The sequence below is a fragment of the Vicia villosa genome, linkage group LG3, assembly GCF_029867415.1.
Source record: "Vicia villosa cultivar HV-30 ecotype Madison, WI linkage group LG3, Vvil1.0, whole genome shotgun sequence".
Lineage (NCBI taxonomy): Eukaryota > Viridiplantae > Streptophyta > Magnoliopsida > Fabales > Fabaceae > Vicia > Vicia villosa.
Genome location: NC_081182.1, coordinates 40846899 through 40918987, shown reverse-complemented (window position 1 = coordinate 40918987; position 72089 = coordinate 40846899). Strand labels below are relative to the sequence as shown.

General features: G+C 32.2%; 1 protein-coding gene and 1 pseudogene across 3 annotated transcripts in view; one reads left to right on the top strand and one right to left on the bottom strand.

Moving 5' to 3' along the window:
* Positions 1–41497: 41497 nt before the first annotated feature.
* LOC131657930 (uncharacterized) lies at positions 41498–66722 on the bottom strand (annotated as a pseudogene).
* Positions 66723–71487: 4765 nt separating this feature from the next.
* LOC131661103 (probable methyltransferase PMT26) overlaps positions 71488–72089 on the top strand; it is a 4843-nt gene continuing 4241 nt past the window's right edge. For 2 of the 3 annotated variants that reach the window (XM_058930526.1, XM_058930525.1), the window contains exon 1: positions 71488–71675. The gene's annotated coding sequence lies outside the window, so the exon portion shown is untranslated. The remainder of the gene's footprint in view (positions 71676–72089) is intronic. The other variant, XM_058930524.1, reaches the window with a different exon arrangement.

The window sequence follows — 72089 nt, the reverse complement described above, 5'->3', positions numbered from 1 at the left end:
CTTCAAAATTTCCAAAACTTCATAAATGGTTGATCTTTTGAAAAAAGTTCCTTTGTAAGATGTTGTTTTATTTTGCAAGATCTACAACTTTCATGTTGGAAGTTTTTTGAGTTGTGTAGGTGAAATTTTGAGTTCTCACCATGCCTTCAAAAACCCTAATTCCCGACTTTTCGCTCCTTGATGAATTTCTTTGAATTTCTTTGGTCAAATGACTTTGACATCCATATATTGATGATATTGATCTTTGAAAGTCATTTTTTGACCAAAAACCTTAAAAGTCAATGATGATCCTTCACAGTTGACTTTTTCCTGACAAAGTGAATTTTTGGGCTTTTGTGTAGAAACAAGATCTTTTCCTCAAATGAATGATGTAAATGGATTATATTGAGGTAGTAGAGATTCTTGAATCATGTCTTGAGTTTTGGATTCATGCCCTGATTAAAAGTCAACTATCTTGGTGAATTAGGTCAAAACCCTAATTTGTCGACCATGTGAAAATAATGACTGTAGACTTTGAATTGAAGTGTGATGTCCAGTAGATCTTGTAATATGAGTTATTTGAAGATGATTGATGTCTTTGAATGGTTCCCTGAGGCTTTTTAGGGTTTCCCAAAAGTGATCCCTGATTTTAGTCCTTGATAGGCTCAAAACCCTAGTCTGGTGACCTGAGTAAACCTGTACTCATATGACTGGATGTCTAATCAATCATAGATGAGAAAAATGAAGTCTTTGAGCCTCATGATTGTATTAGGGACTAATCCTTGTATTGATTGATCCTTTGCCTGAGCTTTCTTGTCTTTGAGCATCCTCGATTGGATACCAGATGGAGAAGTGACTGCTCTGGGAACTTGTCTTGACCTGATGAAAGATCCTGAAGATATGCCATCTCAGGGGGGTCAAAAATTAGGGTATGACACATTGGTCGTGTGTATTCTTCTAGTTTGTAATTTCCTAAGTGGACAAGAAACATAGCTTTTAGTTTTCTTCTTACATAGTTATTTTTTTGTTTATATGGTGCTGCAAGTTATTTTAAAGCTATATCTTTGGGACAAATTTTTAAAGCTAATTATTTATGGGAAATGAACCACCAAAAGTGTTTTCACATTTCTTAAGGTATTCATCCTGTGTCTAATTTTCTGATTTCAAATAATACTTGTCAAAGATCCAGCTATTTTTGTCAATCATGTGACTTGGAGTCCTGGCAGAGCTTTGTTTAGTAAGTATAGTGATTTTAAATCATTGAATTTTGATACATAGATCTATTAAAAATACGTTTTCTTTACAAGATAAGTTTTAAGAAGTCAATTTAACAGACCTCTAATGTACGAGTTTGTTTGATAAATAGGAGTAGCTTACTCAAGGCACACTGTTTTGATATACTCTTACCATGGTGGGGAGGAAGTACACTGTTTTGATATACTCTTACCATGGTGGGGAGGAAGTACGACATCACTTGGAGGTATGTACACATACGTATAGTGAACATTTTTCTTTACTTATTTTAGTTTTTATTTATGAATCCTTGCAATTGCTTGCCAACATTTGATTATGTTTTGGTAATTTAATACATCATTGAAACAATGGTTATGTTTATGTCATTGATCTAAATGAAAAATAGAATATTATTTTATAATCTTTGGCTAACTGAAAATTATGCATGGACATAACGATTTTTCGGTCCAACTTATTTTGTGTTTAGGTTTTAGGGTTAATTATGCATTGGCACTTGCGTTGGATGACCTAATTATTTATTAATATGACTTTAATATGTCTTTGATCAAAGGCGTGTCCGGTGTTCGACACCGACACATGTGTTTAAATTCAATTTGAAATTCACAGAAAATTGTTGATTATTTACACTTGGGATATCTGCTGCTACTTATAACTCGATTTTTCGCAGAATACACAAGGTGGATCACTTGGGATAATCTTTGGTAAGTCATTCACATAGTACCCTCATAGATTGAAATTTTCATATCTACTTAAGGTTGTGCCAAAGATGTGGAAGAAGAACAAGGAGAAGATCAAGAAGAATAGTTGTGTTTTATATTATCTAGCTAGCTAGTTCTTAGAACTTTTTTTGTTATTTTGGGATGACTTTTTTTGAGAGAAACTTGTGTTTAATTTAGCTCTTGTTTTGGATCATATGGTTGTTTTGAATTTTGAATTTGGGATGACATCAAAACTTAGTATCCAACTATTATTAGTGGCACTACAAAAAAAACTTACTTTTGACCTTAATGTTAATTTGCTTGTAATTAATTAGATTCTAATCATCAATATTATTGTTAATTTTATATTGATATATATATATATATATATATATAATGATACAGAAATAAACCGTGGCAGATAAATGGTTTAGAATGCATAACATATAACAACGGTTTTAAATAGGTGGTCATAACCAAACCGTGGCTATATCTTGAACTAATACTGTGTCGTAAACGTTAAAATAATACTGTGTCGTAAACGTTAAAATGAAACCGTGGCTTTACCATATAGCCACAGTTTTTAAGTCATGGCAAGTACAAACCGCGGCCTTAATCAAGCTACCTAAACCGTGGCCTAAAAAAGCCACGGTTGTAAAAAAGGCGTGGTCTATACCAAAAAACCGTGGACTTTACTTTAGGCCACGGCCGTATACTCCACAGTTGGATTTCCGTGGTCAAACCGTGGCCTAAGCGTTACGCCACGGTTATTTTGCATATAACCTCGGTTTTCTGGGCGTGGTAGGAGGCCTTTTTCCTGTAGTGACCAGACCTGCATTAGAGAAATAACAACAAGAAGAATTATATAAAAAACAATGATAATTTAAAGGTTTAATGCATGTTTTAGTCACTTAACTTAATTTAATGTTTTACTTTAGTCTTTTGACTAAAAAAATTGTTATATGTTCCTTAAAAATTGTTTCGTTAGTCTAATTGGTCATTTTCGTTAAAATTTGTGAAAAAACGTTAACTTCTACCTAGGTGACAATTTAGTTTGATTTATCTGACATGACTCTTTTGGTTCTTAAGAATTTATTATTATTGATTATTGATGAAACATATTTTGTTCAAAATGAAGTAGCCCTAGTTGAAGTTCATTCCAAAGTTATAACATGTAATCAAAAGAGCTAAGAGAATACGAAGAGAAGTAGAGAAGACAAAGAGAAATACAGTTGAAACCTAAGTTTTTCAGAAGAGGAAGATGGTTGAAGAGAGACAAAAATCCCAAAAGTTGTTTGAAGAGTAACAAAGAGAGGTAGAGAAGAGGAAAAGGAGGTGTAACCCTAACTTTCCTAAAAGACGGAGACATTTGAAGAGATATCAAAATCCTAGAATATTCATATCCATTGTTCATTTCCATTCTTCAAAAGATACGTAGAAGGCCGACCATCTTCAGGCGCAACATGCCCTGTAGCGCCGGGCCCCAAAATTCCAAAGGCCTCTTTTTTTAACTACATAAAAATATTAAAAAATTGAATGATGCTAGTTTCCTATATCCAAACATTTAATGGGGAATTCTATCTGATACAATCACTACTAGTATATATATTTATAGTAATATTTACTTCATATATTTAATAATCATTCAATTAGAAGGCAATTTGGTTAGAGAAAATTATAAAGCATTATATATAAATAAAATATATATAGTTATAAAACATTATAATATTATATAAAACAAATCCACGCAAACTACACAAAACGAAAAAAAAAAAGAATATCTCAATCCATCCCATAATATTCTTGGGCATCCGGCGTAATTACATTTTTGTCCCTTATTTTCATAGATACATCTTCGGAAGCTCCTTTTTTTCTCAAAATTTGGGTTTTTTTGGAGATGTATCTACGAAAGTATTTTAAATTGGGAAACATTTGGAAAACTCCCAAATAATTCAGTTAAAAAAAGGTTTCGTAGATCTATCTATGAAACAAATCAACGTAAAATAAAAAGAGTGCTTCCGGAGATACACCTCTGGAAGCAGAAAGGAAAATTATGCAACACACATGGTGTGTGAGAAACTTATCGGGTTAGATAAGATATTCTCAAAATAATTATTGCAATGCATATACTTTCATTAGATGTGGAAACAACGACAACGAATAGACACGGATGAAAAAACAAAACGGCATTACGTTGTTGAACAAAACAAAAGTGTTAAGAGAAAGGCTCTTTTAAGCAGTTAAAAACTTTAATTGTATGAAAGCTTTTTTATATTTTTGGTAAGTCACTTTTAATTATTATTCTTTTTTTATTTAGGCCCATTTTATAAATTAGAACAAGGTCTCTAGTTTGATTGGGCCGGTCATGGTTACGTATAATATCGTCTATAGAAGTTAAAAATCATACTTTTATGCTTTTTGCATCTTCGTAACTGATTCTATATACATAATTGATCTTGAATAGGTCATGAATAATAGGTTTGAGTGTATTGTGCATCATGTGGGTGAGTTTATTGAGTTTTAAAAAATGAAGTTAAAAGGGGTTAAAGGAGGTTTACAAATGTGACCCTAGTTTTTGGAGTTATTTTAAAGTGTTGAGTGGATTAAAGACTAGTATCCAAAAGTGGAAAGCCCGTGGTGTTATGATGCAATTGACGTTAATGAGATTGTATTATTGAAAGATGATAGGGGAACCAAGAGGATGAAAATCATTATAGTGATTAATGGGAATGTGCATTTATACATTATCCATCTACTGTCACAACCTAATATAATTGAAGAGCCAATACTTTCACTTGAATATAATAATGTAGGACCCAATGAAAAAGAACAATAAAGTGTTGTATTGGAAAATGACAACTATGGGGTAGGGAAATATGCAAAAGGACAAAATTGAGGAAGCGGTCATTGAATGAAGAGAGTATTGGAGTAAAAGACATACTGGGTGAATTGAAAAATGTTGAAAAAGGCAAGTTAGATAGGACCCTTGAAGTAGTAGAACACTTTACTGAGGGAGGGACCACTGCTGCAAAAGTTTTAAAAAGAAGATTTTACTATCAATGGGACTACTGAGTTGAATCAGGGAGTGGATGAGGGACTTGACTACAACCAACAAGAAGATAAAGGACTTGACTATAACCAGGAGGAAGATGTTGGATTTGGCTACAATCAACAAGAAGACAAGGGACTTAACTGCAACCAGCAAGAAGATGAGGGACTTGACTAAAACCATAAAATTGGTGGTGCTAGTGAAGAAAAAAATTGAAGTAAACTTTGAGGATTCAGAGGATGATATTGGTATTGTTGAAGAGTTTCAATTGAAGAAGTATTAGAAGAGGTAACTGGTGAAGATCAAGTCAAAAAATGGAAAGCAAAAGGTAAATCTAAAGGGAAAGGAAAAAAGAAAAGGAAAAGGTAAAGGAATGGGAAAGGAAAAGGCAAGGTTAGGAGACCAAGTAAGCAAACTAGGCAGTATGTATATAGTGGTGAAGGGAATAGTTTGCATGATGGTGTAAATGTAGATGATGTGTTAAAGGAACATTTTAGAGAATTGAGTATCATTGATGAATATGACAATGATGAGCTACCTAATGAGTATGACAATGAAGATGAAAATATTTCAAAGGTTGAGTCTCAAAACTTCAAGCTTCCAAAAAGAATGGAAAATTACAAGTGGGAAGTATGTACATATTTTTCTACAAAGGAGGGTTTTAAATAGGGGATGAGAACATATGTTATTCACTCAGGCATGAATATAAACTTTAAGAAAAATGATCGCAGGTGGATGAGAATGATATACATGGAAGGTTGTCCATCTGAGGCTTACTGGACAAAATACCACAAGAAGAGACTTGGAAATTGAGAAAAATAGTTAATAAGCATACATGTAGTAGGTATTATGAGGTTACATTCCTTACTTTCAAGTAGGCAAAAATATATCAACTAATGTAAGAGAAAATTCAAATTTGAAGTTGGCAAATATAATGGAGAAGGAAAACACTGAACATCTTGAGAGACCTTTGAATCCATATTTTCAGAGGATGTATATATGCTTTAAATCTTGCAGTGATAGTTTTTTCAAGTGCATGCCCATTATAGGATTGGATGAATTTTTATTAAAGGGCTATTATAGAAGACAAATCTAGCGACCATTGGAAGAGACCCAAATGATCAAATGTTACCAATAACATTTAATTTTGTTGAGGGTGAAATCTATTAGACTTGAGACTTCACACACAAGAGGGGGTGAATTGTGTAGTTTGGAAAAATAAGGTTTTAAAAACTTTTTCTAAGATCTATTAGAGTTTAAAAAGTTTTTCTAAGACTTAGCAGCAAAATATAGAAATGTTTTGAAATATAAAGTGCGAAAAGTAAAAAAGTTTAAGAGAAAAGAAGAACACCGCGATGTATAGAGGTTCGGTCATAAATAAGAGATCTACTCCTTTTTCCAAAAATAGATCTTTAAAGTTTCCATTATGTACTTGAGAGCTTTTAGTAGGTGAAGCTCATGAACCCTCTTATATAAGGAAATGGTGGTTGACTTACAACCATGTTTATACAAGACGGAGATATGATTGATTGCATCTTCTCCTTTGAAATATTGAGACTGAAGTGGCCAAGATTCCTTCCCAATGGTAGATTGAAGCAGTAAGACTTCTCTTCATAAAATATCTGAGCTCAATATGGTTTAACAGAATAACCATTAACCTCTTATGATTTTAATTGGCTGATCGTTTAACCTATGGATTTATACGGGCTAACTATAAACCTAATGGTAAGATCATCAATATTGAATAACTTCATCCTTTGAATGAAAAAAGGTTTATAATAGCCTTAAGGGAAGTTCAACCATATTAACGTTCTTCAACCTAACTAAATATTGAGAACTGATCATACAATTTCCAACTAAAGCTTTTAATAGGTTTAGCTTCCAACCACATACTTTTATCCCTAAACAGATTCTGTTCATCCAAGGTGCATAAACAATAACATTGAAGAATTTTATACATTATTATCCATCCAAAATTACATGAACACCTCACTCACAAAAGCATTTGGCCATAAGAACTAGTGAGAGAAAGTGAAGATAAAAATTAAAGAGAGAGAGAGAGAGAGAGAGAGAGAGAGTGTGTGTGTGTGTGTGTGTGTGTCAATACATAAATCTAATTTCGGATGAAATTAAATGATAAATGAGGCCTTTATTTATAGGCTTCAAATCCTCCAAATGGGGAAACCTTATTAAATAAGTTTGACTGTTACCAATCGATTAGCTCAATTAAAAGTAACTACTATGAGTTCCAAAATAGGTTATATATATATATATATATATATATATATATATATATATATATATATATATATATATATATATATATATATATATATATATAGACATTGCTAATCATTTGGGTACATTCAAACAGCCTTAGTCTTCAAAAATGCGCCAATATAATCGATTAGATCCTATCAAAATATATATTTTGGCTTTTTGAATGTTCCCATTTTTTCTATGCAACTTCTATATATCTTTCTCAATCAACTTCTTTTATCTTTCTCAATCAACTTCTTTTGCAAGGACATTTTAAAAAGTTTTTTTTTATGTGTGTGTGTGCGCGCGCTCTTATAGCCAACTACTTCTATAAAGAAATACTTTTAAGTTTACAAAATTTTCACTCACTTACTAAATTGGGATAATCTCCTTAAGCCTGTGTCTAATGTATATATTGAGTTAATACTTTGCTTTGAGATCTCCTGAGGCTTTTGATGTAGTCTATTTGTTTTCCTTTGTCTGAAGAATATTTGATGTTTGAGGCTTTATCTGAAACTTTGTTAATCCTTTGATTGCTTAGTGCATTGGTTGACTTTCACAATGGTCTCATCTTTATTATGTTGAATGTCATCTTGTTCTGATCTTTTATACCAAACAGATAGCAATCCATAATAAATCAAACTAAATAGCAAAGAAACCCAGAGACTTCGTGCGAGCTAGCATCAACAGAACAAGAATATCATAAATCGTGTCGTCCGACATAAACTTTAAAGCATCATCGATGTGAAAGTAAATCACAAATCAGAATGTGTGTTGAACACACAAGGACTAACTGTCAAACTAATGCTATCGGATTATTATTATGTTTAGCTAAGGCGGATGATTTTTATTGAGGAGGAAAATAAAGCTTCTGGAAGAAAATGTTTTTAGAGAAATAAGAAATTAAGATGAGACCGTAACGTGATTCCGTACGTCTCTAGAACTTTGTAACTTGCTGACTCGTCTAGACTTAATAGGTATTTTGTAAGAAATAACATAATAAAGACTAAATATCACACTCTCGTGGTGTTTAATAAAACCACATTTCCTAACCATGAGATTTTGCTCTCGCTCGCCCATTATAATTAAGGATCGCGTTTTGAAAACTAATTAAGACTTAATCGAAACCTAAAGCGCTCTCGCTCTCTTTAGGATCGATGCCTAGTTTTTACTATTTGGTTTGACCTCCACGCTCTTGCAGTGCCGGTTCAAACCTTAATGGATTTCTCACTCTCGTGACGAAGCTGTGGTAAGTAACCTCACACTCTCATGACAAGGTTACCTAAATTCGAATTAAAAACTAAAGCCAAAACTGAATTTCATAACATTTAGCAAGCAACAAAATTATCGGGTCTCGTCGAAACGACGATCCTCACATACTGGACTCTAACCTATTTAGCCGAACATGGTTTTAATTAAAATTATTTTAAACATGATTGAAGTTAAAGAAGAATAATTGGAGTAAAGATGAAGAGCATAAAATAACATAATTAAAGAACATGCAATTAAAGAAACCTGAATTAAAACTTGAATTGATGTGAAGGTTTGATCTTGGTGTACAAATTTGCCTCTGGAGTTCGTCAGAGCTTCGCTAATACATTCCAAGATAGTTCTAACTAAAATCCTAGTAATATATATAGTGTTACAGTCAAGTTGCTAGTGGAAAAACGTGTGATTGGCAGTTGAAAAAAATAAGGGAAGTAGGGAAGAATTGGTCTGCTTCTGAAACTGGAATGTTTCTTTCAATTTCTGGTCTCTGAGCAAATGGCGACCGCCATTTCTCAAACGGCGACCGCTGTTTCAGCATGACTTCAGATTTTCTGTGTTTTCTTCGTTCTTTCTACTCCTTTATGTTTTCAATGCACATTTCTTCTCGAATAAGCAAAGTACTTGAAACACAATAGAAACATTAATAAAACATGATAAATACATGAAATAAAATAACGATAGCATGTAAATCGAGTCGTAAAATGTGATATGTTTTCAAGTTATCATTTTTCACGGTTGTGTCTCACACAATTATATTATCCATTAAATTTGATAATTTTTTATGTTCAAATTTTGATTATGGTTTCTATTTTATACAATTGTTTAATATTTTTAATGATTCAATTGAAATAAAAAGTCACCAAAGTAACCTCTTATGTTAAGATTACTTATAAGAAATATTAAATGTTAGTGTGCATATGTTTCTATGTGAGTATTAGGTGGCCCAAAAGAAAATTGATATTTGACATGATTATACACACACACTTGTAATGATAAACCTGTGATAATTTTAAGGCTTCACATGTGAATGATAAATCAATCTAAAAGGGGTTTATTATTCGACATACTTTGTTATCAATGTTGGATCGTTATAAAAAGAGTATCGCTAGCAATTAATATTATTATCAAAAGACTTGATATTTATGATACACTAGATATCTTGAGATGGGTTATGACATTATTTGAATAAATATTATTTGAGTTTATTTATGATTTATTTCAAATCGTCAATTCTAGTTCTTAATGGTGCCGATTTTAAGGACTAGAAGGAGAATATTTTAATTGTTCTTGCGTGCATGGATTTTGACATTGCATTAAGGATGGAGCAACCACCTTCTCCTACAGACTCCACTACCTATAATGAAAATAAAAATTATGAGAAGTGAGATCGCTCTAATCGCATGAGTTTGATGATCATAAAGCGCGACATTCCATAGACATTTAGGGGTACTATATCTGAAGAAATAACAAGTGCCGAAGACTTTATTGTTGAAATTGAAAAGCACTTTTCTAAAAGCAATAAGGCGGAAACAAGCATATATACTTCTTCAAAGCTTGATTTCAATAAAGTATAAAGGCAAGGAAATATAAGAGAGTATATTATGAAAATGTCTAACATTGCTTCCAAACTTAAGGTACTAAAGTTTGAGTTGTCGGATGACTTACTCGTGCATTTGGTGTTAATATCTCTTCTTACACAATTTAGTTAGTTTAAGATAAGTTATAATTGTCAAAGGTAGAAATGGTCTCTTAACGAACTCATTTTATATTGTGTGCAAGAAGAAGAAAGGATGAAGCAAGATAGGATAGAGAGTGTTCACTTGGCAAGTACCTCTAAAAGCAATGGCAAAAGGAAAACGTACAAAGTGGACAGATTTTCATACAACATTTAGGGACGAAATCCATGATAGTGGACCCTATGGGCTTCCAACCAAGGTCTTTCATGAGCACACTACTCATATGTGTTATACAATTAGAGGATTTTTTGGTTTAGTGGGAGTTAGTCATTGTTAATCAGTTATGGTCTATATTTGATAGGATATATACATACTCATATATTTTTATTACTTTCTGATCAGAAATAAAGTTTGGTTATATAGTTCATTGCACTTTGTATGATAATATTGATTTCATTAAAGTGAGGAGAACCATTTGAAAATTGACATCTATTGATCACCTTCATGTGATTTGCATTCTACGCATTTCATGTTTAATCCATGTCATTTAGTTGTGTTTATATTTGTGATCATTGATGGGTTTAATTATGACTGACATAATGAAAACCGCTTTGGTCCTATATAATGATGTAATTAATGGACAAGATGAGTATATGTCCAATGTTTATAATGGAAATTTTTTCGCACATAAAGTTTAACACTTTTATAAGAATACATATCTGACTAGTGGAAGATTGTTAGAATTTTTTGGGTCATACGTGTGATAAATTAATATGTTGGAACCATTATTTAATTAGTCAAATTAAAAGGGAATATTTACTAGGGTTAAATACGTTTTTAGTCTCTATAAATATGCGACCCTGCATTTTTAATCCCTATAAAATTTCTCTTCAATAAATGGTTCTTCTAAAATTTTTATGCATGTAATTTCAGTCTCTACTGTCAAACTAATGTGTATTTTACAATGATTATTTTGCAGACATGTTCATAATGTTTTAAAAAGTTCCTGGAAATAAAAAAGTACTCAAAACTTAATTTCTAAGTTGAGATTTTTATTACTTTTATCATTATTGTTTGAAATTTGAAAAATTCATATTTAATTCTTCTCGTTTTAAAAAATTCTAAAACTTGGTAAATAAATATTTTACAGTATTCTAGACATATATAAAAAAAATTATTCAAAAATTTAAAAATTAAAGGGTAATTAATCAGTTTTTAAAATTTTAGAAAATAAATAAAACTGAAATTGCATGCATAAAAATTTTAGAAGGACCATTCATTGAAGGAAAATTTTATCGGGACTAAAAATGCAGGGTCGCATATTTATAGGGACTAAAAACATATTTAACCCTATTTACTATAAGGTTTATGGCTAAGGATGTAATTGTCATGAAAAGTATTGTGTAGATACCAAAAGTCTTATTTCTATTTTGTGATGGGTGAAATTGAAATAAGAAAATTTAAATAATCATGACTTTCATGAAAGGGCATGAGATTCTAAACTTGAATAGGGCATGTGATTCTTATAAATAAGGGGATATGGTCCCCAATTATAGATATTAGAAAATATCATTAAATATTTATTCTCTATTTCATTGAAGGAACTAAGAAATTAAAGAATCTACAATTGGAATGTCATTACTCTATTGAGATCATCATCTTATCGAAATTTTATGAATCCTAAAGTACACTTCCGCTTTCTATTTTATGAGATATTGGATCGAACTCTAGTATGGTCGAATGGTAGCTTCTTAGTTCGACAGGATTAAGCATGAAGTCGAAGGTTGTTCACATGTTTGTGTCGAAGATGCTAGGGTTGTTAGCATGTTAAATTAGGTTTTAGTGTTTAAACCCTAATTTGTTAAGTTAGCTTGTTTATTAAGTTGGCTTGTGTAATGGGCCTTGTGGAAAAAGCCCATTAGTTAGTATGTTAGGTTTTATTATAAATAGCATACTAGTCTCTCATCATTGCTAAGCTGCAAATCCTAATTTAGGGTGAGAGAGGTTATTTGTTATTCTTGTAAACTTGTAATCTTGTTTTAAGAGAAAGTAAAAGAATAGCACTTATAACCAATATTTGTGTTCTCCTCTTCTTCCTTGTCCTTTATTCATCCCTTATTTTATACTTTGTTCGTGGCATTGAATTCACAACAAATTGGTGCGGTGAGCATGGAGAAGATGCCTTCAACAAAGTATGAGATTGAAAAGTTCACCGGAGTGAATGATTTCGGTCTGTGGCGCTTGAAGATGAAAGCCCTACTGGTTCAGCAGGGTTGTTTGGAAGCGTTGAAGGGAGAGGCAGCCATGAATGCAGAATTGACGGCAACGGAGAAGACGAATATGATCGAGAAAGCACACATCGCAATTTTGTTGAGCCTTGGTGATAAGGTTCTCCGGCAGGTATCAAAGGAGACGACGGCATCAGGGTTATGGGTGAAACTTGAAAGTTTGTATATGACCAAATCGCTGGTAAATCGACTCTACCTGAAGCAAGCTTTGTATTTATTCAAGATGATTGAAGACAAAGTATTGGCTGAGCAGTTGGATATGTTCAACAAGTTGATTCTTGATCTTGAAAATATTGATGTGAAGATCGATGATGAAGATCAAGCGCTGTTACTATTGTGTTCTTTGCCTCGATCACATGCTCACTTCAAAGAAACTCTCTTGTATGGAAGGGAGTCCCTGACGTTTGAAGAAGTTCAATCATCCTTGTACTCTAAGGACTTGAATGAACGAAAGGAGCATAAACCTTCGACTGTTGGCGAAGGTTTGGCCGTTAAAGGAAAACTCTTACGAAAGGATGGTAAGTTCGATAAGAAGAAAGGCAAAAGCCAGTCGAAGTCTTACAGTGGCGAAGCATCTGGCATTCGATGCTACCATTGTAAGAAGGAGGGTCACACAAGAAAGGTGTGCCCTGAACGCCTGAAATATCATGGAGGTAAGGATAATGGCAACGCTGCCATTGTTCAAGATGATTTCGAATCATCTGATGTTCTTGTGGTTTCAAGCAGTGACTCTAAGAAGGAGTGGATTATGGATTCAGGTTGCACTTGGCACATGACTCCAAACAAAGACTTGTTCGAGGAATTATGTGATCAAGATGGTGGATCAGTATTGCTGGGAAACAACAAGGCTTGCAAGATTGCAGGTGTTGGATATGTAAGATTCAAGCTCCATGATGAGTCAATAAGGTTGTTGACTGAAGTCAGGTATGTTCCTGATTTGAAGAGAAATCTGCTTTCTCTTGGTGAATTCGACAAGAAAGGATATGTTTTCCAAGGAGAGAAAAGTATCCTAAGAGTCATGAAGGTTCGAAGGAAGTCTTGAGAGGCGTGAAGAAACAAGGCTTGTATACCCCTAGGCTGAAGTTGTAAGTGGTTCGACAAATGTTGCATCCACGAAACCTTTGTCGAAAATAGAAATCTGGCACATGAGATTGGGCCATGTCAGTGAAAGGGTTCTGGTCGAATTAGGGAAACAAAATCTGCTTGGTGGAGACAAAGTCAAAAAGCTGAAGTTTTGTGAACCCTGTGTACTTGGAAAATCTTACAGAGTGAAGTTCAACAAAGGCAAACAAAGAACACATGGATCCCTTGATTACATCCATGCTGATCTTTGGGGGCCTGCAAGGTGTCCATCACATTCAGGAGCAAGGTATTTTCTATTCATAGTAGATGATTATTCCAGAAAATTATGGGTATTCATCCAGAAGACTAAGGATGAAACTTTTGAGAATTTCAAAAGTTGGAAGACTCTGGTTGAAAATCAGACTGGCGGAAAGGTCAAGAGGTTGAGAACCGACAATGGCCTTGAATTTTGCAATGAGGCATTCGACAGTTTTTGTGCTGCCTCTGGTATTGCAAGGCATAGAACTACTGCAGGTACTCCACAGCAAAATGGTTTGGCTGAAAGGTTTAATCGAACTATTTTGGAGAGAGTCAGATGCATGTTGACTAGTGCGGGGTTAACGAAGGTGTTCTAGGCTGAGGCTGTTTCGACAGCAACATATCTGATAAACAGATGTCCTTCGACAGCGTTAGATATGAAAACACCTGAAGAAGTTTGGTCGGGACATCCACCAGATCTCGACAAACTGAGAGTATTTGGCTGCGTAGCCTATGCTCACATTAGGCAAGACAAGGTCGAACCTAGAGCTCTGAAATGCATGTTCATGGGATACCCAGAAGGAGTCAAAGCTTATAGGCTATGGTGCCTAGAGCCAGGTCACAGGAGGTGTATCACCAGTCGAGATGTAGTTTTCAATGAAGCTGAAATGGCTTTTAAGAAAACTGATGATGTTGGTCGAAGTACAGAAACATCTGACGAAGAGTTGGAACAGGTAGAGATTCCTGTTGAGGTGGAGCATGTTGATGCTGAATTGCATATCCCTGATGAAGTCGAAGAAGAAGCAGAAGATGCTGAGGAAGTTGAGGAAACTAGCGATGACTACCTATTGTCGAGAGATAGGTCGAGAAGAGTCATAAAGGCACCTCAAAGGCTTGGGTATGCAGATCTTATAGCTTATGCCTTAATCTCTGCAAGTGAGGTTCTAGACGAAGAACCTAGAGACTACAAGGAAGTTATGAGGAGTCGAAATAAGACTGAATGGCTGAAGGCCATGGATGATGAGATGAAATCTCTTCATGATAATCATACTTGGGAACTGATCAAGAAACCTGTTGGGGAAGGGTTAGTCAGCTGTAAATGGATTTTCAAAGTTAAGGAATGAATTGAAGGAGTGACGTCGAAAAGATACAAGGCAAGGTTAGTTGCAAGGGGTTTCACTCAGAAAGAATGTGTCGACTTCAATGATGTGTTTTCTCCTGTTGTGAAGCATAGGTCCATTCGAATGTTACTTGCCCTGGTAGCACAGTTCGATCTTGAACTGGAACAGATGGATGTGAAGACTGCGTTCTTGTATGGTGATCTAGATGAAACGATCCTGATGAGGCAACCTGAAGGGTATGTCGAAAAGGGGAAGGAAGATTATGTGTGCAAGTTAAAGAGATATTTGTATGGGCTGAAACAATCTCCTCGACAGTGGAATAGGAGATTCGACAAGTTCATGGCACGCATAAGTTTCATTAGAAGTCAGTTCGACCACTGCGTTTACTTCAGATTTCGACTTGGTAATTCATTTGTTATTTTGTTGCTTTATGTGGATGATATTCTCATAGCAAGCAACAATGTTGAAGATGTGACGAGGGTGAAGGCTGAACTCAATAAGGAGTTTGATATGAAGGATCTGGGAGCTGCTTCCAGAATTCTTGGAATTGACATTCGAAGAGATAGAAAGAAGTCTAAGTTATGTTTATCTCAAGAGGCATACCTACGGAAGATTCTTGAAAAGTTTGGTATGTCGAATTCGAAGCCAGTTGTGACTCCAACAAACCCTCAATTCAAGCTGAGTATTGATCAGTATCCCAGTACTGATGTCGAAAGAGCCTATATGAATAGCATCCCATATGCTAATATAGTTGGTTCTTTGATGTATGCTATGGTCTGTACTAGACCCGACATAGCATACGCAGTAAGTCTTGTAAGCAGGTACATGGCGAATCTTGGAAAGGCTCACTGGCAAGCATTGAAGTGGATTTTAAGGTACATAAATGGGTCTCTGAAAAGAGTCCTAATTTATGGTGGAGCCTTGGGTGAAGATAGTAAAGCAGCAATTGAAGGATATGTCGACTCTGACTATGCAGGTTGTATGGATTCCAGAAAATCTATTTCTGGATATGTTTTCACTATGTTTGGCACTGCAATTAGTTGGAAAGCAACACTTCAGAAGGTTGTTGCTCTATCAACCACTGAAGCGGAGTATATTGCCCTAACTGAAGCTGTGAAAGAAGCATTGTGGCTTGAAGGTTTTGCGAAGGAGCTGAAACTTCAAGGTCGAGGTATCACTGTTAAATGTGATAGTCAAAGTGCAATACACCTGTCGAAGAATTCAGCCTATCATGAGCGAACTAAGCACATTGATGTGAGACTGCATTTCGTCAGAGGAGTAATCGAGCGTGGAGAAGTCCGAGTGCTGAAGATTTCGACTGAAGACAATGCTGCTGATATGATCACCAAGACATTGCCGAGTTGCAAGTTTTTCCACTGTATGCAGTTGATAAATCTGCACGAAGAAAGCTAGTTTGTTCCCTTGACATTGTAGAGTTAGATCCAAGGTGGAGATTTGTGAGATATTGGATCGAACTCTAGTATGGCCGAAGGGTAGCTTCTTGGTTCGACAGGGTTAAGCATGAAGTCGAAGGTTGTTCACATGTTTGTGTCGAAGATGCTAGGGTTGTTAGCATGTTAAATTAGGTTTTAGTGTTTAAACCCTAATTTGTTAAGTTAGCTTGTTTATTAAGTTGGCTTGTGTAATGAGCCTTGTGGAAAAAGCCCATTAGTTAGTATGTTAGGTTTTATTATAAATAGCATACTAGTCTCTCATCATTGCTAAGCTGCAAATCCTAATTTAGGGTGAGAGAGGTTATTTGTTATTCTTGTAAACTTGTAATCTTGTTTTAAGAGAAAGTAAAATAATAGCAGTTATAACCAATATTTGTGTTCTCCTCTTCTTCCTTGTCCTTTATTCATCCCTTATTTTATACTTTGTTCGTGGCATTGAATTCACAACATATTTTATATTGAATTGAGTATGGATTCATATAGTCTTGATTAATTAGAAAATCTCAACCACTAAATCAGGAACATGGATTTGATTGCTAACGTGAATGACTTCGAAGCAATTGCAAAGCAAAAATTGCCAGAGATAGTGTATGACTACCATGCATCAGGACTCAGGAGCTAAAGATCATTGGACTCTGAAAGAGAATCAAAATGCCTTCACAAGGATTCTGTAATCTACTTAGTGCATGTTTGGTTTGGCTTTTGAAAAGGTCAAAAGCAATTCTAGAGGTGTAGAATCAATTCTGTGTGATTTTAAGATGTTTGGTTTGACAAAAGTAGAATTGATTCTGTCTCCAGAATTGATTCTACTTGAAGCTAGAATTTGTAGCTTCTGTCTCCAGAATTGATTCTGGATGATTTTTACACTGTAATTTATTATTCAACTCACTTTTACAAAAATGTATCCAAACATAAATTAATTCTGTTAAACTCAATTCTGCTAGAATCAATTCTACCAAACTCAATTCTACTAGAATCATTTCTGTCTACCGCCAATCCTAAACTGAAACAAATTTTGCAACTTTTGTGCAGGAGAACATGGGCAACATCAGCATCTGACACGGTCATGGTGTGATTTCCATTATACTTTTTCTCCATAGTTTTGTAACGAAACATCAACTATATTTATTCCCTTGCAACCTATAGTTTGAATTGCTCTCCAATCCTCCATGCATCATTTATGGCTATTTAGTTTCTTGCTGATTATTTTTTTATTTGTTAAGAAATCACGTGACTTTTTAAATTACTACTCATCTTACTTTTTTTTCATTTGCTGTTTGTAATCACTTCGCAAACTAATGATTCCGGTCTAGCGTCTTATGTTGCTAGTCAAATTGACCGCTCACTCAGCTGGAAGGTAACATGTATCTTTCACATACAGAGTAGACTTCCTAGCCTATGACAATATTGCACAGGGAAGTAATTAATCATATGGTAAAACTTTTTTTATAAGCGAAGGTATATTAAATAAAACATTTCACACTTATCAGCATATTTAACATATGGACGCCAAAGAAAATCATCAATAGCCGAGTCTCTTGCCAGCCAACCTAACATTGTCTATTTTCAGAACCTTAACCATATGCCACCTAAGCAATAAAGGCTCTCCCTGATTGATCATCATGGTTTGTGGTTGTGGTAGTAAATTTTTTATTCTCTCCCAAATCCAAATTTGAACAAAGTAAAAGGGTGATTCAAGAGTAACCTCTCATATTTTTTAAATCAAATATTGTTTTCTTAAACAAACATAAATTTTTATATATCGTAGCCAAAACAGCAGTAGCCAAAGCAATTGGATTTTCTCTAGCAAGTTGAATAGCAATATAAGACGCTAGACTTAGGGCCCCGTTTGTTTTGGTTTTTTTTAAAAATGATATTTATAGTGTTACCAAATTTTGTGAAAAAAATTTTTACAAAGAAACTTTTTATAAAAGTTTCAAATGAAAATTTTGTTTGAATAGTTATTCTTAAAATGTGATTTTAAGTATTTCATCTAGTTATGGAAAAAAAAATTGGATATCAAAATTTCAAAAAATCACTTAATTTTGAAGCTATTTCAAATAGATTTTCATAAAAATCATTTTTGAAATACAATTTTTTTAAAAAATTATAATTGTGACTAAGTTTTGGTCTTCAATTATATACATTTATGTTATAGGATGTCAAATTAAGTGTTTCATTTTAGAAAAAACAAATATAAAAAAACTTGTAATATTTTGAAAAACGATTTTAGAAAATCTAATTTCAAAAATACAAAGAAAAAAATTCATTTTTTTAAAGCTGAAATAAACTGACCTTTAAAATAGATCATCAAAGAATATTCCAATGGTTCAGAAACAGAAAAAGATGATGATGAAAATGGGTTAACTTAAAATTAAAGGTGGGTGTTCATCAATGGAACACAAATAGTTTTTTTAAAAATTAATTTTGTAACATAAATAAATATAAGATTTGTCATTAATCAATTCTATTGTTATATTAACCACAACAATTTATGTTATTAATTCGATATTTTATATATAATTTATTAATCAATTGTACTGCTTTATTAACCAATAAAATACATAATATTAACAAGTTCTGACTTTAATTTTTAATTTGATTCATAAATTTTCAAAATAAAATAATAAAATTGGTTAATATTAACCAATTTTATAAACTAATATTTACATAATATTAATCAATTTTAAAAAAATCAATAATCAAATTATAAATTAATGTCAGAATTTAGTTGATATTATTAGTTAATAAATTAGTGAAGTTGGTCAGTGATTTATAAGGGAAATATGCGGTTAATAATATATATATATATATATATATATATATATATATATATATATATATATATATATATATATATATATATATAATCTGAGCCATTAGATTTTATAATAAATAATAGAGATTATGTGTCTTTTTTTTAGGTTTTTTCTTTACCCACCTCGCTATGGGGGTAACCCCCGACGAAAACCCCACTTTACCCCTACTTCAGAAACGCATTTCTGAAATATTTTTTTTCTAAATTTTTCCAGATTTCGGAAGTGCACTTCCAAAAAAATCCCAAAAATTGGGATTTTGATTAATTCGGAGATGCATGAAAAAATTAAAAATCTCAAAAATTAAAAATTTTAGGATATTAATTAATTCACATATCATAAATATGATATAATTTATGAGTAATGAATAATAATAATTATATATTTTGATATAATTTATGAGTTATGAATAATAAATATTATATATTTCTATTCTGATTCATATTTTAAAATTTAAAATAATTTTAATTAAAATAATTTCACCTACAAAATGAGTATAATTTTTTATTTATATATTTATATATTTATAATAATTATTATATATTTACATATTTAAAAAAAAAATTAAAAAAAATGAGTGTTTTAATTTATATATTTATATATTTATATAATAATTATTATATATTTATAAAAATTATTATATATTTACATATTTATATATTTATATAATAATTATTATATATTAATTATAAATATATTTATATATTTATATAATAATTATAAAAATTAAAAAAATGAGTGTTTTAATTTATAATAATTATTATATATTTATATATTTCACTTACAAAATTAATAATTATTATTATATATTATATATTTCTATTCTGATTCATAATTAAAAATGAGTTATAATTTTTTATTTGGTTTAAAAAAGTTAAAAAAAGATTTTATCTTAATTTTATTTAATGAATAAATTTTATATTTAATTATATATAATTCAAAATTTACTTATGAAATTAAAATGTTTTTGATTTATATAAGTTAATAAAATAATTTTTAACTTTAAAATTGTTTAAGAAATTTTGATTCACCTTGATTTTATTGATTCACCTTCATTTTATTGATTTACCTTGATTTTATACCTATTAATTGTATTGATTCACCTTGATTTTAATTTTTTAATAATTATTGAATTCTTTCGGAAGTGTATATCCGAAACATCCAAGACCAATTTGGTCTTCGAATATTTCGGATATGCATCTCCGAAGACACCCCTCTCCCAAAAAAGGGTGTTTTCAGAAATGCATCTCCGAAAACCCAAAAAGGGGTGTTTTCGGAAATGCATCTCGGAAAACACCTTTTTTTCGTGTTTTCGGAAGTGCATTTCCGAAATAAGACAAATTTTGAAAAAAAAGCATTTCGGAAATGCATTTCCGAAGTTAGGGGTATTTTGGGTTTTTCACCAGAGGTGACCAAGAAAGTAGGGAGGTGGGTAAAGAAATTTCCTTTTTTTATCTCTATTCCATTATTGAAATAAATGATGGAGGAGAGAGAAAAAAAAGAATAATATATAATTGATCGGTCACCATTTCTACCTAATTTCTGTCATGTATTCGGTCTAAATTTGTCGATTCGGTAACACTTTGATCAATGTTTAATTGCTTTTGTTTAAGTATTTCATGTTTCATTGTTTTTATGTTTACTTTGCATTATGTTTTAATTTAAGTTATTTAGATTCTTTTGATGCCGTTTGGTTAGTTGTGTACGAATTTCAGGATTGAACAAGTCATCTTAAGTGTCAAAGCAACTATGAAGGAAGGAGAGGCAAGAGAAAGATGAAAATTCAAGGTTCTGGGGTCTAACACGGCCGCCCGTGCTTCCACGCACGGCCCGTGTCAGGAGAATGACACTCTCCATACAAAATCCAGGGATGACACACGGCCGCCCGTGCTTCCACGCACGGCCCGTGTCAGGATGGCTGGGAGCAAAAATAAAAATAAAAAGCAACACGGCCACCCGTGCGTCCAAGCACGGCCAGTGCTGCTGAGAGCGTGAAACTTCCAATTTTAAGGCTTTTTCATTAAATCTCCACCTTGAGGGCACTTTAGACATTTCATTTGGCTGAGATTTGTACCTAGACTATTTAGTTGAGTTTGAGAGAATTATTTTGGGACTTTTGAATCATACGATAGAAAATCACAGAAGAGAGAAGATAGCTTCATCAAGGGTTCCGGAGACGGAGAGATTCAACGGTGGACACCATTGAAGATCAAAGTTCCCAATTATCTTTGTAATGTCTAAATTCTTTACTTTGTCTTTCTTGAATATTATGAGAGGCTAAACCCCCCAATGCTAGGGGGTGGTCCTGATTTGGTTTTTGTAATAACGATGAATTTATGATTTCGTCAATACATTGGTTTATATTATTCAGTTAAATTATGCAATGTTCTTCTTGTTTTCTTTATCGGTCAAATAAGGATTAATCTATGGCTAACAAATACAGGACTGTAGTTGTTAGGGTTTGTGCATAATTTGATTATAGTAGATATCACCTAGGACTAGGGATACCCTATAATTACCACATAATCTTGATTATATAAAAGCTTGGTTTCAATTTAGGTTCCTAAGGACTTAGGATTTAGGTTGGAAGACCAAAGGTTTCCTCACTAAGGACTTAGGAGGAAACACCCTAAGGATGTGGTAACTGAATGTTATGAACTTGTTGAAGAGATCTAAATTCTGAGTGTTACATGCCAAATCAACCACTCACCCTAGCGTCTCATATATTTGATAACAAAAATCAATTTATTTTTCTCATTATTTTACTTTGCAAGGATTTAATCCCCCAAAACCAAAATATTAATCTTTTGTTCAATTGAATCATATTTTACGAATCTGTATTTCCTACGCAGTCCTTGAGATCGACATTCGGGGAATTTCCCCTATTATTACTATAGAGGCAAAAATAGTACACTAGCTATTTTTCCGATCAAGTTTTTGGCGCCGTTGCCGGGGACTGCCAAAATACGGATTTTTAACTTAAGTTCAATTGAAATTTTGTTGCTCTGCGACTTAAATTTTATTTTCTGCACTTTTTATTTTTTTTTTCTTTTCTAATTTCAACTAATCTGCGCTAATCTTTGTATGCGAGGAAAGTCCTCAGCTGATTTATCTTTTGATGCAGAAATTGAAAGAACCTTGCACACAAGGCGTAGACAAGCTCGTCAAGAGAAACTTGAATCCGAAGAAGTTGTGACAGTTCATTCAGATTCTAAAAGTGAAGAGGAAGTTATGGGCGAGAATCCACCTCCACCGGAGAGACTTCTCGGAGACTATGGTGCTACGAACACACCGGGTGGTAGACTAACAATTGTCAACCAACCGGTAAATGTGGCAAATTTTCAATTGCATCCGAGCACAATAAATCAGCTGGAAAGAAAACCTTTCACCGGAAAGGTTAATGAAGATGCAAACAAGCACCTACAAAGATTTCTTACCATGAGTACAACGTTAAAAATTGAAGGGCATACAGAAGAGGCAAAGAAGCTGAGAATGTTCCCGTTCACCTTGGTCGAAGAGGCAGAAGAGTGGTTCTATTCTCTACCAGCGGGTAGTATCACATCGTGGGAAGAGATGGAAAAGGCTTTCCTGAATGAATATTTTCCAGCGTCAGTCTTTCTACGAAAAAGGTATGAAATTCTGAACTTCAAGCAAAAGGAGGGTGAGTCTTTGGGTGATGCTTATAAAAGGTTCAAGAGGACTCTGGTGGCATGTCCAACACACAATATGGACAAAACTGAACAAATGCAAATGTTTGTCAACGGGCTCAGAATCAAGACAAAGCAGTTGATCGATACAGCAGTTGGAGGCTCAACAAATTTCACAACAGCCTCTGGTATCATCAAGATCATTGAAGCAATAGCTGCAAATGAGCATTTGGAGTTGTATGACCGGTGTACGAGAAAACCTGAAGGAGTCATTGATCTGAAGCTAGACACCAACAAAATTCGGGTTGAAGATGCTATAGCTGCAGAGGTAGAAAAGAGATTAAAGGCTATGAATATTGGTACTCAACAGGTTGCTCAAGTCCAACAAGCTCAACCTGTAATCTGTGAAATTTGCCAAGGCCCTCACCAAACTGTGTGTTGTGTTGCTACTCCCAAGCAAATTGAAGAAATCAAATTCTTGAGGCAAAATAACCCGTATTCTAACACCTATAATCCAGGGTGGAAGAATCATCCCAACTTTGCTTGGAAAGATCAACAACAAATTCCTCAGAAGGCGGAGTGGGAAGTAGCTATTGAGAGATTGGTTGGACAATGCTCTCTGTTTCAAGAAGAAACTAGAAACAACCATAGGAACACCACAGCTTCGATAAAAAACCTGGAAGTTCAAGTGGGTCAAATAGCATAGCATCTCACTCTACAGGCAGAAGGTACCTTTCCAAGTTCAACTGTGAAAAATCCGAAAGACGAAGAGAAGATTAATGCTGTTACTACAAGGAGTAAGAAAGTGGCAGAACCGGAAAAAGAAAAAGAGGAAATGGATGATCCCTTGGTGATTGAGGTAGATTTGGAGATAAGAGAGAATGTGAAAGAGCCCGAAATTGTGATACCACCGGTTAAGCAACTTGAAGAGAAAAATAAGAAAGATGCTAAACCGCCAATCAAGCTTCCTTTTCCTTCTAGAGTGACAAAGAAGAATTCAACAGAAAAGGATTTTGAGAAGTTTGCAGCCTTGTTTAAAAAATTAGAGGTTAATCTACCTTTCTTTGAAGCACTTGAGCAAATGCCTTTGTACAAGAAGTTTATGAAGGAGGTTATCGGTAAAAAGAGGCCAATGGGGGGAGAACCAGAAATTGCAACAGAAAAGTGTAGTATAGTCTCTCCAGTAAGGAAGATCCCCATCAAGAAGAAAGACCCTGGAGCGGCGGCGATACCATGCATTATCAAGAACAGAATGTTTAAAAAGGTACTCATTGATTCGGGTTCTAGTGTGAGTTTAATGCCACTATCTATCTTTAAAAAGCTTGAATTGTGAAAGATAAGTGAAAGTGAGACAAAGTTGAAGTTCGCTGATCACACCATCAAGAAATCATATGGGATAGCTGAAGACGTACTGGTGGAGATTGACAAGTTTGTATTCCCTGTTGACTTCCACATCATGGACATTCCTGAAGATGAAGAAACTCCTATCCTTCTTGGGAGACCATTTTTGTTGACAAGTCGTTGCAACTTTGACATTGAGCAAGGGACTCTAACGGTGAAAGCCTTTAATGAAGAAGTAACCTTAAAGATGCTAGAAGTCAAGAAACAAAGTGAAGGTGTACATAATCAAGCTTCTGTTGGTATGATCGAAAGTGAGGGAGAATACAAAAGCCCTAAACATATCCAGGAAAAAGTTTCAAGCATAGCTTCTCAGGTGGAACTAGCTCATGTTGCTATCAAAAGTCCTAAGGTCGCTATAGAAGTTAAGAAGAAAAAGAAAGAAGAAAACCAAGGTGAGAAGATGAAGTTTGAAAGTAAGTTAAAGAGAAAAGTGGTCCATGCCTTTCATCTTCATGAGTTCTTGGTGGAGAAAGTAACAAGAAACAAGGTTTGGAGAAGGAAATACCCTCCATAATAAAGGGTAATGGACCGTCGAGCCATGCGACGTTAAACGAAGCGCTTCGTGGGAGGCAACCCACGGTTTTAATAATTAATTTTTCTGGTTGTTTGTCTTATTTTCAGGAAATAAAAGAGAGCATCTCCAGTGGAAGCTAGGAAGTGATCATTGGAATGCAATACCTCTGTAAGCAACCTCTCCAAGGCTGGTTCTAAAACATTGAGGACAATGTTTAGTTCAAGTGTGGGAGGGGTTCTTTTCATTTGCTTTTAGTTGTTTTTCCATTTTTGTTTTTGTTTGTGTGTTATGTTGACATTGTGTTATAGATTTACTTATGGATGCCGAATGAATGATGAATGGTATTTAGTGGATGAAAGGTGCAACCTGAACCTATTCCCCCGAGGAACCCTGGAAGTTGATGCAGCCGAAAGAAAAGTAATTGTTGGACGCGACTTGCTGATACTGGACCAAGAGGATTGTATGGTATACCTGCGCCGGAAAAGAGCCACATGACACGAGGAGTGCTTTGGAACCTGTAAGCTTACCCAACATGGTGAGGTTATAAAAAGCCAAACACAACAGATTATCATCATGAGAGTTCATTCAGGTATGATTTTATCATTCTGATTTTGCGTATGTTCTACTGACACAGCATAATATGAGGACACACACTGGGGCATTTGTTTGTTTTACCACCTGAGCCTTTCTAGCCATCCGAAATTATATGTTTATCCGTTGTTACCCCAGTTGAGCCATATCCTTTTGTTTGTTATAACCATATCTGTAACCCGCAACCAAACACTTCCAACCCTTGTTCGGCATAAATGTTGTGGTTTTCAGAGTTGTGCTAAAATCTAAGTTTGGGGTAGTAATCATCAAAGAAGAGGGCAAGTAAAAAAAAATGAAAATAAAAATTTTGAGACATATGAATGTATGTCCCACAAAAAAAAGAGAGAGAAACTTGCCCGAATGAAAGACTCAGTTACATTAAGCACTCACGGAAGAATGAGTGGAGCAAAAGAGTCTAAGACGAATAAAATCCTAGTGTAACAAGTTAAGCACAATTACGAGAAACACAACATGAATGTCGAACCCAAAACCAATTGTTTATCCATTTCCTTGTGTATCCCACCGTACCTAAACCCCATTACAACCTATAAGACCTCGAAAAGTGTGTGAACTTTGTTAGTGTAGTGAAGGTAGAATTTATTCAAAATTAAGAGTTGATATTGCATACCTTCATTTTGTGAGTGCAAAACACTCTAACCCTGAGAGATTTGGTGAGAAGTGTGAAAAAGCTTGCAGGTAAAAAGGTACTCTGATGTGGAAGTGTGGTAGAAAGTATGGTTCGGCAAGCCAAAGATTCTACTAGAAAGGTAGACGCAAGTTGCGAATAACATCGGCTGTGTTGTGGAAAGAAAAATCCAGGGTGACCTCTGTTGGTCTCTTGCATCGCTTGAGGACAAGCAATGAGATAAGTTTGGGGTTGTGATCGGTCACCATTTCTACCTAATTTCTGTCATGTATTCGGTCTAAATTTGTCGATTCGGTAACACTTTGATCAATGTTTTATTGCTTTTGTTTAAGTATTTCATGTTTCATTGTTTTTATGTTTACTTTGCATTATGTTTTAATTTAAGTTATTTAGATTCTTTTGATGCCGTTTGGTTATTTGTGTACGAATTTCAGGGTTGAACAAGTCATCTTAAGTGTCAAAGCAACTATGAAGGAAGGAGAGGCAAGAGAAAGATGAAAATTCAAGGTTTTGGGGTCTAACACGGCCGCCCGTGCTTCCACGCACGGCCCGTGTCAGGAGAATGGCACTCTCCATACAAAATCCAGGGACGACACACGGCCGCCCGTGCTTCCACGCACGGCCCGTGTCAGGATGGCTGGGAGCAAAAATAAAAATAAAAAGCAACACGGCCACCCGTGCGTCCAAGCACGGCCAGTGCTGCTGAGAGCGTGAAACTTCCAATTTTAAGGCTTTTTCATTAAATCTCCACCTTGAGGGCACTTTAGACATTTCATTTGGCTGAGATTTGTACCTAGACTATTTAGTTGAGTTTGAGAGAATTATTTTGGGACTTTTGAATCATACGATAGAAAATCACAGAAGAGAGAAGATAGCTTCATCAAGGGTTCCGGAGACGGAGAGATTCAACGGTGGACACCATTGAAGATCAAAGTTCCCAATTATCTTTGTAATGTCTAAATTCTTTACTTTGTCTTTCTTGAATATTATGAGAGGTTAAACCCCCCAATGCTAGGGGGTGGTCCTGATTTGGTTTTTGTAATAACGATGAATTTATGATTTCGTCAATACATTGGTTTATATTATTCAGTTAAATTATGCAATGTTCTTCTTGTTTTCTTTATCGGTCAAATAAGGATTAATCTATGGCTAACAAATACAGGACTGTAGTTGTTAGGGTTTGTGCATAATTTGACTATAGTAGATATCACCTAGGACTAGGGATACCCTATAATTACCACATAATCTTGATTATATAAAAGCTTGGTTTCAATTTAGGTTCCTAAGGACTTAGGATTTAGGTTGGAAGACCAAAGGTTTCCTCACTAAGGACTTAGGAGGAAACACCCTAAGGATGTGGTAACTGAATGTTATGAACTTGTTGAAGAGATCTAAACTCTGAGTGTTACATGCCAAATCAACCACTCACCCTAGCGTCTCATATATTTGATAACAAAAATCAATTTATTTTTCTCATTATTTTACTTTGCAAGGATTTAATCCCCAAAACCAAAATATTAATCTTTTGTTCAATTGAATCATATTTTACGAATCTGTATTTCCTACGCAGTCCTTGAGATCGACATTCGGGGAATTTTCCCTATTATTACTATAGAGGCAAAAATAGTACACTTGCTATTTTTCCGATGAATAATCTTCATCATTTATTTTAAAATTTAATTGTTCAGATTTATTCTCACATAACTTACTTATTCTCATAGTATACGTCATAGTTATATATATATATATATATATATATATATATATATATATATATATATATATATATATATATATATATATATATATATATATATATATATATATATATATATATATATATATATATATATATATATATATATATATATATATATATATATATATATATATATATATATATATATATATATATATATATATATATATATATAATGAAATGCTAATTCTCGAAAAGAAAGAAGATGTATCACGAATTCTTCACCAACGCTTAATAGTAATTAGTTGCACTATAATTATATTTGTATAATTAATTAAATTTGTCTTTTTAAAATGATGTTAGCCTCTTCAATATTATTTCTTATTGAACCACTATATTGCCATCTCATTGAACAACAATTGGATTCAGATAACTATGATGAAACAATTTTAAAATAGATTATTATTTTGTATGGACTTTTTTATTTTATTTTAATAAAAACATGTGGTTTATTTCATTCCTTCCATTAAGCAGTAGTAATATATAAAAAATAAGTATGTAATATAAAAATATATTTCCTGCATTTCTATTTTTAACTTCTTAGATTCATTAAATTAATATTGTATTTAGATTATATAAAGACTAAATATATTATTTATTAAATAAAAGTAAAAAATTAAAATTTACTTATAAATAAAAATGAAGGGAGGTATGAAAGTACATGGACGTGATAATTCGCTACACATAACATAGCTCTAATAAAATTGATTAATAGCAAACTTTTATATTTGTGGTAAATATTAAATTTTAAAATAAGTATTTTTTATATATTTTTTTAAATTAAACATTGTTTATCGTATAAATACAATAAACAATGTTGAGTGTAAGTATTGGTGTATAAATTGGGTGTAGAAATACGAAGAATATGGATTATTTGCAGATTCGAGAATAGATTTGAGGAGGTAAAAACTGTCTCTGACTCACCCGTTGACATCCTTAATGCAAATCACGTATACATTTATAAATGTAGTGTTATTCCGAGGATTATTATTCGCCCGATGACATTCTTTTGTTTAATTTAAAAAAATAAATAAAAATAAATAAATGTGATTAGTAGTGGGAAGTTATAGTTAGTTGAATTTATTTTCATAAGAATATTTTATTCTCACCCTTTAAGTCTTTGAATAAAAATAAAAGTATCAATATGTAAATAAAATTTCTTGGAATAAAAAGTTCTTTAGAATATTTTTTTTAAACTTGAACCAAACATAATATATTGAATTTCCATAGTCCTATTCCTAAGAATATTTTTTCTAACCTTAAAACAAACACACTCTTAGTTTTAATAATATAAAAGTGTTAAAATATGTGGTTATTATTATTATTCTAAGTTAAAACGGACATAACGGTAATTGCATCTCCTTTATTATTTTAATTAATAAATAAATATTATAATTATTTAGTAACAATAATTAACCAAATTCACACGGTTTTGTTTTTCCATGCATTGAAAAATACACCAGTTTTAATTTTTAGTCCATTCCATTGGGTCATGCAGACATAGAGCCAAGTGAAGTCTGCATAATTTCAAATTTGCATACCTTTTCCATTCCTCTCATTCAATTTCGTTTGCCTCTTGAATCCTATAATAACTACATAATGCATCTCTCATCCACAAGTTCAACCCTAAACCCATTTGCTTTATTCCATACACAACAGTATTTTTATTGCTTTTACGGTTTAGTGTATTGGGAATTGTTGAACCATTGTATGAGTCCCTCCATCTATCTCTTTGCATCACCTTTTCTTCTTTCATTCTCTGTTATTTATTTCCACCTTCTTCATTCTTTGCATTCTCAATTTTTTATTCTCTTCCTTTGCTCCTCATTCACTGCTCTGTCATCGTTCAGTTGCTCTGCTTAACTTCAGATCTTACTATTCTGCATATCTACGAACTTGATTTTCAATTTTAATTTCTGATTCTCTAATATAATTTTTGTTTGTTTCAGGATTTTAAATTCAGATACGTGAAGACAAAAGTTTTGCTTTATAATAGATTTGTGATTTGCACCATCATCTGCATTCAGTTTCCTTACCTTTAATTCATTAATGTATTTTTTTGCAGTGACAAAGAGTGGAAAATTTGACTGCATCAAGGATATTAACGACCACAAAGAAACGTGGAGTTGATTTAATGAGATAAGAAAGAGAGTATGGTGTTTACTTGATTTTATTACAATAGAGAAGACATAAATCAGAGAAAGAAAAAATGATTTTGGATTGAAATAAGCACTTTTTATAAGTGTTTTTGGAGATAAAAAGTTATTTTTACGTTGCTGCACACAAAATTTACATCACTGCATTCTCTTTCCTTCCTCATGGTTACTTCTTTTATTTATTTTTCTTTAATTTTTAATTAAATGGTGAAATGTCATTTCTTACTTGATTTGAAAAATTCAATATAAAAATAATTAAGATTATTTTTATTAATTATTATGGTTAATTAAGAGTCGTTAGTTTTAATTATTAAGATTTAGTTTTTTTAATAAATAAAGTGAAAGGTTTAAATTTTCCCACTTTATTTTTCTAAAATCTTAACTTTTCATTTTTCTACCATACTCTTACTTTATTTTTTTTGAAAAAGAAAAAAAATATATGAGAAATAGGAAGTGGAAAAGTTTAATTACAGAGCATTCCATTGAGAGATATATTTTGTTTATTTTATTTTATTAAATATTTTGTTATATTATATGAGTATAGAATGAGTATTATCTTCTAAATATTGCTTTAAAAATTTAGGGTGTTATTATATATATATATATATATATATATATATATATATATATATATATATATATATATATATATATATATATATATATATATATATATATATATATATATATATATTAATTTTTAATATATAAGACCATCAAATTATCTACTATCTATATAAGAAAATCAATAGCCGATTTAAGGTCATTTTTCATACCCTAATTATCTCATTAATCTCTAAACAATTCTTAGGGTCTATATCAATAATGACATTAATCCACAGAATCTTTTTACGGCTATATAATTAACATTCTTAATTATTTGTTTTTTTCCAAAAATTGCAATTGTCTTTTGGTATTGAATGAGAATATGAAAAATGAATGAGAATATGAAAAAAAGACAATAATTGAATGAGAATATGAAAATATTAATTGAATGATAATAAAGAAAAATATTTATTCAATGATAATAAGAAATCGGAAGGCAATAATTTTTTATAAATGAATATTTTACATGGACAATAACAATAGCTGAATACACAAAAATCACAAGATTATTTTAGTCCTATAAAAATGGATTTAATAAATTAAGAAAATAATTATATTTAATATTATGACTTAATACAAGAAAAAAATACTTAACTCCTTCTAATAAGAATTTCTATGATTAATTTTGATTTCAAACTAATAGATAAAAAATATTTATTTAATATTTGATCTAAATTATCTTAAAATAATTGGAATATTCTTACATTACCAAAATATAATATGGTATAATCCATATTTTTTTTTTTAATTTTCTTATATATGTAATTCATATAAATACTTATTAATAAAACGTTAAATTAATTAATTCAATTTTATTTTGATTTTTAAATTTGTTTTTGATTTAGAGTGTCAATTTTATAGGCAACAATAATTTGCTTCTATAAAAATTGTTTCAATCAATTAAGTATGATTTCTTTTATAAATTTTTTAAGCAAAAATATCATATACCTGATAAAAAATGATATATATTATTATTACGTGATACAAATAAAAATAAAATTGACATGAAAAAATGTTAGCATTTATTTATGATAAGATGTTAACATTTATTCTAAAAGTTGATACATATATTTGTTTTTATTAAAAAACATGAGAAAATTATGATGGATGAATAAACAAATTTTTTTATGAAAGACACAAATTTATTTCTTTTTTATATTTAAAACAAAAGGCCAAGATATCAACTATTATATATTTATTTACTATTTATAAAAATATTATATATAAGTAGTGTACATCCTCATATTTAATTCTTTAAAAAAACTTTTAATATATTTAATTGAAAAAAATGGGTATATGAATTTCACGGGAGAGTTTAAAATTGGGATTGCAATTTTCTCACGTAAAATTTCAAAAGGAAGGATAAGATTTCACAGGAGAGTTTGACTACGATTCTCTCATATAAAAATTTCACCAAAAATAAAGTGTCTTCATGGTTCGGAGGATCATCTTAAATTCCAATAAATTAAATATATGATTCACTGAAGTTCAATGGAGAGTTAAAAAGGATTAGGATTTGATTTAATTCATAAATTAAATATGATTTTTCAATTTATTTATTTCAATCTAAATTAAAAATTAACTACACACAAATAATTATAAAATGCATTAAATTATTACGTGCCAAATATTTACGTTCCAATTAAATTATTACCATTTTTATTATGTGACTCTTTACGTGCCAAATATTTATGTTTCAAATAATTCAATCATGCTTTGTTTCTTTTTCCAATTTAATTATTTTGATTCTCAATGTTAATTGTAGCTAACAAGTCTTAAATGCATTATTACTTTAAATATTAATCTGATTCTCAATGTTAATTGTAGCTAACAAGTCTTAAATGCATTATTACTTTAAATATTAATCATATATATATATATATATATATAATCATATTTGACCTAAAGTCTTTTCCCAAACCCTATTATACTTCCAACAGTTTTTCTCGGTTAAAGAAATTAACATATTGGTAACAGAAAATTAACCTTTTGAATTCCCACTCTATTCTGATAGGGAGATTAATATAATAAGTGATTATTAGTTAAATGAGTTTTATTAGTATTTTTATGTATTGGGAGTATTTTATATTATGATGTTTTCTAGAATTAGTTGGGCTTTAATTAGTTATTGGGCCTTTAGTTACTATTCACTACTATTATATATGTACTCATTTAGAGATGGGAAAATAATCAATCAAATGAAAAAAAGTCTTTTATTTCCTTTAATTCTATTTTGTTATTTTAGTGTTCTTCCCCTTTTCTATTACAAACCCTAGATTATAGTTTTGATAGGATTAACTTCCTATCAATTGGTGCTTTCATTCATGTACTCAAATCCTCCTATGGATTATTCTTATCACACACCTTCATTTCCATACTACTCCACCATAGACACCACTCCTACCACACCATCTTTTCCATCATTTCCATGGGAACTTTTTACACCTTGTTACATTCATGGATCATCATCCCCAAAGTTGTATCTAAATCATGGGTATTCACCACATCCACCTCATCTTAACCCATATTCATCATCTCCTTATTCATATGACCACAATAATTATCATCAACAACTCCAACCAACAAACACTTCTTCCACAATTTATCATCAATATCAAACCCATTCTAAAAATATAAGAGGTTGTAATAAACAATTGGAAGTCACTCATCGTTGTTTTAAGAAAAGATCAAAAAAAACCCTAACAAAAACCCATCCTTCAAAACCTGAAGCCTCAATGGGGAGAGTGAAAACAAAAGGTAAGCATCGTTTGGACAAATGGTATTACTTAGCAAAAAAATCCAGTTACAGATCCAGAGCAGCATTCAAACTCCTTCAAATTGATGCAAAGTTCGATTTCCTCAGCTCCGCGCGCACCGTCCTCGATCTCTCTTTTAACAAGAACTTAGAAGAATTCCAGAAAACTGAAGAAATATACTCAGTGAGAGAGAACCCACCACCGACGTCAATCTTTGAAGAACCACCGATACCACCGCCACATCTGAAACCAAATGACAACGATTTTTGTTGTGCTGAAGAAATCAATAAAACAAAGCCAGACGAGTCAGTAGAAGAGCAAATGAAAGAAACCGAAGAAACTTATGAATTGTTGAATTCTGAAGACAAGTCTCCCATAGTTGAGGATTTTGTCGCTTCCACCGATGACACTGAAATCTATTTCCACCATTCACTCATCTTAAAGAAGAAGAAGAAAATTCTAACGGATGTATCTCTCATAGCTTCCATGATTGAGCCTCATGTCAAGGATTGGGGTTTGATGAAGATTCTCATTTTCACCAATTTGACATTTCTCTTAAGGTTTGTGTTCAAGAAGTTTAATTTGAATTTCGCAAGCCTGCCATTAACTAACCCTATAATCTTCGATCCTGGACTGCATCATTTGAAGCTAACTGTTGGAATTTTTCAAACTCGGTTCTCAATTGTCGCCCCCCACCTGTTTGCCAAAATACCTTCATCTGCTATGCAGAGTCATGGGAATAAGTTATTTTCTTTATACTGTGAACAGGGCAAGCTTTTTGTTTCTTCATATAAGGTCCAATTTTTTCTGTACTTTGCAAATCTGCTGCTAACTGCTACTCTGGTTTTTGACCCTGGACCACGCCAATTTACGCAAGGCCGAATTGCTATTGGTGTGATATTGATTGATGCTATGCTCTACATCATCATTACATGTATCTCAAGGAAAGTTGATGGCGTTGAACGGAAAGGAGAGTTTAGTCATAACGGTACGAGATCTGATGGGAATAACTATCATGTTACTGATACTATTGCGGAGGTTGGTAACGATAGCGGATTCAAAAGTGTTCAAAACAGTGTTGTAATAGAGGAGGAAGAATTGAAGCTTAAGGATCGTGAATTGGAAAATATTCAAAACGGTACCATTGTGACGGCGACGAGTCATGACGAAGATCCGACGAGTGAGAAGTATATGAGGGAGATTTTGAACTTGATGTCTTACTCGCGTGGCTATGTGAATGCTTGTGTGTTGGCGGTGTCGAAATGGATGAGGAAGACGAGGTCCTATGGGGATATGGCTGATGCGTCGGGGCAGGATGATAGAAGGATCGTTACTGTTACTCCTTTGAAGGATCTGAAGTCAGAGAAAATTTTAGTTAAGGAGAGCTGTCAACAGTATGCGGATATATGTGAGGTTTTTATCGTGTTGCTTGACAAATTTTTTGACAGGGAGTACTCTGATTGCGTCACGGACCTTGATGCTTATGCAAGCTCTGCTAAGCAAACTGGTGAATTCATTTACTTTTACAAAGTGGATGTTTTGGATGCTGCGACTATTCATGGTTTAAACCTGTTTTGGTTACTTCATGACACTGCTGCCACTGCAGTGGCAAATGGGATTTATAAAACAGATCTGCCTGAAAATGATCAATTGAATGCGGCCCTTGCTGACATTAGACATGCTAGTATGCGGGTGCGCATTGCCGGGTTCAAAAAGGGGCGGCTGAAAGTGTTGGCTCATACGTTTGACAGGTCACTTGGTGGTTTAGGAATAGATGATGGTTCAAAGTCTGTGGATTCAGATATATTTGTTGCTTATGGTTTCGAAAAGTATGATGCAGCAGATGTTCATGCTATGAAATATGTATGTGACTATCAGAACGTGAAGCACCCTGGGGCAGCGAAGAATGTTGTTGTTGTTTGTTCTGCGGGGAATGATGGACCCAGCCCTATATTTGTTAGGAATGTTGCTCATTGGTCTTTAAATGTGGCTGCTAGTACAATTGATATGGAGTTTGTAAGCCAGATTACTATTGGTGGCAAACAATACCTTAAGGGTGTCAATCTTAGTAAAGGCTTAATATCAGGTCCAACACAGAAAATATATTCCATTTTGAAGTTTGTGTTGCAAATAATTAGTGACAATTTGTCATTCAAGCAATGGGATCCGGGAACAATATCTCCACTCTCATATTTATTTTGAACCTTGAGGACAAGGTTCATGTGAACCCCGCGGCAATGATAGGGAGATTAATATAATAAGTGATTATTAGTTAAATGAGTTTTATTAGTATTTTTATGTATTGGGAGTATTTTATATTATGATGTTTTCTAGAATTAGTTGGGCTTTAATTAGTTATTGGGCCTTTAGTTACTATTCACTACTATTATATATGTACTCATTTAGAGATGGGAAAATAATCAATCAAATGAAAAAAAGTCTTTTATTTCCTTTAATTCTATTTTGTTATTTTAGTGTTCTTCCCCTTTTCTATTACAAACCCTAGATTATAGTTTTGATAGGATTAACTTCCTATCATATTCATTCATCAAATTTTTGTTTCGATTTATAGTAGATTTATGATTCACACCAACCTCTGCGTTTGGTTTACTTGTCTTTTATTAATTAATGTATTTTTTCAGTGAGAAAGACTAGAAAATTTGACTACATCAAGGACATTAACAAAAAAAAAAGTGGAGATGGTATATAAATCTTTAATATCTATAAAAAGAATATTTGACATTAATTCTAATTTATATTCATTTCATTAAATATATCAAATATAAAGAAAGAGTTGGTATATAAATCTTTTTCTGTCAAGAATATAAATAAAATTATACGTTATTTTTTATTTAATAAATGTTCTATTTTTGTTATTGGATATGCAATTTGAATTAAATATTTTTGCTGTTTTTATTTCATTACATTAGTATTTTTGATTCGGTACGAGTAGCTAACACAAATATGAGAATTTAATGACATATATGTGATAAGTAACATTAATATTAATAATATACATCTTTTGTACAAATTTTTCTTTGGTAAATTAAATTAAATATATATTTAAAGTTAAATAATGAGATTTAAATGTGTTGCATTGAATTATAATATGTCATTTCATTATTTTTTTGTTTCTTGACTTATATAGATTTTTTGCAATTTTTTATTTTGATAATTTGAATTTGCAATTTGAATCATGCTCATAAAAAGGCGGGTAGACATACTAGGGGTGGGAGCCCATAAAAATTGTTGATAATGTGCGTCTGCGGAAAAAAAGGCGGGTAGACATACTAGGGGTGGGAGTCCATAAAAATTGTTGATAATGATAGTACATAATAACTACATTATCTCAATTTTTATTTCTTTTTTTACTTTTTATCAAGAACTATATTTTTTCAGAGTTAAAATTGTAATCAACAATAATAATTAATTATCTCTAATATTATTTAAATTTTTATCCAACATAAATATCATCATTGAAAACAATTAAATTAATATTGATATGATAATCATCATTGAAGAAATTATTTCGCTTAATTAATATATATTTTAATATAATTCTTTAACCATAACCATATTATATTTATTTAATATTTATACCGACTTTACGTGACCCATGCGGGCGCACGATTAACTTTTTTTTTGTTTTCCAATCCAAATTTATTTAATAAAATATTAAATTATTTTATTTTATTTTATCGCAATAAAGGACCCAATAGAGGTAGATTTTAGTTGTAGTAGGTTTTAGTTGTAGGTGATAATAATTAATAGTCTTTTTTAATTAGAAGTTTGAAGAAAATGTCATTGGGAATATGTAGTTTTAGGTGATAATAATTAGTCTTCTTTTTTAACATTTGCAATTATTAATATTTTTTAAGAAATAATTGATCTACTATTATAATAACTACTATCATAATAAGAAAATCGATGTCTACCAAAATTAATTTCATGTCCAAGTTTAAACAAATATTTTAATCCGATTTTCATGCCTTCAATTGTCTTTTTTCATCATCAACTCATATTAGCATGTCTTATGTCTTTAATATTTGACAATATCTAAAAACAATCATTATTTCTTTTGCATGCTACAAGTTTTCCAATCAATTCCAATATCTAAAAGTAATCATTACGGTTAATTAATCATAAAAAAGTGAAATTTATATAACTCTCTACCTTCCATACAATATCAACAAATATATAGTACATTGACATAATTCAAATTCAAATAGAGGAATCAATATAAAATAATTGTAAATAAACATACAAAAAAGATTTTGTATAGAATTAAAAATTAAAAATTAAATGCATATAACACCTTTCAATACGCATTATTGTATCTTTCCCATTGAAAATAGTTGACATTACTTCTAATTTATATTCATTTCTTTAATATCTATAAAAAAAATATTTGACATTAATTCTAATTTATATTCATTTCATTAAATATATCAAATATAAAGAAAGAGTTGGTATATAAATCTTTTTCTGTCAAGATTATAAATAAAATTATACGTTATTTTTTATTTAATAAATTTTCTATTTTTGTTATTGAATATGCAATTTGAATTAAATATTTTTGCTATTTTTATTTCATTACATTAGTATTTTTTATTCGGTATGAGTAGCTAACACAAATATGAGAATTTAACGACATATATGTGATAAGTAACATTAATATTAATAATATACATCTTTTGTACAAATTTTTCTTTGGTAAATTAAATTAAATATATATTTAAAGTTAAATAATGAGATTTAAATGTGTTGCATTGAATTATAATATGTCATTTCATTATTTTTTGTTTCTTGACTTATATAGATGTTATAATTTTTTTTGCAATTTTTTATTTTGATAATTTGAATTTGCAATTTGAATCATGCTCATAAAAAGGCGGGTAGACATACTAGGGGTGTGAGCCCATAAAAATTGTTGATAATGTGCGTCTGCGGAAAAAAAGGCGGGTAGACATACTAGGGGTGGGAGCCCATAAAAATTGTTGATAATGATAGTACATAATAACTACATTATCTCAATTTTTATTTATTTTTTTACTTTTTATCAAGAACTATATTTTTTTCAGAGTTAAAATTGTAATCAACAATAATAATTAATTATCTCTAATATTATTTTAATTTTTATCCAACATAAATATCATCATTGAAAACAACTACAAATTGATAAATTAAATTAATATTGATATGATAATCATCATTGAAGAAATTATTTCGCTTAATTAATATATATTTTAATATAATTCTTTAATCATAACCATATTATATTTATTTAATATTTATACCGACTTTACGTGACCCGTGCGGGCGCACGGGTCCTTTACTAATTTAGATTTAAGTGGTGACAAATTTCAGATCTGACTCGCTTCCTAGATTAGAAATGGGTTGCTGCCAAACCCACATCATGTCTGCTCATTTTTTCCTCTTCAAAGTAATGCCATAATTGTCAACAACAATCCACCAAAATACAGACTTATTAATAATATATGCATTTCGTACAATTATTATCAATTCTACTCGCCTGATTCAACCGGTCACTCTGTAACTCCTCATCCATGTCGGTGGCATCATGCATGCACTCTTCTATAAGTTCTAAATTAGCTCAAATGCATTCACATGGAACATTGAATTATACATACATTTAAAAAAATTGTATAAATAAAAGAAATAGCATTATATATTATTTATGTTATCGCAGAGAGTGTAGGAATATTTATTTTGTTTAGTGTGGGCTTGAGTCTAACCAACGTTGTCGGTTGTTTGTTGATTTTGCTCTACACCACTGATTAAATTTGGTCAAAGAACAAAAAAAATCAAACTTTTTAGGCTGTTTGAATGTTTATGTCAAGTTGTAGGTCAAGCACAAATGTTGATCTAGGTTAGGTAATAAGGAATTGGCTCATATTACTTTATTAAAGTATGAGTTCAACACTTCCTACTTATGTAGGGAATATTATTAGTAGATAGATAGTCTAATAGTATATGTGCTTGAAGTTTGTCTTGATTTTAGGGAGCTTTGGATGAAGCTCATCTAAATTTTATTCTGTCAGCAAAACAAATAAAAATATTTAAAACAAAAAAACAACATTTTATTTTTAAAAAAGAAAATAATTTATTTCATTAGAGTCTGTTTGGTTCAAATGTGGGTGAGAGAAGGAAAGAAATTTTAATGGAGGAAAGAGAGGGGGAGAGATTTTTTTTTAATTATATATATGTTTGGTTCAAACGAGGGGAAGGGAGGGAAGTAGAGAAATTTTGATTAAAAATATGTTTGATTCACGAGAGAATGGGAGAGATTTTATTAATAATTTATATTTTTATCCTTATTATTTTATACAAGTGACATGATATTTAAAAGTAAAAATTTCATAAATATTTTTTAAAATCATAACTTACCACAGAACATTAAAAGGTTTTGACTACATTTGATTCATATTATAACTCTCGACACAAAATAAACGATGTGTTGATAACAACTTTTAAACACATAAAATAAATTATTATTAATTAAATATTATATATATTGTAATATAATAAACAAAAATTATATGTTGGTAACAATTTTTGAATATATAAAATAACTTTTTATTAAATATTATATATATTAATTGTAGTATAATAAACAAAACAAAAATGAATGGTTTAAAATTTTAAAAAAAAAATATAATCAAATACACAACAAAATTAGAAAAATTTAACATTAATAAATATAAAAATAAAAATTATAATAAAAAATAAAAAAATGTAGTGATGACTATAGTTTTTATCAAATAAAAAATTAATTTAAAGGTGATGAATAAGTATAATAAGTTGACAGAAGCAATGGAGAAAAATCACAAAAAAAAAGAAAAGTAGAAAAAAGAAAGATAATAATAATTTTGAAATAATAAAATAAAATTGAGGATATTTTAGTAAATATATTAATTTATTAAATATCAAAGTTCGCATTCCCTCTCTTCCAATCCCCCGATTCGGGGGACCCAAAAAGTGTGATTTGGAGGAACTTTGCTCCCCTCCTCTCCCCTTCTAAAAATTAAACCAAACACATTTAATTATAAATATTCCCTCCCTCCCTCCCCCTCCCCTCCATCTACCTCGAACCAAACTCACTCTTACGGTGTGTTTGGTTTGAGGTAGATGGAGGGGAGGAGAAGAGAAATTTCTAATTAGATATGTTTGGTTCAAATTTAAGGATGGAAAGGGAGGGGAGGGGAGCAAAATCCCTCCAAACCACATTTTTTGCTTCCCTCCGATTAGGGGATTTGGAGGGAAGGAAAGGGAATCTCAATTTTAATATGTAAAAAATTATTATATTTACTGAAATATCATAAATTTAATTTTAATATTTCAAAATAATTTGTTTTCTTTCGTCTTAATGCTTTTCTTTTATGTGATTTTTGTCGATTGTTTCTATCAACTTATTATAACTATTATCCACCTTCAAAAATTTTCCAAATTTTTTTACTTAATACAAATCATAATCATTGCATTATTTTTATAATTTTTTAAATATTTATTTATGTTCATTTTTTCTTATAATTTTGTTATTTATCCTATTATATTTTCTTTTATATCAAGTTTTAAACCATTCACTTTATTTTATTTTTTGTTTATTCATTTTACTAAAAATTGTAAACTATTAGTTTTAATAATAACTTATTTTCTGCATTTGTTTTGTTAGATGATTTATCACTATTTAAAAATTGTTATTAGGATATAGTTTCATTTGTGTCGGAGAGTTATAATCTGAATCAAATGTACTCATTTTATTAACGTTATGATAAATTATAACGTTTTAGTCCCTCAATATTAAAAAATTTATTACCAAAAAAACATTTATGAATTTTTCATATTTGAATATTATATCACTTACATCAGATCATAAGGGTAAAAGTGTAATTTATTAATAAAACTTTCTTCCCTCCCCTCCTGAACCAAACATATTTTTAATTAAAACCCCTCTTTCCCTCCCCTCTCTTATTTTGAACCAGACACTTATCTGAGGTGTTATGATTAAAATTCATACCTAATTGCTCCGAGGAGCTTATACCATGCATTTGAATTATTATGTACTTCCAATAAAATTCATACATAACTTAAACTATTTTTTTAAAACTTAAATCAGGGGCGGATCCATACCGTACATATTGGTGTGACTAAACATGAAAGAAAATATGTACTAAATTATATTGAAAATAAGTAAATATATTGTTTAATGAAGTATATTTACAATGAAAATCATCTATTATCCATTTCTTAAAAATGAGCTAAAATAACATCATTGTTAATTGTTCCCATAACTCTTTTTCTATAAAAGTTACAAGACGATCATTTAACCATTGATCACTCATTTTATTACATAGCTGACTTTTCACAGACTTCATAGCTGAAAAAACACGTCCCACGCATGAAGTTGCTACCGGCAAGACTAAAGCCAACTTTAGAAGCTTATAAACCATATCAAATGTGTTACACTTATTTGTTTCCATCAATTGTGCACAAAGATCTGAAAGTACTTTTAACTTTGCAAATTTTGGGTCATTTCGAACATTTCTAACATAATTCTGAAGTTGATGTCGCACAACCACTTCTGGTACATCTACAAAATCATTTGGATAAAGTTCAAACATCCTCAATAATTTTTTCACATAAAAAGCTGCAAATGACGATGAGGGACTCAAACATGAAACACATTGTAAAAGTTCAATATTATTTTCATCAAACCTAACATTGAGCTCATGCAACTGCAAATCTAAAACACGAAACAAATAATCATGCTTATAATGATGCAAATTAGAAACACTAGAAGTTGTATCTTGTCGTTTAGGTTTCTTCCCTTGCACATATGGTGCATCCATAACAAGCACATCAACATCATGCTTACTGCAAATTTCCATAACCTTATATATAAGTTCTTCTCATCCATCATTCTTCATTTCTTGTAAATCTTGTTTGGTAGCTTTGACAAGTGATAAAACATTCAAAAGATCTTGATCACTCTTTTGTAGCGCTACACTCAAATCATTTGTAAATCCTAAAACCTCAACCATCATGTATAACATGAAAGATAAAATCAAAGGACTAGAGCGTATCTAGCAAAAGTATAGTTTCACCATATTTTTCAAATTACGTATGCTTCACGACTTCTTCAAGTACCTCAATAATGGTACCATATAAAGTCATTAAACTAGTGAGAGTTCTAAAATGGGAACCCCAACAAGTGTCGCCTGCTCTAGCAACGGGTGATTCTTGATTTAATCCACTATAAGTCTCTATTTGTCCCTCTTCAACCAATTTAGAAAACTGAGATACTTGTTTTATCCCAAAGATTGTTAGAAGATCGTATAAAATTAACAAGCATATTGACCTTACCGAAAAAACCACTAACATCTTTGTGAGTCTTAGCACTTGAAACAAGTGTCAATTGAAGTTTATGTGCAAAACAATGTACATAATAAGCAGATGGATTTTCATTTTGGATTAAAGATTTCAAACCACCAAACTTACTATTGAAAGTATTTGTGGGTAAATATTTTCTGTAATATATCGTATCCACAGGGATTGGTTAATATCACTGCCGTTCTATAGTTGTTTATTTTGAGTTAAGAAATTTGGTTTGGTTTGTTTTATACTAATAATAATATCAAAAGCAAATAATAAAATAAAAGCGAGTAAAGGACTTTGTGTTTAACAAATAAAGAAAGATGTTGAGTCTTTAGGGTTCATCAACCTAATCCTATACAATTATCAATTAATTCACAATAGAACAATCCTTTGAATCATTATCTTCACTTATCCTCAAATAAGATTCCATGTCTGCAAATCAAATTAGATAACTTTTACCGGTATGAGATTCGATCTCTCCAAATCACAATAACGATAATAGTAATTAAGAACGATAATTATGAAAACCCAATTACAATTCCATCTCTGCAAATTGCAATTGAATCAATATAGTAACCTAGGGCAAAAGTTAAATCCTTTCTTTCGATCAAAGATTCAACAATGATGTAAATTAAAAGCAAGGTTTCTTATTGATAATAAATTCAAACAATTGTTCACAGGGATTAATCAATGGTAATGTATATTCATAGGTTAACTACTACCTTAGACTCAACAAGAGGGATTTAGCTCTCCATAGACATGAAGAACATACAAGAATCAATGGAGGAATTCATCTTCATCAATAGAATGCCTTCAATTGGTAAAGAATCCACCTTCTATTGTTATTCTCAGCTTCAGAATCAGATAGCTCTCCTAATTTCGCTCCCACCAAAGTCTATATAACCACTTGAAAACTAGGGCTTTAAAACAGAACTTTTGGGCTTTTAACGCCGAGGCCGCGGCGCGGCAACGGGCTGGCGCGGCGCGCCCCTCAAACAGAAGTATTTTCGCGGCGCGCCTAGGAACTCTCGCGGCGCGCCCTTTGTACTTTCCATCTTTTTCTTCAGCCTTTGAGACTTCCAGCTTTCTTTCCTCCTTATGTACTTCTTAAGTTCTTATTCAGCTCAAAACCTGCAACAATAACACCCACAAGTGATTCGATTTGCTTTACGCACGAACTAAACTTATTCAGTTCAATTCTTAATAAAAACCTATGGATTTATCACATTTTTGCATTGGTTTAGAGAAGACATCACTTATATTAACACATGAATTTACCATTAATTTACTCCTAACAAACTCTCCCCAACTTAGAGTTTTGTTTGTCCCTAAACAAAATTACTTACCTCCAGCAAAGTTTACCGACAATCATGCAACAAGTTTTTCAAAAAGTTTTTCTCAAGTGGTTCAATCTAGCAACCAAGTCAAATACTCCTCTTCTACCTGCAAACTCGGAATATACACATGAAACAAACGTTGAAAGCAAATTACCTCCAGAAGTTCAAAACACTACACAATTGTAATTGAATCAGCACTAATCACTCTCATCAAAAAGTATGATGAATCAACGAGGGGTTAAACACTCATCCACACAATTAAATCAACAAAAATCCATATCAAACGTTTACCGAATTGCTCGCATCAAGTCCTGTGGAATCTGAGAATCAGAAGGTCTTTCTATGGTTGTAATGTGGTTTAGATTCACAGAAAAGAAGATAATCAAGGGTTGTTCCTAGTCTAGGGAAGCATCCAAATCATAACTCATTCCTTCTTTTCTATAACTTTACTTCCTTTACCTGTCCATCTTTTTTTCATTCATTCGTAGCTTGATTTTTCTCTCTCACTTTTTTTTCTTCAACAACTATTATATTCAAACGTTGTTCTTTTTCCATCAATTTTCTCTTTTTTTTTTCAAGCTACGAATTCTTTAGCCTTTCACCAATTACCATAAGTACTTACTCTTCTTTTGAATGTGACTCTCCCCAACTTGGAGATCGACCTGTATTCAGATTATATGAATGCTCCCCTACTTTCTAAAAAGGTCAAAGAGAAAACACATCACCAAATTTTATGGTTGATGGTCCAGAACAAGACTTTTTTATTGAGATCAAAAACTCACCAGATATTTTCCTTGGTGTATATTATAATGCTTATCTTGACCTCAGGCTCAAAGAATGGTTAGCAAAGGATCACACTCTCACAGAAGAAAATAAGTTGTGCATTAGAATAGGCTAAAAGAACTCTCAGATTCAAACAAGTGCCTAAATCACTTTCACAGATTTCCACAGACGATGCAACAAATGGTTTAGCATGATACAAACAAGTCGAAACAATTGATGGTCTCCTGCATATAGTAAACAATGGAAAGCTTTCCTCACAATGGTTAAGGCTAAACCAATTCAATACAATAGTGTACCATAAAAACTTCTGACAGTATTTACTAACACCTTAAGTTTCATTGCACACATTAAGAGTTTGAGTTCAAAAATTCATACCTGCTTTGTTACTTATTGAAAAAGAAAGTGAAACTGAAAATTTTTTGAACATTCACTTCCTACCACTTTTCATACATGTTGCTTCCTTGTTGATACTTCGCTTGAGGTTCTCGCTTTGTTATGGGACTACTTACTCTAACTGGGAGTACAAAAACTAGAATTGAAAGAAACAACGAATTGCAATACTTAACATAACTTAATTTAATAAAAAAAACAAGTCATAGTGACCACTGAGGCTCACTAGAGTCTAGATCAGATAACCACAAAAAGAAACAGCAGTCTTATCATCAATTCAGTTACCAACACAAAACAAGTTTTTCACTCATTCGCACATCACCTCTAATCATCTCATACAAACATGGCGTCAATATCATCATCAATATTCGCCTCATTATCCTGGCCTTGGTTATCAGCCCCAGCTGTACCACCTGTATCTGCACCTGTACTACCACCTGCATCCCCCCCAACAGGAAAAGGGTTGGTCTCCGGCCAACCACAGTAAGTGAAATAGCTTTCCCTGGTGGGGAAAGTTCTCTCTTCAGGGGCTATAGACATGTTCCTGAATTGCTGCTGCAAAGCATCATGCAGAAAAATCTGGGACCGCTGATTAGCTTCAAACATAGCAGAATAATAATGATGGGCTACCAGAGGGTCAAAAGGGGCTGCACTACCCTGAGGGGGTGCTGCAGAAACGGAAGGTCCAGCTGGAGGAGTATCGGTTGCTTGATCCCTGTAATATGGCTTCGCACAAAACCTGTCAATAAAAACATCATCAATAAAAGTGTTAATAACGTGATGTCCATGTGCAGGAATTTCCACTCCGGCGTTTTTACAAAGACCCATAATCAATCCAGGTAATGGCAACACACATTTGGCATTAATGCCATGTTGTGTGTCACTCAAAGCAGCTCGTCGCAATTCCTGGGAGAGGATGAATGCGACATCAACAGAGTTTTCCGTCATGATTGTGGTTATTAAGAAAGCCACATCAAGAGGAATGGTGGTGACATGAGTCCTTGGTCGGATGTTGTAGAGGATCACCGACAGAATTCCCCTTGCTGAAACCTTTAGATCCTTCCTGTTGTAGTGAGTTGGATTCCCTTGCCGGCTAAGCTCTGGTCCTCGCCCCCTAGTACAAATGTTCTCCGTCATCAGTTCCACAAAGTCGACACAATTGTTGACATTCTGCCGGTAGAAGCATTTTTCATTCTCACCCAATTGGAGTGGTTCCCCTAAGAATTCACTGATTGACTCTCTGTCAAACGCCACAGTTTTGCCTCTTACATAGGACTGATAAGAGTAAGCGACAGATTCATCAGTAGTCTTGATTGCATTGGCATAAAATTCCTTGACTATGTCATAGTCAATCACTGTGTGTGGTTCAAACACTTTTTCCCAATTCCTGTTTTCCAGAAAACCCCACATATTAGCATAAGGAGCATCTTCATCTCCCCGAGGTACAACAACTTTCTCAGCCAAGATGGTTCTAGAGCCCAGAGTCTTGAACCTGTCGGCCTGAGCCCGACCTAAAAACTTATCAGCTTGATTTGCAGTAGCACGGGATCCTCTAGGACCAGAGCTTGTGGACTTGGTGCGCACTCTCTTGGCCGGATTCATCTGCAATCATCACAAACAATGACAGAGCAGCATATAGGGTCAGATAAACAAAACAAAATTTGTCAAAAATCTCCAGCCGCGGCGCGGCTGCGGCGCATCTGAGGGCTTCCTCCCCTGCACTGAACCTTCTTTGAAGGCCCTAACACCCTTAGTCAGACCATGGCAGAGCAATTGAACAACAAAACAATGTCTTCTACCCTAGGGTTCACACAAATGTCATTTAATTCCTAATACCTCATGATTTAGGGTTACCTTCAAGTGAAACACACTGGCTAGAACACAAGAGTAGAGAATGAGGAGCATACCTTGCTGTAGATTGAGTAATGATGAGAAATAGTGTACTAGGTGAGTGATTTGCGCTCTGAACCAGCAGTTGCGTCTTTGGGGCTTGGAAGTTGTAAAAGATAGAATGAGGGGGAAGTGGGGGGTTTCAAAATAAGACCTATTTTTAGCCCTGCACCGCGGCGCGCAAACTTACCTCCGCGGCGCGCAAATATTTCTGTTTTGCGTCGCGGCGCGTTATTTCCGCCCGCGGCGCGCTCTTTGAAAAAATTTTCCCCTCTTCACTCTTTTGCAACTTCCCTAGTGCTGATGGTACTGATTGATGATAACTGATATAAAAACTAAAAGATAAAAATAAAAGAAAATTGCTTAAATTGAAAGATGCTTACTCTGTTGGGTTGCCTCCCAACAAGCGCTTCGTTTAACGTCGCATGGCTCGACGGTTAAACCCCTTTGACTAGGAGTTCAACAAGGAGATTGTGCATACTTCTCTATCAAACTCTCCCCCAAGGTAGCTTTTTAACCGTTCTCCATTAACGGTCCAACTGTCTTTGGTCTTACCATCTTCAATAGTAATGGCCCCGTAGGGTTTAATTTCCTTGATTATAAACGGTCCTGACCACTTAGACTTCAATTTGCCTGGGAAGAGCTTGAGTCTGGAGTTGAATAGTAATACAAGGTCGCCTACCTTGAACTCTTTCTTCTTGATTCTCTTATCATGGTACCTTTTCATGTTTTCCTTATACATTTTATTAGACTCATATGCTAGGTACCTGAATTCCTCAAGTTCATGGAGTTGATTCTTCCTCTTCTTATACGCCAAACTATCATCTCTATTGAAGAAACGAAGGGCCCATAGTGCTTTGTGCTCTACCTCCACCGGTAGATGACATGCCTTACCATAAACCATTTGAAAAGGCGATGCGCCCGTTGGTGCTTTGTATGCTGTCCTATATGCCCACAAGGCATCATCTATCCTTACCGACCAGTCTTTACGGGATTCTGACACTGTCTTCTCGAGAATGTTCTTGATTGCTCGATTGGAAATCTCTGCTTGCCCGTTGGTTTGGGGATGATAAGGCGAAGCTATCTTGTGGTTGATATGATATTTGTCCAGCACTTTTGCCACCTGTTCATTAACAAAATGAGATCCACCATCGCTTATGATCACTCTAGGCATGCCAAAACGTGTGAATATGTTACGATTTAAAAATTTTAGCACTGTTTTGGCATCCGCCTTGGGTGTAGCGATGGCTTCAACCCACTTGGAAACATAATCTACTGCAACTAAAATATATTCGTTAGCAAAAGAGGGAAGAAATGGCCCCATAAAATCAATGCCCCAACAATCAAAAACTTCTATTTCAATGATGGTTTGAAGTGGCATCTCATCCCGTTTGCTTATCCCTCCAACTCTTTGGCATTTGTCACAACTCTTTGCATGGTGATGGGCGTCTTTAAAAATTGTTGGCCAGAAAAATCCGGATTGGAGGACCTTTGTTGCTGTCCTCCATCCATTAAAATGACCACCACTTGGTGAATTATGACAATGCCACAAGATTTGTTGGGCTTCTTCTTCAGTCACACATCTTCTTAGAATTCCATCCTTACCTATCTTGAACAAGTATGGGTCGTCCCACACATAGTACTTTGCATCGGCTAACAACTTTTTCTTTTTGTTCCAGTCAAAGTCCTCCGGTATCATACCGGTTGCTTTATGATTAGCCAAATCGGCAAACCATGGTCTTGTTTGTATTTCAAAAAGTTGTTCATCCGGGAATGTCTCATTTATTTCATCTTCTTGGTTGGTGACATTTACATTGACCAACCGAGATAAATGGTCTGCTACCACATTCTCTGACCCTTTTTTATCCCGGATTTCTATGTCAAATTCTTGTAAGAGAAGGACCCAACGAATGAGTCTTTGCTTCGAATCCGGTTTGGTGAGCAAATATTTTATTGCTGCATGGTCAGTATAAATCACCACTTTTGACCCAATGAGATAGGATCTGAATTTTTCAAGAGCATACACTATAGCTAAAAATTCTTTTTCTGTGGTAGCATAGTTGACTTGAGCGTCATTTAGCACCTTGCTTGCATAGTGTATGACATGAAAAATTTTTCCTTTCCGTTGGCCTAACACCGCACCTATGGCATAGTCGCTAGCATCACACATCAGTTCAAAATGGTTTGTCCAATCTGGTGCTACTATCACAGGTGCGGTAGCTAGCCGTTCTTTCAGGTCATTGAAGGTTTTAACACAAGATTCATCAAAATTAAAACACGTACCTTGGTTGAGTAGATTACTCAAAGGCTTGGCAATCTTGGAAAAATCTTTAACAAACCTTCTGTAGAATCCTGCATGACCTAAAAAGCTTCGTACTCCTTTGACATTGATTGGAGGTGGGAGTTTTGAAATTACCTCCACCTTGGCTTGGTCTACTTCAAGTCCCCTTGAAGATACTTTGTGTCCGAGTACAATTCCTTCTGTTACCATAAAATGGCACTTCTCCCAATTAAGAATCAAGTTGGTCTCAATACACCTTTCAAGTGCCACGTCCAGATTATTCAAGCATGTATCAAATGTCTTTCCGAACACTGAAAAGTCATCCATGAATACCTCAATACTCTTTTCAATAAGGTCAGAGAATATGGCTTGCATGCATCGTTGAAAGGTTGCTGGGGCATTGCATAGTCCAAATGGCATCCTCCTATATGCGAAGATTCCAAATGGACATGTAAATGCTGTCTTCTCATGATCTTCTGGGTTGACTACGATTTGATTGTATCCGGAATATCCATCCAGAAAGCAATAGTAATTCTGCCCCAATAATCTCTCAAGCATTTGATCCATGAATGGTAATGGAAAGTGGTCTTTTCTCGTTGCTTTATTGAGTCTCCGGTAATCTATGCACATGCGCCACCCGGTCACAGTTCTAGATGGTATGAGTTCATTCTTGTCATTCCGGATTACCGTCATGCCTCCCTTCTTTGGAACAACATGTACCGGACTTACCCATGCACTATCAGAAATTGGGTAAATCATTCCTGCTTCAAGGAGTTTGATCACCTCTTTCCTTACTACCTCTTTCATTGTTGGGTTCAGTCTTCGTTGTGGTTGGGCCACTGGTTTGAAGTCTTCTTCTAACATAATCTTGTGCATGCAATATGCGGGGCTGATACCTTTCAAATCTGCCAATACCCATCCGATTGCTGCTTTATTCTTTTGAAGGATTTGTATGAGTCTTGCCTCTTCGGTCGCATTTAACTTTGAGCTAATAACGACCGGCTTTCTTCCTTCTTCATCTAAAAATACATATTTCAAATGAGTTGGAAGCACTTTTAATTCTAGCTTCGACTCTTTCACTTCTTTTTTCAGCTCCAAATCCTCCACTTTGTCTTCTTTGTTGGATGTGTTGCCACCTTTCTCTAATTCTTTTAGAAACAACTCAATTTCTTTTTCTTCTTCTTGAGTGAGTACATTAAATGACTCAACAAGAGACCTTTCTAAAGGGTTAGAAAGATGAATTTGGCTTGCTACTTCTTCGACACTTGTTTCAGTTACATCCATGCGAAAACAATCATTCTTGTCTTTGGGTTGTTTCATGGCATCAAAGAGGTTAAAACATACCTCTTCATCTTGGACTCTTAGCTTCATTATACCGTCATCGATGTCAATCATCATCCGGGCTGTTTTCATGAATGGTCTTCCAAGAATGATAGGTGAGTCTTTATCTTCTTCCATATCGATTACCACAAAATCTACCGGAAACAAAAATTTGTCAACTTTCACTAACATGTCTTGTGCAATTCCATATGGGAGAGTGGTAGACTTGTCAGCTAGCTGCAAAGTCATTCTTGTTGCTTTCATCTCAATATTTCCCAGCCGCTTTACTATTGATAAAGGAATTAAATTTATGCTGGATCCGAGATCAATCAATCCATTCCCAATATTTTGATTCCCTATTGTAACCGGTAAAGTGACTCTTCCAGGATCTCTCGCCTTTTGAGGAAGACGCGATATGATAGCACTACATTGTGCATCAAGTATAACAACCTCTTCTTCTTCCGGTCTTTTCTTCTTTGTCAAGATATCTTTCATGAATTTCGCATATTTTGGCATTTGGGCAATAGCTTCAGAAAATGGAATGTTAATTTGTAGTTGCTTAAAAATTTCCATAAACCTGGCATATTGTCTAGCGTTGTCTTTCTTTGAAGGAGCATGAGGATATGGCAAATTTTGACTTGGAATCGTGTTGTTCGCCATCTTATCTTTAGCACTCCTTCTTTTTAATTTCTCCTTCTTGACTTCTCTTCTCAAATCTTCCTCTTCATCCCCCTTTCTAATAATTTCATATTCTTCATCTTCTCCATCATGTTTTTCATCTTCTTTTTCTTTATCGTCTTCAACCTCATTAGTTTTCGTTTCATCCTTGCCACCTTTTTGTCCAGACCTTGTTACCACTGCTTTGCAATGTTCTCTTGGGTTCTCTTGAGTGTTGGCCGAGAAAGTTGCATTTGATTGATTAGTTGCAATCTGCTTAGCAAGTTGGCCCACTTGAGTTTCTAAACTCTTTATAGCCGCTTCTTGATTCTTTTGATTTATCACTGATGTTTGAATGAACTGATTCACGGTTTCTTCCAACTTGGATTGTCCTCCTTGCTGTTGTTGCGGTGGTTGAGTGTATGGTTGGAATGCTTGTGGTTGATACCCTTGATTCGGTGGCCTTTGTTGGTACCCTTGATTGTTATATCTTGGCGGATAGCCTTGTTGGTATGGCTGATTTTGATATTGATTCGGCCTTTGTCCTTGGTTATTATTCATGTAATTCACTTCTTCTTCTTGCACTGGTGGGCAGAATCCTGTTTGATGATCTCCCTTGCATAATTCGCACTTAGCAACTTGATATGAATTAGATACCCAGTTCAGCTCCTTGATCTGTTGTGGTAATTTAGACATTTGTTGTGTCAAAAGTTCCACTTGTGAAGTTAACAATTTGTTCTGAGCAAGTAGAGCATCACTGTTGTTCAACTCTAGCATTCCGGGTTTCTTATCTCTTACTGTTCGATCATGATTGCCTTGACGATCATTTAGAGCCATTCGCTCTATTATCTGAGTAGCTTCTTCAGGTGTTTTGGACATGAGAGAACCACCAGCTGTGGCGTCCAAAAGTGTCTTGTTTGTAGCTGTGAGACCGTTACGGAACATATGGATTTGGTCAACGTCTGAAAAACCGTGTCCTTTGCACTTTCTCAACATAGCTTTATACCTTTCCCATGCTTCATTCAAAGATTCATTACTACCTTGAGAAAATACTGCTATTGCTGTTTTTGCTTCGAAGAATCGGTTTTGAGAGTAAAACCTTTCCAGAAATTTTTCTTCCAATGTGTTCCAATTTGTCATCACTACCTCGGGTTGATCCAGATACCAATCCTTTGCCTTAGATAGCAAAGAGTGTGGGAACAACCTCTTAAATAATGCTTCCTCATCAGCTTGAGCGACACCCGTAGTACCCGTTAACTCATAGAATCGAGTAAGATGCGTGTACGGGTCTTCATGGTCCAATCCGGCGAAAGGACTTGCACAAATCAATTGTATGATACCGGTCTTCAGTTCTGTCGGTCGCCCGTTGGCGGCAGTTCTCGCGAACTGAGGATTGAGTCTTGGACTATTAGCACATGGACCATTAGCAGCCATGTTGCCAACAGTAGGTTGTATAAAAACTTCCGGTTCTTCCTCCGTGAATAGTTCGTGAAAGAAGAATCCTTCTTGCGACTCATCAATGGTTTCAAGTTGTTGTGACGATGTCGCGGTTGCGTTGTCTCTTGCTTTTGCTATGTTCGCTCTTTTTCGTGCTTTGCTATTTAACCTCCTAGCGGTCCTTTCGATCTCGGGATCAAAAAGAAGTTGATCGCTAGAAACTTTGCTGCGCATACACAATCTTCTGCAAAACTAGCAAACACGTGAAACAACCAAATAGAGAAAATAAAAATTAAAACTCAAAATAAGAACTATTGCAATGCATGCAATATTGACACCAATCCCCGGCAACGGCGCCAATTTGTTGAAAGTATTTGTGGGTAAATATTTTCTGTAATATATCGTATCCACAGGGATTGGTTAATATCACTGCCGTTCTATAGTTGTTTATTTTGAGTTAAGAAATTTGGTTTGGTTTGTTTTATACTAATAATAATATCAAAAGCAAATAATAAAATAAAAGCGAGTAAAGGACTTTGTGTTTAACAAATAAAGAAAGATGTTGAGTCTTTAGGGTTCATCAACCTAATCCTATACAATTATCAATTAATTCACAATAGAACAATCCTTTGAATCATTATCTTCACTTATCCTCAAATAAGATTCCATGTCTTCAAATCAAATTAGATAACTTTTACCGGTATGAGATTCGATCTCTCCAAATCACAATAACGATAATAGTAATTAAGAACGATAATTATGAAAACCCAATTACAATTCCATCTCTGCAAATTGCAATTGAATCAATATAGTAACCTAGGGCAAAAGTTAAATCCTTTCTTTCGATCAAAGATTCAACAATGATGTAAATTAAAAGCAAGGTTTCTTATTGATAATAAATTCAAACAATTGTTCACAGGGATTAATCAATGGTAATGTATATTCATAGGTTAACTACTACCTTAGACTCAACAAGAGGGATTTAGCTCTCCATAGACATGAAGAACATACAAGAATCAATGGAGGAATTCATCTTCATCAATAGAATGCCTTCAATTGGTAAAGAATCCACCTTCTATTGTTATTCTCAGCTTCAGAATCAGATAGCTCTCCTAATTTCGCTCCCACCAAAGTCTATATAACCACTTGAAAACTAGGGCTTTAAAACAGAACTTTTGGGCTTTTAACGCCGAGGCCGCGGCGCGGCAACGGGCTGGCGCGGCGCGCCCCTCAAACAGAAGTATTTTCGCGGCGCGCCTAGGAACTCTCGCGGCGCGCCCTTTGTACTTTCCATCTTTTTCTTCAGCCTTTGAGACTTCCAGCTTTCTTTCCTCCTTATGTTCTTCTTAAGTTCTTATTCAGCTCAAAACCTACAACAATAACACCCACAAGTGATTCGATTTGCTTTACGCACGAACTAAACTTATTCAGTTCAATTCTTAATAAAAACCTATGGATTTATCACATTTTTGCATTGGTTTAGAGAAGACATCACTTATATTAACACATGAGTTTACCATTAATTTACTCCTAACACTTACCTCGCATATTGCTAGCTTCATCATATCCTTGCCCTCTTATCCTAGATAAACTCAAACCATTAATAGACAACAACTTCTCATGTGCCTCCTTAAGTGACTTATCATTTGTTTCTTTAACACTTACAATGCCAAGAAAAATTTCTTTTAATAAATCTTCATTATTAACATAACGAATAACAACAACCATTTGTTCTTTATCAGCAACATCACCGGATTCATCAATCAAAACCTAAAACACATCATCCACAATATCACATACAATTGTTGAGTTATTTCACATGCACTAGCAGCGCCAAGATCCTTTTGAATCTTAGGGGCAGACATAAAATTATTTGCCCGAGCACAATATATTACACTAGCTATTTCTGGGTTAATTTCCTTTAGAGTGTCCACCAACTCAAGAAATGGCACCTTAAATAAAGAGTTAAATGACTCATGACTCCCTCTAAATGGCATGCCACACCTCAAAAGAAACTTAGTAGCTATAAGATATGTGTTTACATCGACACGGTATTCGAAATTCATTTGGTTAGTTTGATTAACAAACGCAACCTTATTACTTTGGTTTGGGTTCATGAGAGTGTAACTCATATGCAAATAATCAACATGACTATTAGAAGAAGTAGCGTGATCTCTTTCAGTCACCAAACCCCTTTATCACAAAGTGATCTCTCCCATATTTAGAGACATTTTTAAATAAAAAACACGGCAAACAAAATGCTAAGTCCTTAGATTCACTATAATCAATCCAGTCATATAAATCAAACCAATTTTTGCAAATTCGACGTCTTTGTTTACCTTGAACAAGCAAAGGGTATACGAAATTGTGAGGAGGTTGATGATGACCTATTTTTAAATAATTTTTCCTTACCTCATTTTTTATATCAGAATGATATCTTGAAATTGGCGGCCTAATTCCTGGATCTATTTCCAGCATTTCAAAGTCGACAACTTTAGTACTCTGACTTAGATGTTGAGTTTCCGATGCTCTCATATTAGTCGAAGAAGTAGCTTTGTCTCTAGAAAGCACATGAAAAAAATTCTTCATCCTATAAAAAGAATAATGAAACCATTTAAAATAGTTAATCATATTATAAAGAGAGCAAAAAATCAATTGATTATAAAGAAAACAATTTATGAGAAATTGGAAAAATTGATTTAATTTAACAAATTGGGATTTTAGGGTTCAACTCAAAAAGGAGAAAAGAATAAGAAAAAATTAAAATACTTACTTTACCTTTGATTTTCAATCGGAGAAATTTAGAGAAAAAAATAAAGAATTGTTGAAATAAAAAATATGTGAGGAAGAGACAAGCATGGAAGATGGCAGGGTTTGAGAGGAAGAGAAAAAAGTGAGTTTGACTTAGACTTAGGGTCTGTTATGTAAGAATAGTAGTTGACTGATAAGCTAGCTTATAGCTTATATCTTATGGCTGATGACAGATAACTTATAGCTTATGGATGATGGTTGAGACTAATAACTGATAAGCTAATTTAAGTGTTTGGTACAATTAGCGGTTCAGGTAACTTATAAATGTAAAATGACATAAAAGATATTTAATATATAATTATTTAATTTGAAATTAAAATAAATTATAAAGGATAACAATGAATTTATGCTAAAATAATAAGGATAAAAAAGGAAGAAAAAATGATAAGTTATAAGCTAAAATGCTATTTGAAATAGCGTCTGAAAAATAAGCTATAAGTTAGTAAAATAAGCTATAAGCTAGTGAGGAAAAGACTGTTACCAAACAGATCTGAATTGTCATATGAGCTTATAAGCTATAAGCTATAAGACATAAGCTCAAAATTATGCCTTACCAAACAGAGCCTTAGTAACATTTTTATTTATTTACTATAATTAACCTAATAAATTATATATATTAAATCTGGTGTGGCTATAGCCACACCTAGCCTAAACGTACATCCGTCTCAGATTCAAATTAATATGATTTATAATAATTATGGTTTTAGATTTACAAATCCACAAACATATGTGAAAGCTCGCCTGAACTTGTATTCTAATATAATTAATAAGCAAGAGTGAGTCCTGATGTATTAAAGCAATGGATACACGCACTAAAATGTTTTAAATCTCTTCATCTATTTTATATTTCTTCTAAAAACCAATTTTGACAAATGTTTAATCAATTAAGAAGCAATTATAACCAATTAGAAAAACAAAACTTGCAGTTTAGAAAGAGAATATTTGTATTGATTAGACATAATTCATGTATATTGTACATGAAAATGACAACACACATATATTTGGAATATATATTATACACTGATGATATATTAGAAAGAGAATATTTGTATCGATTAGGCATAATCATGATTATTGTATATTATACATATTCATGATCAATAAAAGACATCGAAATATTTTTCTATATATTTTATATTTCTTCTAAAACCCAATTTTGACAAGTGTTTAATCAATTAAGAAGTAATTCTAACCAATTAGAAAAACAAAACTTGAAATTAATTGATTAGAGTTTTCTGGTAATAGATTAAGGGGTGAGTTTATCTCCTAATTGATTAGGAAGACAATAAATTGATTATTGAGCGAACTTGAATTAGGGTTTCCTATTTTGGCACAATTTAATCTATTAGTGATGCAAACTAATTGAATAGAGAGTGGTCATACCCATGGATTATTGCCTTTTTTAAACTAAATTGTTTGTCTTATATAAATGAGTATTGTCCTCACTTTTAAAGCACGAGTTTTTTTAATATATTGCTCTTCTATCTCATTCATGCTCCTTCTAAAATCAGTTTTACTCACTATACATTTCCCTAGTTCCGAGAGAGTGAAAAGCTTACTAAGAGAGTTGTGTAGTTTTGTTGTTGCGTTGAATTTGAATATTTACGAGCTTAGTTCTATTGTATATTTATAATTGACTTTTAGGTTTTAAGATAAATGTCTAAAAATCTTGGTGTAAGAAAGGCTGTGGGGATGAACTTGTGTAAAAGTTCAAATTGTTGATAGTGAAAATCTCAATAGAAAACTCTTGGGGACTGGAGTAAGCCGCGTGGTTCAAGGTCGAACTAGTATAATTTCTTGTGTGATTTCTCTAACTCTATCTCTTTACTTTATGTTGTTTATTTTTCTGCTACTTAATCTTTGGCTTACTCACTTTTTTAAATCAATCAACTCAAAATTAATCTTACAAAAAAAAATTAAAAAACCAAATAACACAATTCACCTCCATCATGTGTTTGAAGTCGCATCTAAATCTATTAGACTTTCATAATTAAACTTTTTTCTCTTTGACTCATTTTCAATATCATTCAATGTGTACTCAACCATCTTATTCAAAAAGAAAACTCTCAACCAATTTCTTCTTCTCTGTGATGGTTTCCCTATTCTACAAATATTCGTAATAAAGGATATTTTGATTTTAAATAAGCATGTACAAAATACATCTTAGTTGAAAGTCACCCAATATAGATAACCCAACCATCTGAATTTTTTAGAGGGCAAATACGTAGAGGAAAAAAAGTTTTTGAAAAACCATATATTTTCAACTCAACTAAAACTCAGTCGTATGCAATTTCTACAAGATAACTCGTTTAAAGAAAAGACATTCACTTTCCTATCAGTATTGAGACACCAATTTTACTAAGAATCAAAGTAATTTGTATATTCTCGTATCATTTTTAGTCTCATATAACTTCATGTAATTTTCGTTATAAAAAGTTAAATGTTAAATAATATTATGACAAATAAAAGTCCAAATTTTATCACCCTTACCAATTAAATCTGAAACAACACGAAATTTATAATACCATCATTAGAAACATTTACAATTTTGTCAATATATTTATTCCTAAAAACAAACATTTACTCAATTTATTTTATTTTAGGTAAAGGTGGAGAAGGAGATGGTTTGCTAAGGTGAGCACCCTTTCTTGAATTTTTTTTTTTGGACTGTGAAATTGGAGAATCCAAATAAAGTGAGTCGACATGCTCATAGAAGGATGGCGACAAGTTGATTGAACTATCATTTCAAGTTGGTTTAACCTTCTTCTGAGCATATTTTGTTTTTACCATTTTTCGTAGATGGTGCCATATAAGTGGTTTCTAGATAGGCTTTCGCATACATATGTTCTTTGGTGTACAACTTCATATTATAATTATTTTTCACAATTCTTTCTTGAATTGCCTCTCACTATACCAAAATAGATATATCTTATTTATCATCTTTGATTACACTGTCACCATCAAACTAAAGTCCTTTTCAGTGTGTGTTTACCCTAACCATAACTATAGATCTGTTGAGCTTCATCTTTTGGGCTATTCCATAAGCACATGAAAAATTGTATATTTTTCTAATTGCACTACTACACTTAGAGCTATCTAGAACAATTTTCTCTGCTCCCATAGTTCATGGTGAATACAATTCAATCTCACACGAGAAATATTTCTAGTCAACTGAGAATATAAAGTCTTGTTTTTGAACTTATATTCTAATATAGTGATACTTTGACAAGAGAATATATTTATACCATTCTTGTGTAGTACATTCATCTTATTATTTTCTTCCTAGCACTTACACAAATTACCATTATTTTTTGACATATATTTTTCAATTTATCATGAGCAAATTCAATTTTGTTTGTGGTGATGTTTCTAAGGTGTGTAATACGATCAATCCAAGCATTGACTGTTTTCTCTTTCACTTAACATAATATTGTAGTTTCAACATATTCTAATTTTTTTAAAAAATTCACACACATTCCTGAGCTACATGATAAAATTAATATGGGTTCTAGTATTTCTTTAAAATTTGGTTTAACCTTTGTAGAAGAATTTATTACATAATTTCAAGCTTCAATTATGAATTCCAATATTTGTTGTAAATTCACAAAATTTTCCCATTTTCACCCTTGAATTTTTTGTTTCTTAAAAACAACTTAATTCTATATCTTGCATTTTTAATTATGTAATACCGACACAATAAAAATATGTTGAAGAAAATTTTTTTACAACAAAATTCCCTAGTGAAATATTGTAATTGATGACAATCACATGTGACATATTTGTTGGGTTGAATATAGCCGTAGAATAATCTAGAAAGGGGGCGAAGATCGAGTAGACCTTACTCTATTATAAATTGTTTCAAAAAGCTTTCCAAATTGTGAGTCTTAAAATTGAATGGGAGCGAAAGTCTGAAAAGATTCTTTATTAACTAATTGCATGATTTACTCAATGAATAAAAAATACAATGAAGATTAGAGTGATGAAATTACCAACAAACAATATGCCAATTAATCAAATTTAATTCATAATGAGATGTTTGAATATAATTGTATTAATCAAATGAAAATTTAATAATATAAGTTTATACATATATAGTCACCAAAGAGAATGCTTAGCAAACATGATCTAACAAAGACCTAAGCTTAAACATTAAACACTATGAACGATAGATCAAACAACATAGAATTCTAGAAAGCGATAAATCCCCAAATCATACAATACTATAAAACGTTAAAGAACCTAAGAACTTCTACTACAAAAACACATTTAATGTCGGACGCAAAATGTGTTTGACCTCGGCTACGGAATCGGGGTATTGAAGGGTGTCGTGAAAAGCTACCCCTTATCACCCCGGATATTAAAATGGCGAGGGGTAAAGTTAACTGCTTGCGAGTTTGATTCCCAACATCAACATTTTTATTATTTTTAGAACTGGATGACGCACCCAATATTAACACTCGGTGTTTTGAAGAACCGAGGTAATAAATCAATCTTCTTGACAACAAGAACAACAATAGTGAAGAACAAAAACAACAACAAGACAACAAGAACATTAATAACATCAATGAAACAATTCCATTAGGAACCAAATAACCTACAATCAGGACCGGCCCAAGGGGTAGGCCACCTAGGCTACTGCCTTGGGCCTCTATTTTTTTTCTTTATATGTACATAGTGTTAGGTGATTAGTACTAGTTGTAGGTTGTGTTATAATAATATTACTTTACACTTTTTATTGTTATAAGAGAAAATATAGATAGCATAATTTAATATTTGCATTTAATTTGGAGAGAGAATCAACAAAAGATCACGCAAAGAATAGTAATGGAATGGAAGAACTCAAAGTGTTCCACATATTATTTTTATTATTTAAATCAACTATTATTATTACCAACAATAATATGCATCCAGCAACCACCATAAAATTAATATATATTGCTTTTTATATTATAAATATACTTTTCACTGTAAAAAAATTAATGTTTTTTTTTATATTTTATGTCATTATCTCATTAATAATAATAATAATAGTGATATTAAAATTAATAGTTTTTTATTCTAAACTTGTATAAATAAATATTAATAGTATTTATCGGAAAAAAATATTAAATATAATAAATTAGAATAATTTAATAAATAATTTTAAGTTTTAAAAAATTAAAAAATAAATTTAAATATTTTATATTAGATTTTATTTAAAATCCGCCTTAAGCATCAATATGTATTGGGTCGGCCCTGCCTACAATGTAAGCATTATTACATCAAATTATGCATAAGAATGAGTGGAAGGAATATCAAAGAAGGGAAAAAGAAATTTGAAAAGACAAAGAGATGTAATCATTCAACAGCTCGAGGTAGCTAGTCAACCAGAAGATCTTTCCAACTTCAAGAGAAGAAAACATGGAGAATTAAAGAAGCAATAATTTGAAGGAAACTTGACATACGTGAAATCTTTTGGATTTTAGACTTTCAAAGATCAGAGAAGACGAAGAATCAGAATAATAAATATAAAAGTGGAAGAACTTCATCTAAAGAAATCAGAGAAGAGGAAGAATCAAAATGAGTACTTCTGCTAAAACTTCATCCAAAGAGATCCGAGAAGAGGAAGAACTAAAACATAAAAATTATAATTTACAGTAAATTATCCTGTTGTTTTTCCCATATTCATTCTTGTTGTCTTTCCCAGATTCTTGATGCATAGTCTTCGAGGTAGTTTGTATGTTAACCAAGATTTCTTCTTATAAAAATAGGCGTTTGCATAACCATCCAAAACACCAAAACCAAAACCTAAAACAACTTAAAGTTATTGTCACAAAATGTGAATAAGAAATGAACATAGCGAAGAAGCCCAACTATGATCCATAAAATAATGCTTCTCAATAACAACAAGAACAAGAACAACAAGAACAACAAGAACAATAGTAATGGAGAACAACAAGAACAATAAGAACAACAGTAATGGAGAACAAGAACAATTGTAATGGAGAACAACAACAAGAATAACAAGAACAACAGTAATGGAAAACAACAAAAACAATAAGAATAACAAGAGCAACAGTAATGGAGAACAACAACAACAACAGGAACAACAAGAATAATAATAACATACCACAAATAAGACTTTTTAGATTAATGGTGAAAGAGTTTTTTCGTTTGCTATGGCTCCTCGGAGAAAAAGTGTTCTTTCGTTGGCTGGAGAAGTAGTGTTTTTTCGTTTGCTATGGCTCCTTGGAGAAAAAGTGTTCTTTCGTTGACTGGAGAAGTAGTGTTTTTTCGTTAGGGCTCAAAAATTGATTTAGATTGACACTAAGGGAATAACAAATATAAATAGTATTTATCTCGGTTAATCTAAAACACCGAGGTAACTTAGTCGACGTAAAATCTTTAAAAAATAAATATGCCTTTTTGGTTGCAAAAAGAATACAAAATTATGGAGTTTTTATCTTGGTTTTACAGAAGACCGAGGTAATATATCTGTCGTAAAATCTAAAAAAAAATAAAGGCGCCTTTTTGATTCCATATAAAATATTAAATAACAAAAGCTGAGAATCGAACCTCAAACCCTGAGCATATATTTATGTCGGTTTTATTTAAATCCAAGGTAACAAATTTACTATTATTATTTTTAAATAAAATAAGGCGCTCCGGTCACATGTACCCGCAGTTTTTTTATTGTACATGGTGAAAGCTTCGTCATAAAAATGTTATTTGTTGTAGTGAACATGCAAACTATGTAGGAATTAAAAGAGAGATAAAGAGAGTTTTACACTTGGTTCAGTGCATCGTCTTCGTATGCACCTAATCCAATCTTCAATGGCGAACCATTGGAAATTCATTGGTCTTCCACTAATTTGAAATTATTACAAGTGTCTTTTGATACAACATAGAACCACAGATAAATTGGAAATTTAAAGCCAATTGCTAAACAACTCATATATGAAGCTTTATTTTCTTTTTTCTAAGTAACAAATATATGAGTCTTCACTCGATCTTGATCCAACCACCATTTAAGAACCAAAGGACTCCAAGATTTCATCCATAATAATCTTCAATTGATTATACCAAAATTCCCATGTTTGAGTCTTTGAACTCATGAAGGAGCTAGAAACTCCGAGATTTCTTCCACAACGATCTTCACTCGAACCTATGAAATTCCCTTGGAGAAGAAAGTTTTATTTTTTTTTAGTGGATGTCAATCTCCAGAGTTCACAAATATAATCTTATTCTTCAATCTGAAAGCACAAACAAACTTCATAAAAATTATCATAACCCCTTAATGTACATTACAACTACCACTTAGAGTTGAGCAACCACAACAATGGGTTTTTGGCTAAAGGTTGAAGATGGAGCTTTCTAGAAGAATCTCAAACACAACTTATTTACACTCAAGAAATAAACTCATTGCATAAATTTTTTCTTCAAGGATGATTTGAAATAAAGTTTGTATAATTGACAAAATACTTTTCTATTTTTTTTTTCAAATATTGTGATAGAATATGAAAAATCCTTGCAAATCATAATCATATCTTTAATGTTCCTCTCGTGGATAATCTGAATGAGAGATGTGTATAATAAAGGACGATTTGGATTACCCTTGCAAATCATTATCAGATCAATAATGTATTTTAAAAATTGATGTTGCCTTTAGTGAGTAAAATCCATACCAATAATAAATATATGTCGTTGGCTCTTGCCAAATTACTAGATTTTCTATTGAGAATCTTCAAGCTAGTGTATCATGCACATTTCACACTTCATTTGACTAATGTGAAAATGCCCGACATCAAAGTGGACTTTAAACAAAGTCTTTGAAATGGATTTAATGAATGCAAATTTTGACACTCCTTTGCTTGATTATGAGGATTAACTACTTCACCTTTATTTTTCAAAGTGAGCACTTCCAAAAAATCCGTATTGGTGAAAGCCACAAATTTGCCTCTAAACTAACACAACAATCCAATTCCACTGATATCTTTTATCATATTATAGTAAAAAGCTTTAACATGATTTAAATTATATTTATTGCTCAAACCCGTGAACGTTTGAAGCTTATGATTTTCAAACACTTGCATAAAACTCATGAATAAAGATATCTCAACTTGTTTAGTCACAAATATTCATGAGCAATGTCCTTGTTGAGAAACATATCATGAAATCTTTCGTACTCATCTTCAAAGATTAAATGATTCACTTTATGCACACCCAAAAACGAATTTTGGAATGGAGTAGAGGAGATAGATGAAGGAGTAGACTAATAGTAGATGAATGATTGGGAATAACCACACTCACCCGAGGCCTTTACAAATTACCCCTTCACTTTTAATTAGACTGAACTGATCTCTTCTTCTTTTCATTTGTGGAGGAGATGATTCACAAAGAGGACATTTCATTTCTCAGATCTAGAGGGTTTTCTGTTTTTCATGATAAGGTTAAATAGTTGAGATAAACTTTGATGAATGTTTGATGAACTTGGATGAAAGATTTAAGAGGTTTAGGGTAGAGAAAGAAAGAATTCATGCAAACGAAGTGAGATACTATGAAAAATTTAAATTAAATATGCAAAAATGAAGGTTGATATTAGAGGTTCAAAGTTTTTGACGTATGAGATTTGATTTGAAATTTGATTTAAGTTAATATTTGATGTGATTCGAATAAACAAGAAAATAGAGCTTGATTAAAGTCAAGCATACCTTTGATTTAAGTCAAGAGTTTTTAAAACCTATAATGACTATATTTGATTAGAGTATCAAGGGATTATGTGACTCGAGTCACATATCCATAACTGAAAAGGCGATATTGTTTACTCAATTCAAATTGTCATTTGACTCTAATCACATGCATAAGATTCTTTCCTGATTTGAGTCACGACTTCCTCTGACTTAAATTACCCAACATCAAAAGTGTTGGATTTTTTTTAATTGAAAAACATAAATACTAAAATAAATTTTAATACATGAAAATGGTCTAAATAAAATTTTAATGTAGATGAAAAATATTTTATGAATGATCCTGGTACAGTAAAATATGCTATGCACATATAACATAATCAAATAGTCAAACATAGCAAACAAATTATTACTCGTAGAAATTAACATGTCAAACAACATTAACAATTAAGATAAATCAAGCACGTTGATAAAAGAGTTAAGGAATTAGAATGATCATACTAATTGCGAAGATCTAGATATTCATGCATTAAATATGAATGAAGTAACATAGGCAGGGCCGTCTCAAACTATTTGGAGGCCCTGTTCTAATATTTTAAAAAATTCCTAACAAAAAAAAAATCAAAAAAGTTAATATATCAACGCTAACAAGATTCAGGTTTTTAACCAAAAGATATGTGATTTTTTTCAAGATTTTTTTGTTTGAGATCAAGTTAATTTATCAATTTTTTCTTATGTTTCTCATATTCAAAATTAAACTTTTTAATGTTAAGAGACAATTTATGATGTGTTAATGAAGAATCAAAAGAAGAAAAAATAAAACCTAATTTTTTAGGGTCTATTTTTGGTTAACATTGATATTTGAACGAGACAAACAAAGAGTTAATTAACATTTAACAAATAAAACATTGAATTAAAAATTAACAATAAAAGAAAATAAAATAAAAATTAAAAAGTAAACTTATAAAATAGAAACAATAAAAATATTATTATAATGTATGGTATACATCAGAATTTTTAAATTAAAATATTTATGCAAAATATTAAAAATGTAATATTAAAAAATAAAAGAGACCAATATTTCATAAGAGCATCTATATATTTTAGCAAAATCATGCAATCCATCTTAAATATTCAAATTTTAAAACATATAAATAAAGTAAGCTTGAATCAGGTATGACATATTAATTAATTAATTAGAAAATAAATAATTAAAGTATTGAATTGATATTCATAAAGAATATATAAAAAAGAATTATTAAAATTCACAATTCCTATACATCTATTACTAATTATAAGAATTAATTAAACATTAATTATATAAGCCTTACTGTATAAAATTTAAAGAAAAACTGATAGAAAAAGCAAAAAATGAAACATTTATATACTTTTGATTATTGGTTTTTATTATTGGTTGAATTTGTTACAGACCTTTATTATCTACTGTTGTATGAAGACAAATTATATAGAAAGTCAAAATTAATTTTCTGTGAATTTACTAAGCACACAAACTTTGTTATTTATTCTTTAGTTTTTAATTGGAGTGAGTTATTGAGAGGCCCTTATAAGGCCCTGTGCAGTGGACCAGACTGCACAGGTGTATAACCGGCCCTGAACATAGGTACCTATTTGGAGTTGGATCTTTGGATAACCTTTTATTTTTGGACTTGATAATTGAATATATGTTACCTCTATCAGTCAGTTTGTGACTTTAGTTTGTTGTTAAAAACTCTCAATTATTTTTGGAGTTCTTCGTAATGAAAACTCAGCGCTGGTTAGGAAATTAGTCATTATAAAACTTCAATCTTTATCTATGGAGGTTCGTGAGCATAACTTGTTAGAAGCTCATTTCATAGTGGAACTCTCAATAAGGAATTTTTAGGGAGACAAAGTATGCCACTTTATTAGACCAAACCTCTATAAATCTCTAGTGTTATTCTCTCTTCCCTTAATTCTTCACTTTTTATTTAATTTTCACTGCTTTTCATCTATTATTTTCTTATTTCCACTGTTTTCCTCAGTTGATGCCAGTCTCTAGAATTCACAAACATAATACGATTATTCAATCTAAAATCACAAATGAACTTCACAAAATCACCAGAACCCCCTAATGTACCTTACCTCTACCACTTAGAGTTGAACAACCATAATGAGTTTTTCTATACATTTACTGTCGTATAGTACCTGTGCTACCTGAAAGGACATCCAAATTCCTTGATCCAATGTTATCACATTTAAATTTATGGGTTTTTTATATTGACCAAAACGTATGATTGTCTTCTATCAAAACCTGAATCATACCTTCCAATAACTATCTCAAAACTTAATTTAATAACTTCCTCATATACCTATTTAAGTAGATGATAACGTAACATAAACATTTGTTTATCGATAAATTTTTTCTCAACATTGACTTTAGCAATATCGTGTTCAGGAACACCTGACTCACCAACCTCTAATACATTAACATGATCGATAATATCACGACGCACCATACTTACAATCGTTGCACGTCAAAGAAGCAGAGTCAAACAAATATTACAGTGCATTGAAAAGATCATTTTGAACAAGGTTTAACTCGATCCGGAAGCTTTATTCCAACCGATATCAACATTATCAAAATAAAAAAAAAAATTCAAAATATGAATAAATGGGAAAAGATATAAATATATACCGCATGTAATTTAGAATGAAGATGAAGTTAACAATGTTAAAATACAGATGGGTTATTTGACCAAACATAGTAATTAAAAAAATCAAAAGTAAAATCTTAAACTTTTTTCCGAATAGAGTGGATAGAAAAACTTTCTTTTTTTTTTTTTTTGGTAATGAGAAAAACTTCCATTTAAAAAGCAACAATATTGAAGTTAATGAGATTTCCTCCTGAAACTTTTAATTTATCATTATATAAACTACTATATATTTTTTCTTTTCTATTCATTATACATCTTATGTAGCATAACTTTTTAATATATTCATTTATAGTTTTTTAGATTGATAAAAAATCAAATCGAAAATAAACATATAACTAATAGTACATAAATCAGCTGATATTATATAATTAATTAAACTTATAACATTTGATAAAATAGACATTAAAACTCGTTGTTTGACAAATGTAACAGTTGAACTATATGATAAATATAGAAGTAATACTAATTATGAATAAAATTCTTCAACTATCTACCCAATACTAAAATGTAGCCCAAAATTACTAATTACCCCTTGCACTCAAAATTTTTTACACTACCAAAAGGTCTTTCCTGTAATTAACAAATTCAATATTCATCCATGCCATTTGGTAGCCTTCTATTGGTCAATGTCTTCAATTTTTGTACTTTGCCAATCTACTTTTCAGAACATTTCCTTTCCCTCCAACAGATATTGTCTCTTTGCAAACAACACAAGAACCACACCTCTCTCTGCAAACATCACCAACACTTGTGCTCTCAAGAGTTGTACTTGCATAAGTACTTATCCCTCCAACCTACCACACAGTTTTGCAAGGAACATTACCTCACTCATTCTTAGTCTTCGTTTTCAAGAAGACTGACCTGTTGCTTTGCTTTCAAATGCCGGATACAACCTTTCCTCTTCGTTTTCGATCGCTCAGATTTACATCTTCCATCATTTTCTTCGCTTGCTCCCACTCACGCGTTCTTCCCTTCCTCTTCGTTTTCACCCTTACTTCTTACTAAATGCATTCACTCTCATTCTTACTCATTTCCATCTCTCTTCTTCAAGCACCATCATCACATTTCTCTTTCTCTCTCGTCAATCTCACAAAAACACAGCAACATCTAAATATTGACACCCTAAATAAAGCCTTCTCCACTCAAGTAAGAACTCATTTGTTTACCATATCTGGCCTTTGAAGCCTTCGAAGCATGTTTTTTACTTTTTTTTTCATTTTGCTGTGTGTTGTTGTTTTTAGTATCTGTCTTTGTTGTTGTTGTTATGTGTTTACACTTTGTGTGGTATTTTTTCTTTGTGTCTTATATATTTTCATTGTTTGTTGTTGATTTTCTTTCTTTGTGTGTTTTTATTTCCATTGTGTGTTTTATATTGTTTAAATGCTTGTACCTCTTTAATTCTTGGACCTGCAAATTTAAAATATATACATTTAATGTGTTATGTTGTCTAACTTTTTGGTACTTAATGAAGCAGGTTAATATCCTTTTGGTACCTGTGTCAAACAATGTATTGTTTTTTTCTATGCCTACTTCTACACGCAAACTAGACCATAGAGAGAAAAGGGAATGCTTACTATATAGCTTCTGCTGCAACTACTTTTTTAATTCAGCATGTACAAATATATATCTAGCTCTGCAAGCAATAGGCATTGAAATTATTGTGCTAAAACATTTCTTTTGTGTACATCTTTATTGGTATTAATTACCACTTATTATTAGTATTACATACCACCATTTCTCTAGAGATTGCTCGGATTTTGGTGTAATGGTGATTTGGTAATTTTAGTATATTTGAAAGATGAACGATAAGAAAGAAGATAAACAAGTTTTGATGAATCATTCAAATTCACCGTGCTGTTGAAGTAATTCCAAATGTTCCCTTTGAAACATATCAAGAGGCAACTATAGTACACAAATATCAGAGGAAATTTGCATTTAAAGGAAATGGCTTTTTTGAAAAGTGATAATAATAATTCCAGGAATACTATTCCTTATAGCTATGGTTCCTCTAAAATACTATTTAGCTTAGAGATTCCAAAATAAGATATATATTATAATATGGCCTAGCTTTGTTTGCCATATTGATACCTTGTATGCTTTTATGATATATGTTTTTATGATACACAATTAGAAGAAGATAAACCATACAGAGGAAGGAAATAAATATATTGGTGAGAAATAAATATATTGGTGAGAAAGAAGATATACAATTATTGTGAGCCAAAAAATTAGGAAGAGAGAAAGAGGAAGAAATAGAATACAAATGCATGGTTTTTAAAATGAGAAAAGTTTTTAAGTTTGTGTTTGTAATACATTTTTTTTAATATTTAATTGTAACAAATGTCGGGAGAAATAGTGTAGATCTCTATGTGCTTTAATAATTCACTAAGAAAGAAAGGTGAAAAACTTGAATGACTACTATTCCCTATGCTTAGTCTATGACAAGTTCACGTTTTAATTTTTATGAAGGTATCTACAGTGCTTTAATAAACCTTGTCAAATCACTTTAAAATATTGGCCACCCCTAGATGGCTAGATGTATTTTTTTGCTTTTTATATTGTTGCGCCAGCTCATACAACAAATGTTTACATTATAGGAGTAGTACTAATGAATAAAGTACACCCATTCTTGATAAAAGTGACGAATCTTGTGTATCTTACAAAAAGATTTACTGCTATATCCTACTTTTATGTTAACACTTGAATATTGTTTCCCATTATTTTTTAATATTGAAGTACTCCGTATATTGATTTTGTTCAGTTGACTCACTACTACTTTTAACTTCCCTCATGACACTTGGCTAAAGTTGGGTTTGACAATATCAACTTTTGGGATACCGACGGTATATGGTCAAATTTATATTAAATACCAACAACTATCTTTTACGAAAATCACTACCACGTAACCTCCATTTATAGTACAAATCACATCCTCTTTTTTCTTCAAGATTTAACACGGAGTATGATTTTTTTTTTTTTGGAAATCAATTTAATATGATTTAATAGTGTGTTGAATATAGTTTGATTGTGTACTAAAAAAAAAGAATATTAGTTTGATTGGAATTTTTTTTTTTTGGAGAATTTTTTTGACGATTTAATTCAAATATTATTTTAAAAATTGCTATACATTATTAAGTGGTAGTATAATATTAGAGGATTTGTAGTTATACAATATATAATGATCGCCTCTGTGTTCAAACTTTTAATTACAGATTCTTATATGGCGTTGAATTCTACAATGGAAAAATTGAGCATTGCATTTGTAACTTGATAAATCAAAAAGTAATTATCCTATGCTTAAATTTCATTTATTAATTATATTGAACATACTATTTAGTAATTGTGTGGGATATTTAATCTGGATTTAGTTGATTTGGTTTATTATTTGATTAAAAATTATATTTATTATTATTATTATTATTTGTTTTGGACCCATTTTATAAACAGAAATGATAGTTGTACACAAAAAATTACACCAACACCGTACATACATACGGTTTCATGCCCCTTTCCCTTTTTTAAATGATTTTTTTGTCTCGACTTTTGTGTCAAAGCTAAAGTGTTTTGAAAAAGAATATGGTGTAGATACGGTGTAGTGGTTTTCCGGTGTAAGCATAGCATACCTGTTTTATAAATGACCAACTTCAATTTTAAGGATGTGATTTAATATTTTTTAGTTGTATAGTACTTAATTGTGTTGGTCCAAGTTAAATGTAAGGTCCATTATTGAATTTAAAACTTTTATAAAATAAAAAATGTATGAACCATTCTGTTTCATATTTTGAAGCATTACTTTAGTAGAATGTACTATATGTTTGAAATTAACTATTTATGAATATTCTTGATGATGATTATTTTTCACGGGTCACTATCACCACAATACATTTTTTATTTTAGTCAACACATTATTTATAAATTTTTATAGTCACTAATAATATTTATAAATATTTATATTTATTAAATATGCTACATATATATTTTTAAATATTTGCATTATTAATAATTTTAAAATAATTGAGAAAATGAGTGATGCACAAATATTTTTACACTGTCAACCAATCACCACCCATGTATCTAATTAAACAATTTTTTTATTTAAAAAAAACTTAATGACATGACACATTTATATATTTCTTTTGGATGACAGTGTAAAATTATATTTTACACTGTCAATGCACTACCTTTTAACTCATAATAATTTATATATCGGCAACAACCAAACTTTATCAAAAGATCTAAGATACAAATGAACTTACCCGTGCGGACGCACGGGTCTTCTACTAGTTTGATTATATAACTATAAATGATCTGTAACTATGAGTTGGAAAAATATCTTTTACCAAACAGCAGCATGTGTTCCATCCTTGCTTAGCTGACTTAAGAAATTCTTTTTCTCAATCTTTTACTCTTTCCTCATAGTTTCCGCTTCCGTAAGACCCTGCCTCTCCTCCGGCCATTAACTATTTTTCTTTTATTTATTTTCTCGAATGTTACATTTTTTAAACTTATTTTCGTCGGCAATATCTAACAAAATTTAATTAAAAATAGTAATAGTGACTTTGGCAGAAGCAACTAGCGACCAAACTCTCTCATTTTTCTCTTCACACTCTCCGCTATATAAATAAGAATCTAAATCCCCTCTCTTTAACACTACCAACACGTTTCAGTTCAAATCTCACTCTCTCCGCGTTTACGCAATGCAGAGATAGCATCTTGATCTTCCTCCTAGATCTGGTTTTTGCTGAACAACCAGAGGTACGTGCTTTCAGTCTTTATTCCTCAGATCGAGTTCGTTTTTTTATGCTTTCGATTTTGATTCAAACTTCACCGTTTTATGGCGTAGTTCAGTTTTTGTTTCTATCAATCTAGATCCGTTTGATTATTGTTCATTTCAATATGTTGAATCTCTCTTTATCTGTATCTTAGTTCGATTTGAAAATATGTGTCGGTGCACTGCTAAATCTTGCTGATAATGAAGATTGAACTTAATAGCGGTTTGATTTTAAATTTGAAGTGTGAAAACGTTCTGATCTGTATGTTTTGTATTGTGATTTCATTATTATCTTACTTATAGTATTTGATTTTACCGATTGAATGCATTTATTAAGTTTGTTTTTTTTTCCTGATTTGTGATTTGGTTTATAGCAGATTAATTAGAAGTATTAGTTT